Below are 67,218 nucleotides of genomic sequence, written 5' to 3' on the forward strand. Positions count from 1 at the left end.
GTGGGCTCTGCCCCCAGAACAGCTAACTAGTCAGTGAGACCAGCCACGCTGGGCAAGAAACTAAAGGACAAGAGAAGGCTTAGATAACAGCTTGGAATGTTACAAACTGGGTCACAAGGCTGCGTGACGGACTGCGCCAGAGCCACCTCCTCGACGAAGCCTTCCAGACGCTTCTCTGCTCAGTGCTGAGGAGCACCAGAGATTCAGGGCGAGCAAGCGACCTGCCAGGGGCTCTCTGGGCGCCAGCTTTCTGAGAAAGGAGACTCGCTACCTTCTGGGCCTGCTTCAGGGTTCTACGAGCTCAAGTCTGGCGGGACCCTGGAAGGCCGCTGCAGCCACAAACTGTTTCTCCTTGTCATTGTTTCTTCTTTTCTTCTGCTCTCGCTCTCCCTGCCCCGCCAGCCCCGCGACCTCCCACTGCCTTCCCAGGGCCCCTCTCCCTTCCCTCAGTTCCTCCCTGCCCTAGGAGGCGGGCCCGGTCGCACGGTGCACCAATCCAAGCGCCCCGAACCGCCTCTGCCTCCCACGAGTCCCACCCCACGCCGCCGCCCGCCAATCGCGCTGCGCGCCCGCCTCGCCGGGCCGCCCAATCGCGGGCGGACTGAGCCGCCGGCGCCCCGCCCCTGCCGCGCTCGGCGGCGGCTCTGCTGGCGGCCGCGCGGGGCCCAGGCATTCTCCAAGCGGCGCTGCGCAGCGTCGGGCTTTGGCTGCAGCGTCGGGGTCGCAGGGGGCGGCACTGCTGCTCGAGGGGTGCTGGGCGAGGCGGGCGCCACCGGCCGGGCCGAAGGGCGCCTCAGCTCCGCCGGGGCCCGCGGCGCGGGTCCCAGGACCAAGGAGGAGGCTGCGCCCCCGCTGCCCCGGGCCGGCCCGGTGCCTGCCCTGAGGAGGCCCGAGGCCAGACGTTCCCGGCCCGCAGCGACCCCGACGCGCCTCCTGGAGAGGCCCCCGAGCTCCCGCCAGCCCCCTGGGGGTGCCCCACCTTCCTGGGCTTTACCTGCGCTGGCCGCCGGGCACCCAGCTGCGGGGGCGTGAGCGGCAAGGGCGCCTCCCCCGGCCGCCAGCGAGGCGGGGGCGGGGCCGCTCTCCGCCCTTAGCCTTACCGGCCCGCCAGCCTGCCCGCCGCCCTCAGTCTCACCGGTCCGCCCGTCGCGCCCGGCCGCGCGGCGTGAGCTCCCCGGAGATCGCAGCTCGGGATGCTGCCAGCCAGCGCGGCCGCTCGCGCGCAGCCCCGCACCCCCGCCCCTGCTTCTGCCTCCTGGGCCATGCACCACTGTTTACATGCCGGTGAGGTCCCCGGCCGCTCCGAACCCTTCCGAGCCCCGGCTCCCCGAGGGTGAAGCCCGCCGGCGCGCGAACTGGACTGGTCGGTCGCTCAGACCTGGGGCCCCGGACTCCGATCTCCGCCGTCTCCGCCACCATCAGGGCGGGATCCGGCTCTGGTGTTTTGAGGAGGGGGTGTGGTGTAGGGAAAGGAATCCCGTCCCTCCCCACCTTTTTTCGCCTTCACGGCTTCAGACTCAGGGAACTCGCTCATGGCTTTCTTGATGAAGAAGAAGAAATTCAAATTCCAAACCACTTTCACCCTGGAGGAGCTGACTGCGGTTCCCTTCGTGAACGGGGTCCTCTTCTGCAAGGTCCGGCTCCTGGATGGAGGGGATTTTGTCAGCTTGTCGTCAAGGTAGGAGCTGGGGCGGTCGCGCCTGCAGCAGGAGGGGTGATCAGCGAAATCTAGACACTTGGCAAGTGTGGAAGGGCCCCTTGGGGCCGGGGTGGGGAGGATCCGGGGGATTCTATGTGCCTGGGGCAGGTTGCACAAGGCAGGACTGGGCCTGAGGCAGTTGGCAGGGTGCCAGGCAGCCGCCGCCAGCGGAATACCTGAGGGTCTAGTCTTTCAGCCTTTTCTTGGGGCCCTGCGTGCCGCCTGCAGTAGGCCCATTCTGCAGACTTGCATGTAGAGCCTATCAGGGATTTGTAGCCTGAGCGGGTGTGCAGGGAAGGGGTGTTCCAGACCACCTTGCACCAGAACTGGCCACTGGGGCTGTCATATGATTCAGAGTCCAGGCCAGCCACGGGTTCCCCGGCACCCCCAGGCGCCTGGGAAGGCCCGATCGCAGGCACTGCCTAGTCTGGCTGGAGGGAGATGGCTGGGTTTTGGCCTACCCAGCCCCCTCCTAGTGACTGTCCTCCTCTGGCTGGAGCTGGGCTGCTTTGCATTGCAAATGCCCTTATCGAGGAGGCTGCTGCCCTCTCTGAAAGAGGCTCCGTTGAGTTTGGTTTTGTGTTGTTCGCCCCCATCCTGGCAGGTCCAGCTGCCCAGCTTGTTGCTGAGTGCAACTGAGTTCCCAGGCTGTCCCTTGCCGATTGGGCCCACCTGGGGTCACATCGTCCTGGCCTGTCTCAGAAGAGCCTTGGAGTCCTACCGATGGGAGTGTGACTCTTGACTGTTACTTTCTGGGCCTCCTCCTCTGGAAAGTGGGCCTAATACAGGTGGAGAAGCTGCAGCAGCTAGAACTTGGGGCAGGCCGGACGCTGTGGCTTACTCCTGTAATCCCAGCACTTTGGGAGGCCGATGTGGAAGACTTGCTTGAGGCCAGGAGTTCAAGACCAGCCTGGACAACATACAGAGATTCTCATCTCTATTTTATTTTCTTTTTTGGGGGGACACAATTTAACACTGTTGCCCAGGCTGGAGTGCAGTGGCACAATTGTGGCTCACTGCAACCTCCACCTCCCGGGTTCAAGCAATTCTCGTATCTCAGCCTTCTGAGTAGTTGGGATTACAGGTGCCTACCACCACGGCCAGCTAATTTTTTAAAAATTTTATTTATTTTTTAGATGGAGTCTCACTCTGTTGCCCAGGTTGGAATGCAGTGGCGCGATCTTGGCTCACTGCAACCTCCACTTCCTGGGTTCAGGCGATCCTCCTGCCTTAGCCTCCTCAGTAGCACGCCACCACGATAATTTTTTTTGTATTTTTGGTAGAAATGGGGTTTCACCATGTTGGCCAGGCTGGTCTCGAACTCCTGACCTCAAATGATCCACCCCCCACCCCCCCCCGGCCTTCCAGAGTGCTGGAATTACAAGTGTGAGCTACTGCACCCAGCCTCTGTCTCTCTTTTTAAAAAATAAAATAGAATGGAGGCAGGGCCTGGCCGAGTGCCTGGGACAGGCTGCTTCCCTACCTGGTCTGCCCTTTGCTCCCCGGGCCTCCTTGTGGGCCCTGTTAGCCAGGGCTGCCTCCCTGTTCTGAGAGCCCATGTGTGCGTGTTATAGGCAGAGAAACTGAGGCCCAGAAAGAGGAAGTCCGTAGCTTGCCAGGGATCTCGAAGAAGTCTGTTGTTAACTGAACTTCGCAGGTTTGGGGACCTGTTGGATGAATCCAGAGGTCAAACACTCTGCTGGGAGGAGGGGAAGGAAGGGGAACTGCACAGCCTAGCTCAGATTTAGGAATCTCCGGTGTGGACAGGGTGGGGTGCCTTTTCTGAGCATTGGCTCCCTGTTCTGTTGGGAGCTGCTTATCTGAGGAATTTGGACAAGGGCTGCCCTTTGTGGTGGGGGTGGCTGGCCTCCTTGGTTGCCTGGGAAGCCTGTGATCCTGAGGCCACCCACACAGCAGTCTAAGGTTTCAGAGAGAAGGCTGTGCTCACAGCTAGGACCTGGAGTTGACTATTCACTGGCTGAGTGACACTGGGCAAGTTACCTAACCTCTCTGATTGCAAGAACCAGCAACCATTGGTGCTGGGCTCCCTGTTTTACTAGCACCTCTCACTTAAGCCCTGGACTGTGTCATGGAACAGGAGTGGAGGTGGGGGCTGCACAGGATTATTATCGCCATTTTAGAGAGGTGGAAACAGGCTCTGAGAGGAGATGATTTGCCTGAGTTGATTCAGTGAAGCCTGCATTCAACCCTTTTGTGCCTCTGAACTTCAGTTTCCTCTTCGGTAAAATGGGGATGTTATACCCACCTCTAGGGTATAGTTAATCTGTGTGTTATGTCTGGCCCAGGCACACTGCTGCAGCAGTTATGACTTCTGTGGGTAGAGGGGCCCAGGCCTGGGCCCAGACCTTTCCAGGTCTTTGGCTGGGCGGGCGGTTGGGGGGGAAACCAGATCCAGTCAGCAGGGGGCCTGTGTGTGAGCTGGGAGTGGGGACAGGGTCTTGGATCCCATTGAGGAATATAAATTTTGAGCCCCAGGCTGAGGCCTTGCCTAACCTCCAGGCCCTGGAGCCACTGTCCCCCTACCTGTTGGCCTTTCCATTACCCTAAACCTGCTTCCCCATTAGGGAAAGTGTGGGAAGTTCCAGGTCTTAGTCCACAGGGTCTGGATTTCACCTCTGTTTTCCCTTCTTCCCTCCTGGCAAGGGGCCTCGAATTCCCTGAATCCAGCTGAGCCCAAAGCATTTACCAGCCCTGTCCTACATGCAACCTGAATGGGGCTGAGGAGGGAGGAACTGACACTGAGCTCCCGCAAAGCTGGGCAGTTAGTGGCCACCAGGCACCTGTTTGCTGCTGGGCAGGTGTGACTGGAGGCAGCAGACGGTGACATTGGAACCTGAGGCCAGTTTAGAGCTGCTTTGGCTTTTGCTGTGTTTTTGCCCAGTAGGTGGGGGTTCCTGGGTTCCTACCCCACCCACCCTGGTCTGCAGCCTGGGAACCCTGCTTCACAGTCTGCCCCTCTAGCCAGTGAAGGCCCCATTGTTTCCAGGTTGGGGTAGAGTCTGGGGGAACTGGACCTGGTTAGATCCTGAGCCCAGATCAATAGCATATTTCCCCTACCCCTAGGAACCCCTGAGATGGCCCAGAGACCTGGTGGTGGCAGCATGAGTAGTGTCAGTGAAGCAGGCCCAAGGCCCCACTCCTGCAGCACCCGCCCTCCTGGCTGAAGTGTTTCCCTGTGTGCTGGGTGCCTTGGCAACAGCTGGGTACACCGCTCGCCTGACCCAATTTGAGCAGGTAGAGCAGGTGGTGCATCGGGCTGTTGCTCAGCCTCATCTTCCCGAGGCCTCCTTGAGAGCAGCGATCCTCAGGCTGCTGTGCTCTGAGCTCCTGCACTCTGTGCCAGGCAGGGTGCTGAGTGTTTTGCAGATGGTATTTCCATGAATCCTCTCAGCCATCCGGAGAGGCACCAAAGCCAGAGAGATGAAGCCACATGCCAGAGGTCACCCAGGTGGTAAATGGCAGTTCAGAAATTAACACTTCTATCATTCTGTAAACCGCCCTTGATTGTATGCATTCTGTATGCTACGGGCTTGCCTAGCCCCTCAAATAGATGATTATTTGGGTCCCTGCAGTCACCTACCCCATGGACTGATGGCATTATCCCACTTACAGGTGAGGAAGCTGGGGTCAGGAAAATGAAATGACTGGGTCTGTGCTACTCAGCTTGAAATTGCAGAGATGGGGTTTGAATTTGGGCAGGTCCAGCTCTAAGGCCCTGTCTTGCCTTGATGGCAGTGGGCTGGAAGCAGCTGCAGACCCGTGTGACAGTCCCAGACCTTTGAGAAAGGCTCCATTCCATGGATTGGGTAGTTCAGGAAAGTCTAGAGCTGTGTAGTTAGGAGGCACCATGGTAGGTTTGGTGAAGTCCAAGGAAAAGGGTCTCCAGGACTTTTCAGGGGGTGGGGCTGAAGTCACTGCTATGGATTTGGGGCCAGGCCCGGGCTGGCACTGGGGCATGGTGAACATTTGCCAAGGTCCCTGCCTGGAGGCCTCCCAGGCATATGTATCCACATGGCATCTGGGAGGCTTTCCCAGGGGTCCCAGGAGAGAGGCAGAGGTCCTAGCCAAGTCTGGTGAGTCGGGGAGCTGCCAGCCTGTCCAAGGCAGCCCTTGGGTAGGAAGAATCCCAAACACCCAAGAGATCTCTGCTCGCAGCTGGCACCAGTCCTGTAGCCTGCCCCAGGCATGTGGCTGGTGGTGCCAGGGAAGAGGAGTACAAGGGAGGCACTGACTTACCTCATAGCAAGTCTTTTCTGGAGGAGATGGGCAGAGAGCGTTTTCTCAGCCAACAGATGGGGAAACTGAGGCCTGCAGCAGAGAAGTGACTTGCTAGGGCCACTTACAGGAGGAGCTGATGGCGTAGCTGACTTGGGCCTGGCTCTGACCTCTGTCCCCTATGTCTTAGTAACTCTCTGTATGAAGGAGGCAGGCTGGGCCAGAAAGGGGAGGGAGTCCTTCTGGGGTCCCCTTGTACTTTGTACTTGGGTGCCAGACTGTCCAAGAAGCAGACAGCCTGTGACTTAGAGGCCCCTTCTCTGGCCTTTCTTCTTTGGTAGGCTTGAATCCTCAGTGGGCTTTTCATTTGGGCAGTCTTTGGTGGACGCGTGGCTGCCCACCACAAAGATGCTGCCTGCCTTCCATGGCACGGCTGGGATAGTGGCCCCAGAGGCACGGGTGGGGTTCTTTGAGTGTGAAGAAGGCCTTGGCCAGGTCGGTGCTGCAGCTGGGGGCCCCATGCCAGGCCTGGTCCCTGGGGAGGCCAGCCTGGCCGGGTCTTTCCTCACACTCCACACACGTGTGGCCAGAGCCTCCACCCCCCCGTCCCTCGCCCGCCCTTCTGGGAAAAGGCTGTGGAATGCTGCTTGAATCCACCGCCGGGGGAGGCCTGCTCGCAGGCACAGTGCAGAGCTCCAGGAGGGCAGGATGGAGGTGGACACAGAATTCCATCCCTAGGGGCTGAGTGGAGCAGGGGCCGTGGAGGTTCAATGGGATTCTTAGATTGGCAGGGCACCCACTTTCCTTCACAGAGCAGGAGCTCTGGAGGCTGAGCACACTGGGGAGGGAAAGGAGGCTGGTGGGCACGTGTGCCTGTTCCACTTTCCCTGAACACACGCTTTGTCTTGGGCTTTTGGAGGTGATCATGATTAGACAGCCCTGTTTCCATGGAGCTCCCAGCTAGGTGGGGGCAGTGAGCTTAGTGGCCATCGTGAAAGCTTCAGAGCCAGGCAGATCTAGGACATGTCCTTTTGCATCCCACTGGACCCCGGCAGGCCAGCTGGGGGGGGCATTTCTGTCCAGGTATCTGTCCATTTATTTGACAGATGTGGATCGAGCACTTAGCTCAGGCTGGACATGGTCCTTGTCCTCATGTGGCACATCACTGAGATAGGGAGAGCTTCCTGGAAGAAGTGACCATTCCTGGGAGCCTTGAAGGCAGAGGGGAATTGGACAGGAAAGAGATCGGGATAAGCCTTTGGCATAGAGGCCCCTGGCCGACAGGCACTTGTTCCCAGGGTCAGGCGAGGAGCTGGGGTACTGGGAGGGTGGAGGAGGGGATGGAGTACGTTAGGGTAACGGATGGCCAAGCTGGTGTGTTCCTGGCCTCAGGAGTACCTACCCAGGGGCAGTGGAGCCACGTGGCCTGGTTGCCAGGTGGAGAAGGTGCAGAGGCCTGACCTGCACCCAGGGAGGGGCAATGGGAATTGGCTGGCAGGTACTGCTAGCCTGGCGGTAGCAGGCAGAGGAGTAGGCAGATTGGAAAGAGGGCTGGCAGGCAGAGTGGGCAAGTGGGCTTTCTCAACCGCAGGGCTGGCATCATGCCTAGTACTTAGTAAGTGCCGGGAGATGGATAGGGGCACAGTGGCCAAATGTAGCCAGGGTTTGTCAACCCCTGCAGTGCGCCAGTCGTTTGTGATTGCATGAAAATCTAGACTTCCCATTTGTTTTAAGTTGGAAGATCTGGCAACAGTGCTCTGTGGCGGTGTTTGGCTCAAGGGGCTTTCTAGCTGCCTCTTGGCGTGGGCTGCCCGCTCGAGTTCCCCTGACCCCGCAGCATGCCTTGGATCCCTGATGTGTGCTGCCTTAGGCCAGCCTGGTCCCCTGGGTGCCGTAGAAGGCCTTTCAGGTGCAGACTGGGGGCACAAGGAGGCAGAGTGGCCTGTGGAGAGAAGCCCTGCTGGCAGAAGTGGGCATGGCTGGGTGGCCTCAGAGGCCAGCCTGGGCAGCAAAGCTGTGGCACCAGGCCATCTGCTGGTTCCCGCGAGGTCAGACTATACTGCTGGTGGCTGTGGGGAAGCCTGAAGCTGCCCTGACTGTGCCTGGCCTTGGTGTCTGCTCCTTGGACCTAGCCTTTGCTGCCAGCTGGCTACACTGTTGGCAGGTGCCACCCTGGCAGCCCCTGTTGCCTACCTGCCAGCCTGGCAGCAGCCCTGACCCGAGATGATCTGGCTTCGTGGAGCCAGGCTATTTCCTGAGGCCTGTTCCTCGCTTCAAGCTCCATCTTGGGAGCTGCTCTGGCTAGAGGCTCTTAGCAGCAACCACATCATGTGCTTGAGGGCCCTGCATGTCCAGGGGTGGCAGGGGGCCCTGAGTCCCTTTGAACCCTGCTTGTTCAGTACCTGGGAGTCCTGACTTGCATTTGGGAGGCCCTACTTGCACCTTGGGATGGCTGCTGGCCTGTCTGCTAAGGGGTCAGGAGCCGACGGACTCTTTGTGTGGCGTCTGGTGACTGCTATGCGGTGACCCTTCAGTCACTTGCTTGCTGCTGGGGACAGGCAGTAATATCTTCAGCACAACCAGTTTAGATGTATCCTCATCTTACCAGGGAGTCCCAGGAAGGTTTAAGCAGGGGGGAGAGACCAGATTTGCTTAGAAAGGGACCCAGAATTAATGTAGGGTGGGGAGGGTTGTTGCTCTGTATTATCACCTCCCTGGCAAGTGCTTTGGATTGTGGGGACTCCAGATATGCCCTGGGACCGGTCAGCCACCCACTATGAGGTCAGACTGCTGTCCATGGCTCAGTAAGGCCCGAAGCTGCCCAACCTATGGCTGGCTTCTGTGTCTGCATAGGGCTGTGGTGGCAAACCCTGGGTCTCTGCCCTGAGCCTCTTTTGGCACCCCGGGCTTGGAAGCGCTCTCACATGCAGGCCTGAAGCTGTCCGCACCCCCACCCTGCCCAGTCCTCTGTCCCGCCAGCCGGCTGGTTTCGGTGGCTGAGAGGAAGAGCTCTGACAGAGGCCTTTCTGCCTGCTTGTTCTGCCTCCCTGCCTGCGGGCCTGGGGGAGATGTTCCCATCCTGCTTCTGCCACTTGCTGCCTGTGTGACCTTGGGCAAGGGACTTGGCCTCCAAGCCTCGGTGACCGCCCCTGTGAAGCAGGGCTGCCAGTGCCTGCCTCCTAGTGCTCTCGGAGGACACGGTGAGATAATGTCTGTCAGATGCCCAGCGCGGCTCCTGGCATACAGTGCACACGCTGCATGTGCTACAGTCTGTCCTCCTGTCTCCAGGCAGAGTTATGGCAGGGTCAGTGCCCCTGCATGGCCGCTGGCACTCCTGTGTGGGCCAGGACTGATGAGGTGCTGCTGGGAGAGGGCACTTTTCACTCGGGGCAGGGGTGGGGGTGGGTGAGGAGCACACCGGGTGTCTGAGCTCAGGGTCCCCAGTGGGGTCTGCGTGTTTTCTTGTCCCTTTTTTGGCTTGAACTTGCCCCACGGGGGGATGCTTTGCTGTGAGCCAGTGCGAGTTGGAGCGTTCCTGCTGGGCGGGCCCAGGCTGGGCTGAGGGGCTTTAGGTGAGGGAAGAGACCATCTGCACAGCCGGCTCTGGGACCCGCTCTGGCAGGCAGAAGACAGCCTCCATGGAGGCGGAGGGCACTGGCTGTCAGGTTGCTGGTGGGCAGGCGTGTGGGTGAGAGAGACAGCAGCCCCTTGGCACATGGGAGGCCCCGCCACTCCCAGCCTCAGGCTGGCCTTGTTGGCTTCCACTACTCCTCACCCTTCTGGTTTCTGTGCCTTTGTTCCTGCAGTTACTTCTTCCTCAAGTTCCCTTCCCCCACTTCTCTGCTCACTGAATTTCTTCTCAGCCGAAGAGTCACCTCTTCCAGGAAGCCTTCCCTGGCCTCTTTTGGCCTTGTACACTCTCTGTGGGCCCTCATCTCAGAGCACTGCAGTGTCTGTCCACATCTCTAGCTCATTCCCCAGACTGTGGGCCCTTCATGGGCAGGAGTAGTGCTTGCATCATGCTTCTTGGTCTTGGGGCTTCCTGCTGTGGGTTGGCACTGTTCTGGTGCCGGGGCTTTTCTGCCCTGGCTCTGAAACAGTGTGAGTGCTGGTGCAGGACCTCACTGTGGCTGCTACCAGCTGCTGGACCCACCCCCGCACCCCCCCATTCCCTCTTCAGGCCCGAGGTGTCAGTCTGTGTCAGGAACAGCCCTCACTTGCATACCGGACAGCTGGGTGCCTCCATGGGCTCAGAGGCTGCAATTGAGAGGCAACTGGGGGCATCAGTGGTTTGGGTGGGGTGGGCTCCTCTGCGTGGGGTAGGGATGCTCATAGCAAGCAGAATGGGAAGGAGGAGGGGGCTGGGGCCTGACTCCAAGCATGGCAATTGGACCTTGGCAGTTGCTTGATTTCTCTGTGACTGTGACTAAAGGCCTTGTCCTCTCAGCCTCAGCTTCCTCCTCCATCAAACAGGGCTGGTCAGGAGGGCTCCCTACTCAGCACAGGGCCAGGCACCTGGCAGCTAAAAACAGACTAACCCTGCCCAGAGAGGGGGTGGCCGCTTGGTGCTCAGGGAGGGCAGAAGTCTGGGTGCTAAACACTCTTACCTCTTACCACTTCCTCTCTGAGCAGACTCTGCAGGTGTGGGGCAGACCTGTGGCTCCCTGGTCCCCCTAGGCTCCCCCCAGACAATTTTTTGGGCACCTTCTGGGTGCGGGGCTCAGGCTGGGCCCTGGAGATGTGGCCCCCACCCCTGCAGGGCCCTTCAGTGAGGGGAGGTGCACAAATCCAATCAGTGGTATGGCTACGGGCCCTGGGGAGATGATGCTGGGCTTGGTTCTGGGGCATGAGTAGGATTAGCGGGTGGCAGGTAAAAGAGCAGCCTGCGACAGAGGCATGGCAAGGGCGAGCATGCTGAGCGGGAAAGAGGGGTCAGCGGGCCTGGGAGGGAGCTTGAAGTCACGAGGAGTCAAGGGGAGGGGTTTGGACTGTGTCTGGAGGGGTGGGAGCCACAGAAGGGTGTGAATTCGAGTCACATTTGTAGTTTAGAACCACCAAGGGCAGCCATGGGGTTGATTGCTTGGGGCTGCAGGTTGCAGAAGGGCAGGTGACTGTCAGCTGAGAAGGGCGGGTTTCCACCTCTGTCATCATGGAATTACTCAAAACAAAACCTGAGGCATACTGTGCAGTGCTGAGGATGAACAAGCTGCCGCCACTCACAGCAGGAACCAGTCTGACAAACAACGTTGAGCAAAGAAAGCCGGGGACAAAAGAGTGTATGATGCGGCCGGGCGCGGTGGCTCACTCCTGTAATCCCAGCACTTTGGGAGGCCGAGGTGGGAGGATCATTTGAGGTTACGAGTTCAAAACCAGCCTGACCAACATGGTGAAACCCCGTCTCTACTAAAAATACAAAAAAATTAGCCGGGCATGATGGCACATGCCTATAATCCCAGCTACTTAGGAGGCTGAGGAGGCAGGAGAATCACTTGAACTCGGGAGGCAAAGGCTGCAGTGTGCAGAGATCGCGCCACTGCACTCCAGCCTAGGCGACAGAGCGAGACTCTGTCTCAAAAAAAAAAAAAAATGTGTATGATACCATTTATACAGAGTTCAAAAACCTTTCTGATGCAAGTCAGGATGGTGCTGTCTTTGCTGAGGGGAGTCATGTCTGGAAGGACCTTCCGGGGCCTGTAATATTCTGCTGCTTGGGGGTTGGTTTCATGGGTATGTTCTCTCTGAGAATCTGTGAGTTCTGCATGTCTCTGTGCCAAAGACAAGCCTCGAGATGCCCCACACTTTTGGGTGGTGCTGGGTGGATGCATGAGTCCTCTAGACAAAAACGAGGCACCTTTTTGGGTGCCCAGAAGCCTGGAGGAGATCCTCGGGTGTTTTTCTTGGTCTTTCTGGTGAGGCAGCCTGAACCGTTCTGACCTGATAAGCATCACTCTTGTTTATGAGGCAGTAACTCATCCTGGCAGCTGCAAACAGTCTTCTCTGGCTGGAGATTTTCCTTCTGCCTCTTGCAAACTCCAGCAGGGCCTGCTGGGCTATGGGGCTTGGCTATTCTTGGGGAGGACGGGCTCCTGAGGCTGCCAGATAACTAGATCTCTCTGAGCTTTGCTTTCCTCATCTGTGAAATGGGTTAATAAGGTCCTCCTTGATGCTTGGGTGAAATGGGTTAATGCCTGTTATGTGCCCATCATAGCCCCTGGCATGGAGTACGGGCTCAGTAAAGGCTGGCAGCGTTGGTATTCATCCAGAGCAGTTATTATAAGGACCCTAGGGTTGAGAGCAGAAACAAAAGGTCCATATTCCTCCCTCTGTCCCTGTAATTGTTTTTCTTCTCTCTTCCTGTGGTTCACCTATCCGGCAAACATTTGTGATTAGAACCAGGCTATTGCCTTGGCCAAGACAACCGTCCCTGCCTGGGCCCAGAGCCAGGGGAGACTGTTAGGCACATTCACCTCTCAGAGGAGTGCCGAGCACAGTGGGGTGAGGGAGCATTGCCACTCCGCCTGCTCTGCCCTGAACCCTGTCTTTGTGAAGGGGCGTTTGACTGTGCTCTCCCTAAATCCCAGGAGAAGGCCTGACCTTGGGGTGTAGCAGCCCCTAAGGGTTTTTTATGTTGGCCACACCCATCTTGGATACAGGCAAGACCAAGGCCAGGCTCTTGGGATGTGTCCCCAGTGTCTAGCACAGGCCTGACGTGTAGTAAGTCCTCAGTACATGCATGTGGAGTCCGTGAATGAAAGGCAAAGATCGGTCCAGGATTGGTCTGAGTCTTCAGGGAATCAGATGTCCGGGGAGGAGGTGGAGACCAGTGAGTCAGGGCCTCACGCTCCTGCCTGATGCTTAGCCCATGGTGGTTGGAATCTTAGAGAACTGATGAAGACGGCTAGGAACACAGGTCTGAGTCTGTGCAGGGCTGGGAGGAAAAGTGACTTTGGCGGAGTGGTTCATGATTATCTCCTGGTCACCTCAGAAGTCCAGGAAGCCTTAGGGCATATTGTATGGATCACTAGGAACAGCTGGGTGGCAGAGCCAGCAATGGCAGTGACCCCTGGCCCCTTGCACTCTGCAGAGAATATGGTCCTACCCTTCCATGAAGGTGGCATGAGAAGGCTTAGAGGAGCCCTTACAGGAACAGGAGTGTGAAGGGCGCTCATTTAGTCATTACTTACTGACCTACCATGTGCCCGGCGCCATCCTTGGGACAGGGAAAGCAGCAGTGAGCAAAACAGAGGCCCTTCCTCCAGGACCTCCACACTCTAGGAGACAAGAACCTAAGACCCAAGCCTAGAAGAGGAAACCTGCAATATGTAGGGGGTGCCCTTGGGATGGGCTGGGAGGGAGGGTAAGGGTAGAGAGGACAGAGGCAGCCCCATGACTTGAGTCTAGTCATTCGAGGAGCCAGGCCCTGGGGATGGGAATCTGTTCCTCCTCTCTCTCCCCTTCCTCCTTGGGTGAATCAACCACCACCCAGGCATGAGTCAGCCAGGAGTGGCTCAGGCATGCCTAGGCCACCTGCTGGTCCCCCTCCCTGGATGTCCCAACCAGGGTGTCCCAGCCAGGTTTAAGATCTAAGGAAGCCAGGCTTGGTGGCTCACGCCTGTAATCCCAGGTACTCAGGAGGCTGAGGCAGGAGGATCATTTGAGCCCAGGAAACATAGTGAGATCCCTTACCTCAAAAAAAAAAAAAAAGACCTGGGGAAATATCCTGATCCATGGTCCTGGGGTGGAGAACAGGGTGGGGGACTGGGTCAGGGCTTTTGCGTGCCCAGCTTCCTGCTGGACCGTCTGCCTCAGAGGGGAACTCAAGGTGCCTCTCAGTAGTTACTTCTGGGGGTCTAGTCCCTGCCCCCATTCAGCATGGGTGTCCACTGTGCCAGGTCCTATAGCAACTCCATGAGGCAGGGACAGAACCGCGACTGAGGCCTAGAAAGATCAAGTGTCCAGTGGGTGCCAGAGCCTGGCCTTGAGCCCCAGTCTCTGCTTCCCGATGCCTTGTGGGCAAGCCTGCTGGGAGACTGGTGGGTGCAGGAAGCGAAGTCCCCTGAGCAGAGCCAGTCCCGAAGCTCTGTGTTTGCTGTGGGCATGGATCCTGGGGGAAGCTGCTACCACAGCCCAGCCTGACACCCGCTGTGTCTTCTTGCTTTGAACTGCTGGAGTCTTGGGCCCAACCCTGGCACGGGAGCGCAGCTTGCAGCTCTGGGGTCAGACAGCCGTGGCTTTAGGTCACAGCCCTCTCCCGGCCAGTAGACCTTGGGCAGATGACTTCCCTGTTCTGGGCCTCAATTTCCTTGGCTGCGATGGGATAATGGGCTGACAGCACCCATCTCCTAGGGCTGGGTGTGGATTCTTGAGGTCGGGGAGAGTGCTTGGCTCGGTGCCTGACATGCAGCAAGTGTTCAGGAGATGGAGGGCTCATCTTTGGAACTTCTGCAAGGCCTGCCTGCTGCAGGACGTTTTCCCACTTCTCCCTCCTAACTTGGGACCTCCTAACTTGGTCCCCAACACCAGCAGGTCTTGATGGATTTGGCTCAGAGCCACACCCCACTGGCCCCACACTTTGACCCAGTGACCATCCCTCCCTTGGCATAAACCTGGTCTCAAAGCCTCTTCCTTGGGATTGAGACTCGAGGTGAAGGGTCAGCCCACACAGCACAGGGTCCACAGTTGCTAGCGTGACAGATGCCCATGCCACAATCTCTGGAGAATGGCTGCACTGCCTTGGCAGATTTCCCAGGGATTCTGCAAGATCAGGAAGTGGGGGTGGGTTCCTGAAGGGGGGCCTGGGAGTACAGACCACCCCTCACCTCCCATGTGACCTGCAGCGAGTGCCTGGACTCCCCGAGTGTCTGTTTCCTGGTCTGTGAAGTAGAAGCAGGAAGATGATGCTTGAGAATCACTCGGCACGCAGGAGGGTGCCTGGGAAACAGGAGCCAGGCTGAGCCATACTGGGTGCCGGGGCATCTTTGCCCAGTTGCGTGGGATTCTTGGTTAAAGCCAGTAGTTTACTTTGGGTCCCTTCAGTGGCCTGCTCGCCTCTTGGGCTGTGAGAGCAAGAGGGTGATCATTGGTATCACTGGAGAGTGGCATCCACAGGACGTTTGCCTGGGCAGTAGCTCAGGCCATCCGCACAACCTGACTCTGGGTACAGAGGACAGAGTAGGGCAGCCACTTGCCTGTGCTTGTAAAATAGGGATGCCCACACCTGCCTGCATGGGTTTTTTTTTTTTTTTTTTTTTTGAGATGGGGTTTGCTATGTTGCCCAGGCTGGTCTTGAACTCCCGGGCTCAAGCAGTCCTCCAGTCCCAGCCTCTTTAGTAGCTGAGATTACAGGTACACACCACCATGCCCAACTTGTGTGGGGTTTTTTGAAGATCAGTCTCAAGGTTGCTGCTTGACTGGTAAGCAGTAGGATTCAGACCTAGATGTGTCTGACTCTAGAATCCTTTCACCTAACCTTGACGCTTTCCCAGCAAGCCTGAATGACCTGGCTTCCCTCCACTCTGCACCCATGCCCTGCCCTTTTTCCGTCTTGGAGTTTCTGAAGCCCCAGTGGGCTGTCCACTCTGTGCTTCTTTGGGTCACTTGTGATGCCAGCTTCCCTCCTGGCCCACCTGCCAATCCCAGGCCACCACTAATAGGGGTGTCTTTGGCAGTGGAACAAAGAGTGTTTTGGGGCTGCCGAGTGGCTGCTCTGAGTGTTCCAGTGTCGGCCAGAGTGGCTTGGCTTCCAGAAACTTCTTGCTGCCTCCTTGCAGGAGGAGGTGCTGGCCATGCTAGGACTGTGAGCTGCTCCCCCTGAACCCCTGGCAGGAGCCAGACGCTGCTGTGCTGCCACGCTGGCTCTTCAACCCCTGGACAGATGCCTTGGCTGGTCCCCGGGGCAGGCTCCTCCCAGGCGGCTGTATTCTCTTCTCTTCGGGGAAGCACAAGGCAGATGTTGTCGATTTAAATTGTTTCCTTATTAGACTCTCTCTCTCCCCGGCCTGGGCTTGGTTTCATCAGCCGGGAACTCTGATTGCATCACTTTGCCGCTCACTTCTCTAGGAACCAGGCCAAGGCCTGGGAGAGCAGGCAGGGTGGGAGTGAGCGTGGCTGAGGGAGGGGCAGGCGAGGGACTTAAGTGATGGACTTAAGTGATGGGGCCCTGCTCTGGGGGACCAGCACTGTCAGGAACCCAGGAGCACAGCTGGAACCTGGAGTTCCACATGGCTGTCACAGCGGTACTGTCTCTTAGCTGGGTGCCCAGCTCCCTGCATCAGAATCACCTGGGAGCTTGTTTAAAATGCCCTTTTAAGGCCTGCAGCAGTAGCATTCAACCAGGGTTGATTTGGTGATCCCTGGAGACATTTCTGGTTGTCACACCTGGGGCTGTGCTACTGGCAGGGTGCTGCTAAACGTCCCACAGTACACAGGATAGCCCCTCACAAAGAGAAACCCTGTCCTGCAGAGTCCATGGTTCTGACAGGGCTCACTGGGAATCTTCATTTGTCATGAGCCGGTGGAATGTTTTTTGGTTTTTGTTTTTTTTTGTTTTTTTTTTTGAGACGGAGTCTTGCTCTGTTACCCAGGCTGGAGGGGGATGGCGCGATCTCGGCTCACTGCAACCTCCGCCTCCCGGGTTCAAGCGATTCTCCTGCCTCAGCCTCACGAGTAGCTGGGATTACAGGCACGTGCCACCATGCCCAGCTAATTTTCATATTTTTAGTGGAGACGGGGTTTCATCGTGTTGTCCAGGCTGGTCCCGAACTCCTGACCTCAGGTGATCAACCCGCCTCGGCCTCCCAAAGTGCTGGGATTACAGGTATGAGCCACCACGCCTGGCTGCCAGTGGGTATTTTTATGTGAGAACCCCTGTCCTGCTGGACCTCACCCCTCTCTCTTTGCTTGTGAGTTTGAGCACCTGCCCCCCGAGGGCTTCGTGCTGGGCATGCAGTGGAGGTGAGGTGTGTGTCTCTGAGTACTGGAACTGGTAAGACGAAGTGTTGAGAGTGGGCATGGGGTCAGGCTGGAGCCCTGTCACAGAGACTGGACTGCCCCACTGATACCTGGATTCCCTTTTCCTGACTTTCTGCTCCTGTGAGGGTTGCCAGCCCGGCATGTACTTTTGCTCCAACTCTGAGGAGAGCCCCTGATGGACCCATTTGACCCCTGCCTGTAGGGATCCTGTGAGCCTGGGAGCCTGAGGCCAGGAGGTGACTCCCACAGCCCTACGGCACCTGGTCCCGCATCACCCTGGTGATGGAGACCTGGGGTTGTCAAGGCTCTGGGATCTTGTTGCACCTATTGGGCAGTAATGCTGGATCAGGCTGGGGCCAGGTGCTGGGGATGTGGCAGCGAAATGACCTCGGGACCACAGAGGCAGAATTCTCTGCATTCTCCCTCTGTTGAGCAGTGGAGAGAGGTGCTGTGGGACTACAGAGTCACCCCAACAGCCTTGTGTGATGGGCAGGTTGTCCTTTTACAGATGAGGAAGTTGAGGCTCACTGAGATGGGGTTCCCCAAGTCACTTGGTGGCCTCTTCTCCTCACCAGCCTCATCTACCCCCTGACTTTCCAGGGAGGCTCTTCCTGGGAGCCACCTCCCTCCTTCTGGGTCTTCCCTGTGCTGTTCCCACTGCCTGGGACCTCCTTCCCCCGAGGTCTTCACTCAGCTGACCTCTGCCTGAGGTCCCGATTCTGATGTCACTGTCCAGGGAGGCTTCTCGGCCTCCTGCCCCCAGCCTGCTGTGTTCACAGCCATCGTAGCTCCTTCTCCTTCCTGGGAGACTGGCGGTGACTGCAGTCATTCCTGTGTAATGACTGTGTCCCCCCTCAACCAGGGGCTCCTGCAGGAGGTTGCTCGCATTGTGTCCCGCACCCCAAGCCGGCACCATAGTCAGTCCTCGTGGATGCATTGTAGAGGTCCCAGTCCAATTTGGGATACGGGTCCCTGTGTCTCCGCACACCACCCGGCGTGCTTCCTGGGATGGATCAAAGGATGGTCAACTCACTGGGCTGCCTTCCCAGGGCCGGGAGAGCTCCTGGAGAGTTCTGCCGGGCCAAGGACACCAGCCTGGTGGGGTGTTCTACTGTTTCCAGACAGCCCAGAAATAGCCAAATTCCGCTGCTGGGATGGCCACAGTGGCTGTGGTGGGTGCAGGGCTTGTCCCGCCTTGCTGAGATTTACATGTCTAATTGTATATCTTAAAGCTAAAAATGAAACCCAGTCTCTGTAATTACCTGTTCCTGGCAGTGGGTAGCTGGGGAAGCACGCCCTGCAACCCTAGGCCCAGGAGGGCCGTTCATCTCTGTCTCTTCCCAGGCAGGCAGCCAGCCCTGCCAGCAGGTCCCATGTACTGCTTGGGGTGACTCCACTTGGTACCTTGGGAGGACCCAGGCCTTGAACCAGGTAGCTGAGGTTTCAGATCCCTTTTGTTTCTAAGCAGCCTTCCTAACCCATACCCGTTTCTCATTTTCAATTTAAATTTAAATTATGGAAACAACTCTTGGACAGAAACGAAGAAAGTGTCTCTGGTAACCCTTCCAGCGCACCTTTGGTCAGACCTGCTCTGAGCTCCCCGCCTGCCTTCTGGCCATTACCCCTCACACCTGTGTGAATAAGCCTCTTGGCCAGGGAGCCTGAAGTCCAGGATTCTGGGTTAAAACAATCTCCTTCTCTGGACCTTGGTTCTATCATTTTAAAACTTCAGTTCTCCAGCCCAGATCCGGGCCACATTAGGGTAAGTGGGTGGTGGTGGGCAGTAAGGAGGGTCCGTGGTCCTATGATTTCGTTTTTCTTTTTTAATCGAGGTGGGATCTTGTTATGTTGCCCAGGCTGGTCTCCAACCCCCGTCCTCAAGTGAGTCTCCTGTCTTAGCCTCCCAGAGTGCTGGGATTACAGGCATGAGTCACCATGCCTGGCCTGTTTTCTTAATAAACATCTTATTTATAATTTTTCTTCATAGCTGCTCTTTTAGTTTTTTTACACTTTCCGCTTTCTGAGACAGGCAGCTGTTGTGCCTCTAGTCACTGCAGATGTGTGTTGGGTACTGGCGTGCACAGCACCCAGCAGCCCAGGCCTGCCCTCTTAGCACTCGCAGACCATGGAGGTCACAGCCAGCTCTGGTGGCATTCAGCTCTCAGGACCCTGGGCCTTCCCCCAAGGGTCTCATAGTGCTGGGGTGGGTCGTTCTGCAGAGTGGCATTTCCACCCCGGGCCACAGTGCAGTCCCCAGGACTGCCAGGGAGTGGGTTCCCTTCAGTCAGGTGTGCTTTAAGAAACGCTCACAACGGATACTTCCCGTTCAAAACAAAGAAAAAAGGGACACCCATGCCCCCCATCCTCATCCTTTCTGTTCTTCGTTACTCACCTGAATCTCCAGACCCTCCAGTGGCCAGAGGTGGCCTTCATTTGCAATTTGATGTGGGCACCTCCTGTTTTCTGTGTGCTTGTGGGCATTTACATATGTCACTTTAAAAAATTAAATAAAAATGGGGTCCTGTAGATCCCCTTCTGCATGTTCCCTTCCTGCAGGTCTGATGGGGCCATCCCTCTCTGCTGGGGAGCACAGCTCGCCCTCCATCCCCTCCTTCCCTTCTGGCATTGCCTGCTGGGTACCATCGAAGCAGTCCTCATTACTTCCCAACTTCTGCTGCCGTGACCAGTTGCATACACGTGGACACCGCGGGGACTGCCCCTCCATACAGCCCCTCTGTAAGCTTGGGACCAAGGCTGCCTCTCCAGTCTCCCTGGCCCACACCCACCCCGGCACCCTCCACCCCAGCCACACTGGCCCCCAGCTCCTCCTTAAATGCGACAGATACATTCCTACCCCAGGGTCTTTGCACTTGCTGTTTCTTGTGCCCGGATTGCTCTTCCCCCAGGTATCTGTGGTATCTGTGGCCACTCGCTTCAGTCTTTGCTTAGATGTCACCTTCCTATGAAGACCTCCTCTGGCCCTCATTCCCTGGTGCCCCCATTGCCAGGGATACTGTCTGTCTCCCTGGTTGGTTCCTTTTTCTCTGTTGCACCACAGGCTAGCTGGCACGCATTTGCCTGGGTTTGTCTGTCTGCCACCCACTGCCAGAGTATAAGCCCCTTGAAGGCAGGGATTTCTGTCTTCTCTGTTTATTGTTTGTGTTCCTAGAGCCTTCAGCAGTGCCTGGCACCTGGTGGGGACTTAATAAAAGGTTTCTGAATGGATCAAGGCTCTGAGATGTCCTCAATCCTGACCTGGCCAGCTCCCAACCTGGGGCTCATGGCTGCCTGCCTGGCATCCTCATTCCTGCCTCTCATCACGAGCATCCTTCACCCCACCCTGACCTGATCCTGCATTCATCTCCCCCCATAATCCCTGCCCCATGCATGGGACTTCATGCCACCTGCCTGGGGGTGCCCAGCTGCTTCCCACCAGAGGGGCCCCGGGGCTGAGGGGGAGGCAGTGTGGGCTCTGAGTCAACTGCACTGCTGTGTCCCAGCTGTGACACAGAGTCTGGACACAGATGGGGCTGGGGTCGAGACTAGCTCTGCTGTGACTTCGAGTGAGTTACGCTGCATTTCTGAGCCTCACTGTCCTCATCTGTAAAGTGGGCTGTGGTAGCAGTCACCTCTCAGTGTTGAAGAGTTCTTGGCCGCACACAGTAGGCCCTCAGGAGGTGGCCGCAGCTGCTGTGTTTTTTTTTACCCTTGCTGTGACCTCTGGCCATGGGCCAGGGTGAGGCTGCTTGCCTCTTCCTGTGGGAGTGGTGACTTCTAATAGGTGATTGTTCAGAGCCCTGTAGAAACAGGAGGGAGGCCCAGTTCGAACCCTGGGAGCTCTTCCTGTGGAGGTGGGGAATGTGCCTGTTACCTGAGCCAGGAGGGCTCCACGTGGCTTTCTCTGGCTTGGCCCTGGAACTGCAAATGGGCCTTAGGCTTCCTGGCTGGCGTTCCCACAGCAAACTCTCAAAAGGAAAGGGAGAAAGCCCACAATTCACTGTGAGCTTTTGTTCCCAGACACTAATCCCAATTCCACTGGGTGTTTCAACATGCCCAGAGCACTGAGCTGCCTCCCCAGGCCTCCAGCAGCTGCTTCCAACCCCAGGTGAAGTGCGGGGACCCATGGCCACTCCCTGCCTTCCCCCTTTCAAGCTTGGGCCTCTTCTGGCTGCCTGGGAAGAGTCTCTGCTCTCTTTGCCCTTCCACTCCCCTCCTCTGTGGCTGCCTAAGCCACAGTCCACGGGGGCAAGACAGAGCCACTGTCAGAATCAGATGCAGTCTTCTCACACCCTTGAGGTCTGGCAGGACCTGCCCCTGCTCCTTCACCCATCTCATCCCCTCTGATCTCCTCCCAGCTCCTCTTCAGCCACCGTCCTCTACAGTAGTTTTCCACCTGCCAAGTGTGTTTCCACGTCAGGGCCTCTGCACTTGCTGCTGCCTCACCTGAAGGACTCTTCCCCCATCTTTGCTCAGTCCCCACTTCAGTCCAAGCCTTGCTCAGATGTCACTGCCCTAAGGGCCATCCCTAACCCCCCACCTGACGTAGCCACCTCATCTCTACCTGAACTCCCCACTCGCCTTCCCTGTGGTGGTCTCCATTTTTATATTTATCTGATCTACCACTTATTTAACAGCTTTATTGAGATTTAATTCACATACCACATAATACACCTATTTAAAGTGTATGGTTCAGTGGTTTTTAGTATATTCACAGTTGCACAACCATCATCACAACCAATTTTACAACATTTTCATCACCGCAGAAAGAAATCCCATACCCATTAGCAGTTACTCCTTTTACCCTCAAGTCCCCTGTGTTAGTCTGTTCTCACACTGCTATAAAGAAATACCCAAGACTGGGTAGTTTACGAAGGAAAGAAGTTTAGTTGACTCACAGTTCCACATGGGTGCCGAAACTTACAATCATGGCGGAAGGTCAAGGGGAAGCAGGGGCCTTCTTCACATGGCGGCAGGAGACAGAAGCAGCAGCAAAGGGGAAAGAGCCCCTTATAAAACCATCAGATCTCATGAGAACTCACTCACTATCATGATAACAGCATGGGGGAAACCACCCCCATGATCCAATCACCTCCCACCAGGTCCTTCCCTTGACACGTGGGGATTACAATTTGAGATGAGATATGGGTAAGGACACAGAGCCAGACTATGTCATCCCCCATCCCCTGGCGGCCACCAATCTAGTTCCTGTCACTATGGATTTGCCTTTTCTGGACATTTCATATAAATGAAATCATAAACTCTATAGTTCTTTCAGGCTGGCTGCTTTGATTTAGCTTCATGTTTTCAAGGTTAATCCCCAGTTAGCATGTATAAGTGTATCGTTTCTCTTTATTGCTGAATGATACACCATTGTATGCATAGAACACATTTTATTTGTCCATTTACCAGTTGATGGACATTTGGGTTGCTTTCACTTTTTGGTTATGAATAATTCTGTGATGTACATTTGTGTACAAGTTTTTGTGTGGACACATTTCATTTCTCTGGGATATATACCTAGGGGTGGAATTGCTGGGTCGTATCATAACTCTATGGTTCACCTTTGGAGGAACTGCCATACTGTTTTCCAAAGGGGCTGCACCATTTTACATTCCTACCAGCAGTATATGAGGGTTACAGTTTCTCCACGTCTTCCCCTTTGATTCTAGCCATCCTAATGGGTGTGAAGTAGTATCTCATTTTAGTTTTGATTTTCATTTCCCTGATAGCTAATGATGTTAAGCATCTTCCTGTGTGCTTGTTGACCACTTGTATATGTTCTTTGGAGAAACGTCTGTTTGGATCCTTTCCCCATTTTTAGTTGGATTATTTGTCTTTTTATTGAGTTGTGGGTGCTCTTTATATATTCTGGATACAAGTCCCTCAAATATCTGATTTGCAAGTATTTTTTCTTATTTTGTGGTTTTTCTTTTTTTTTTTTTTTTGATGGAGTTTCGCTCTTTTTGCCCAGGCTGGAGTACAATGGCACGATCTCGGCTCACCGCAACTTCCGCCTCCTGGATTCAAGTGATTCTCCTGCCTCAGCCTCCCGAGTAGCTGGGATTACAGGCATGCGCCACCATGCCTGGCTAATTTTGTATTTTTAGTGGAGACGGGGTTTCTCCATGTTGGTCAGGCTGGTCTTGAACTCCCAACCTCAAGTGATCCACCCGCCTCGGCCTCCCAAAGTGCTGGGATTACAGGCGTGAGCCACCGCGCCTGGCCATCTTTTTTTTTTAAGATAGGGTTTCACTGTTTCACCCAGGCTGGGGTGCAGTTGTGCAATCACAGCTCACTGTAACCTCAAACTCCTAGGCTCAGGCCATCCTCTTGCTTCAACCTCCCAAGTAGCTGGGACTACAGGCATGCACCACCACTCGTGGCTAATTTTAAAATTTTCTGTAGAGGTGGGGTCTTGTTGTGTTGCCCAGGCTGGTCTCAAACTCCTGGCCTCAAGTGATCCTCCAAAAGTGCTGGGATTACAGGTGTTAACCACTGTGCCTAACTAAAAGTTTTTAATTTTGATGACATTCAATATATCTGTGTTTTTCTTTAATCACGTGTACTTTTGGTATTATATCCAGGAAATAGTTGCCTAATCCAAGGTCATGAAGATTTTACCCATATGCTTTTTTTTCAATATTTTATAGTTTAGCTCTTACACTTAGATCTTTGATCCATTTTCAGTTAATTTTTGTATATAGCATGAGATAGCCCCCCGCACCACCTCCCTCACACACACACTTCATTCTCTTGCATGTTGATATCCAGTGTCCCAGTAATATTCATTGAGAAGACTATTCTTTTTCCCACTGAATTATTTTGTCACTGTTGTCAAAAATCAATTGACCATAAAAGTGAAGGTTTCTTTCTTTTTTCTGAGACAGAGTCTCCCTCTATCGCCCAGGCTGGAGTGCAGTAGCGCTGTCTTGGCTCACTGCAACCTCCGCCTCCTGGGTTCCAGTGAGTCTTGTGCCTCAGCCTCCCAAGTAGCCGGGATTACAGGCACATGCCATCATGCCTAGCTAATTTTTGTATTTTTCGTAGAGATGGGGTTTTGCCGTGTTGGCCAGGCTGGTCTCTAAGGTTTATTTCTAAACTTTTGTAAACTGAATAATCTCAGTTGTATTCCATTTGTCTGTCCTCATGCTAGGACCACCTGTTCTTGGTTATTGTAACTTTGTAGATAATTTGAAATCAAAAGTGTGAATTTTAAAATTATGTTTTACTTTTTAAAGACTGTATTGACTATTCTGGTCCCTTAGATTTCCATGTAAAGTTTAGGATCAGCTTGTCAAAGTTCTGCCAAGAAGCCAGTGTGGGGCTTTGATAGGGATTGTGATGAATTTTAGAACTATTTGGGAGTATCATCTTGACAACATGTCTTCCAATCCATGAACATGGGATGTCTTTCCATTTATTTAGATCTTTAATTTCTTTCAGCAATGTTTTATAGTTTTCCAGAGTATGTATTTTGTACTTTATTAAATTTATTCCTATGTATTTTTTTCTTTTTCATGCTCTTGTACATAGAATTGCTTTCTTTGTTTCATTGTGTTTGCCAATATATAGAAATAATTGATTTTTGTATATTGATCTTGTATCCTGCAACTTTTCTGAACTCATGCATTTTTTATTTATTTATTTAATTGTTGTTTGTTTGTTTGTTTGTTTTGAGACAGGGTCTCACTCTGTTGCCCAGGCTGGAGTACAGTGGTTTGATCTCGGCTAACTGCAACTTCTGCCTCCTGGGTTGAAGAGATTCTCCCATCTCAGCCTCCCGAGTAGCTGGAACTATAGCTACCTGACCTCAAGTGATCCGTGCCCACCTCTGCCTCCCAAAGTGCTAGGATTACAGGCATAAGCCACCACACCTGTAATCACGTATTAGGCCAGGCATCATGGCCCATGCCTGTAATCCAGCACTTTGGGACGTGATGGCAGGCAGATCACTTGAGGCCAGGAGTTCAAGACCAGCCTGGCCAACATGGCAGAACCTCATCTTTACTAAAAACAAAAAATTGGCCAGGTGTTGTGGTACATGCCTATAATCCCAGCTACTCAGGAGGCTGAGGCACGAGAATCACTTGAACCCAGCAGGTGGGGGTTTCAGTGAGCCAAGATCACACCACTGTACTCCAGCCTGGGCGACAGAGTGAGACTCTGTCTCAAAAAGTAATAATAATAATAATAATGGCCGGGTGTGGTGGCTTCCAGCACTTTGGGAGGCCAAGGTGGGCAGATCACCTGAGGTCAGGAGTTCAAGACCAGCCCAGCCAACACAGTAAAACCCCCTCTACCAAAAATAGAAAAGTTAGTCAAGCATGGTAGCATGCACCTGTAATCCCAGCTACTTGGGAGGCTGAGGCAGGAGAATTGCTTGAACCCGGGAGGCAGAAGTTGCAGTGAGCTGAGATTAGGCCCTTGCGCTCCAGCCTGGGCAACGAAAGCGAAACTACATCTCAAAAAAATAAATAAGTTTTTTAGTGGATTCCTTAAGGGTTTTCTGTATAAAAGATCAAGTCATCTGTTAATGTAGTTTAGTTCTTCCTTTCCACTACTAGGTATTTTTCATGTTTATTTGTTATTCTTCTTTCTCCTCCCACTAGAATGTAAGCTGGTTACTGCTGTGTTCCCAGTGCCTAGAACACGGCCTGGCACACACTGGTGCTCAGTTGTTTGATGATGAATGAATCATCATCATGAATGAATGAATAAGTGGAGCCAGCATGACTAGGCTCAGGTGATGCCCCCAGCCCAGGGCCCCCACTCCTGTGGCACCTACCTATAGGGCTTAGATCTGTCCCTTCCTCCCCTGTCTTCAGCCCTGACCTTTTCTGCTTGTCCCCAGTCTTGGTTGCAGAGGGTTGTTGGAGCTCACCCTCCTAACAGGCTAGGTGCATTCTGGTTCTCTTGGTCCCTGGTGTCCTCACAGAGCCTTCACCAGGCCAGGCACTTTGCAGGATTCATTTCACTCAGTGCTCCCACAACAGTGGCCATGACAGGGGCGGTGTGCCCCAGTGAGTGTGCAGGTGTAGCCCCGGTCTGCCTGCCCTGTTGGCCCTTGTCACAGCCTTGGCAGGAGCACAGGGTAAGCCTTGGTCACATCCTCAAAGCCTTGTGGAGCCAAGAAGGGGTTGCCTGGAGGGGGCTCCTCATAGAAGGTGAGGCTTAGGGGCTTTCATTGGCTAGGAAAACGGGGCTCCCTCATTCATGCTGTGCCCTCTCTCTGGAACTGTCTCCTCCACCTGGCTACTTCCCAGGCTCATTCTATCCTGAGCTTAAATGTCACCTTCCCTGACTCACCCCTTCCCCCGCCCTCTCCTGGTGACACTGAGTCATCACTGGGTAAATACTGTCTGCAGTGGCTCATCCCAGCACCTGCTTGGCACTCAGAGACCTGGGTGGTTCCTCAGGGGCACAGCAGGGTACTGCAGGCCCCACAACGCCATGGGTTCTCCTTGCCAGGCTTTCCCGGGCTCCTGAGCCGAAGTGGCGACTGAGAGCCCTGACTCTGAAGTCAGACAGTCCTGGGTTTAAATCCTGCTTTGCCAGTCACTGGGGATGTGAGCTCGAGTGGCAGGTAGGGTGGCCTTCTCTTGAAGCTTCAGTGCCCTCAGCAGTAGAAGGGGTGGCATAGAGCCCACCTTGCAAGACTGCCATGCAAAGCAAACCTGGTGATGCTCAGGGGAGGGTTGACTGTGGCCCTCTCCGACCCTCCCTGAGGCCTCGATCTGGCAGTTAACCCACTCTCCTCGGGTCACTTCCTTAGCTGTCCCCTTGGCAGTTCTGGTTAGGAGGATGAGCTGGAGATAACGTCTCTAACACTGTCCCCTCCCTTCCCTGGCCACCCCTTCCTGAGCACAGGCTCTGCCAGGCAGGCTGTGTGGAGATGCGGAGCTGCTCGGGGATGCAGAGCTCAGTTCCGCCACGTGCCACTGCCACCCCCAGATCCTGCCGAGGCCCCCGCAGCAGTTGGGAGGGGCTTGGATGAGCTGCTGCCACTGGCTCCCACTCACTCCCAGAGCACAAAGCATCTCTCCAGTAAAGGGGTGCTGAATTTTTCAGCGTGGTCATGCTCTCCAACTCAGGAGGAACGGGGGGCAGGGGCTAGAAGACCAGATCCCTCTGCTTAGTGTTGGTGAAGCTGAAGCCCCCAAGTCGCTTTCTCCACACCGAGTCCAACTGCTTGGGTTAATCCCTGTTCTGCTCTTCCCTGTGGTGGCCTCAGGCAAGGGTCTTAGCCTCCAGGCCCCCGGTTTCTTTGGGGATTAGGCTAATGGTGTGGCTGTTCCAGGCAGAGGTTGGAAAGGTTTGGCATGACCACCTTTCTCTGGCACTTGGAGCAGGCTCCAGGGTCTGCTGGCTCTTGTGAAGTTCTTTGAACGGTGCTGGGCACATGGGAAGCGCTGTGTGGGTATCGGCTGTTGTTACTATTGCTGCTGTTGTTATTAGTGGTAAAGAATTGGGCTCTGGAGTCAGGAGGAACCACGCTTCAGGCCCAGCTCAGCTATCTACTGGCTGGGAGGTGTGGGGCAGCTTGCCTAGCCTTGGTCTCTTCATCTGTGAAATAGGCTGAGTAGTCCAGCCTAAGACTGTTGTGAGGGTCACGAGGCAATTGGCAGATCCTGGCTCTGGAGGAGGTAATGGCAGTGCAGTTAACTGCCCAAGGTCTCAGAGCAAGGTGGCGGGAGCAGCGCTGGGTGCAGAGGGAGGCTGCAGGTTGCCAGGCTTCCCGGGGAGGGACAGCTGCCCTAGCTCACCTCACCCCTGCCTTGTGTTTGTCTCATTTTTATTACCTTTTTGCTGTTGTTTTTACAACTACACGAGTACATTCTTGTGAAAACACAGCTACTTTGTGACACAGGGTGAAAGTGAAGCTTCCCACTGCCTCACTCCCAATGGGCAGGGCTCTTGCTGTGTCTCTGGTACCACATGGGGTCCCCTGGCGCGGATGCGCATGCCTGTGCTCACCTGTCATCTCTGGCCTGCAGGGAGGAGGTACAGGAGAACTGCGTGCGGTGGCGAAAGAGGTTCACCTTCGTGTGTAAGATGAGTGCTAACCCGGCCACCGGCCTGCTGGACCCCTGTGTCTTCCGTGTGTCTGTGCGCAAGGTGAGGCCAAGGGTGCATGTGGGGCTGCTGGGCTGGGCTGTAGGCCCCTCCCCTCATGAGTCCGCACCCCCAGCTGAAAATGGGGAGGGTTGCTCTGCCCCTTGTCCTCCTCCCCTCAAATCTGGGGGGACTGGGGGGAGATGCATGAGGTTCCTGGGATTTCCCAGTCAACTTGCTGCTCGTGTCTCCCTCCTTGTGCAGGAGCTGAAAGGCGGGAAGGCTTATTCCAAGGTAAGAGGGGCTGTGCGAAGGGGGGTGGGATGGAATGCGGGGTGGCACGGGACAGGCACAAGGGAAACCTCCAGCCCCTTCTCTGCCACAAGCAAGAGACACTCAGCCCTACCTGAGATGTGTTATTTTTTAGAAATATCTTTATTGATGGCCTTTGTACTCAATATAAAGGCAGCATACGGTTGTTGGAATATAAATGGTACAGAAGTTCACTGAGCAAAAGGGCCAGTTTCTGTCCCCTTTCCTCTCTCCAGGCCTCTTTCTGGGACCCCATTATTGGGATTGATTAAGACCTTTGCAGAACTTGTAAGAAGGAAAAAAGGAAATATGCTATACAAAGAGAGCAGCAAATAAAATCTATGCATGTGGTTGAGAGAAATGCAAAATGAGCACCCTCTATGTGTACTTAAGTGCATGCAAACAATATGATATATTTTTTTTTTTTTTCTGGAGACAGAGTCATGCTCTGTTGCTGAGGCTGGAGTGCAATGGCACAATCTTGGCTCACTGCAACCTCCACCTCCCGGGTTCAAGCAGTTCTCCTCCCTCAGCCTCCTGAGTACGGCTGGGCATGGTGGCTCATGCCTATAATCCTGGCACTTTGGGAGACGGAGGCAAGCGAATTGCCTGAGCTCAGGAGTTCAAGACCAGCCTCAGCAATATGACAAATCCCCATCTCTACTACAGTTGCAAAAAAAATTAACCAGGTGTGGTGGTGCACGCCTGTAATCCCAGCTACTCGGGAGGCTGGAGCACAAGAATCGCTTGCACCAGGAGGGTGGAGGTTACAGTGAGCCGAGATCGCGCCACTGCACTCCAGCCTGGGTGACAGAGCGAGACTCTGCCTCCAGATAAATAAATAAATACATACACAGATTTGCATCTTGGTTTTTTACTTAATCCATCCTGGGCATCTTTTTGTGTTATCACAAATTTCTATGTGCTTTCTAAGGGCAGCAGTGTCCCGTGGCATGGCTGGAGATGGTTGACTCAGCCAGCCCTGCTGCTGGACATGTGCATTGTTACCAGGGTTTCACTGCACCCACAGACAGTTCACCCCTACATAGTATTAAGAAGAGCTTTTCTACTGAGTAAAGAGGGAGAAGACAGCTCTGGCTTTGAATAAGCCTGCTCTGCCTTCCATCCCTCTTCTCCGTGGTATACTCTTGGCTTCCTCTTCTCATGTCCTGGGAGGCTTAGCCCAGTGGCAGGAAGGTGGGCTCCATCAGCTGGGAGGGGAAATGCCTTTGCCTCACCTCTCACCCGAGGGAGGTGCTATACAGGGCGCGGCCCTTCCCACTGACCGGAGCTCAGGAACTCAGCCAGCTGGGCCGTGCACTCTGCCCTGGCCCGGGGCGCTGACATCCCTCTCCAGAAGCAGAGAGCAGTATGGCTAGAGCCAGGCTGTGGAGGGTGCCGTCAGAGTGGAAATTTCTCTGATTCACACGGTGAGGACTGCTGCCCAGCCAGGAAAGGAATTACCAGCAAACACCTGGAAGCATCTCGCCTCCACTGGCAAACATTTACCAGGCACCCAGCACATATCAGGCACTGCCAGGCCCCTTCCCTTCTGTTCTGTAATTGAACTCCCACTGCAGGCTTTACTCCCATTATACAGAGGAGGAAACTGAGGCCCTGAGAAGCGGCTGGACGCGGTGCTGATCAGGCCTAGCTTCAGTCTAGTCTCTATTGGGTTAGCTGTTTGGCCCTGGGCAAGCTTCTTCCCCTCCCTGAACTTAGTTTTCTTATCTGTAAAATGGGGATTAGTCTGAGTCCATGGCGGGGCTAGGATCTGAATCCACTTCCCTGATTCTGGAGTGTGTGCCCTGAACACTGCAGTAGAGACTTGCAGGCAGCAGGTACTTGACACCCATCCCTCATTGGTTCGGTTGGGTTCAAACATTGGTTCAAACATTTCGTTCTCTCTCTCTTCCGAGCCTGTTGTATCTGGAGCAGAGCTGGGCAGGAGGTGGAAAGCAGAGGCTCTGGGGCCTCCTAGACCCTTTGCAGAGGGAACCAGAGATGTCCTCCAAGTCCCCAAGCCTGGCACCACCTTGTCTCAACCTCAGTTTACCCTCCAGGTCTAGCAGACTTGGCCTCCATCCACAGAGCTTTCTTAGCACATGCCCTCTTTGCCCTTACTCCCACTTCCCTCCCCATCCCTCGATCCTCTGCCCAGAGTTCCTGAGGGCCTGTTCAGACCCTGAACTCTGCCCAGCAGCCCCTCACTCTGGCCTCTACCAGGTTGCCTTCCCTGGGGCTCCTGCTCATCCTGCAGGGCCTGTGGGGGTGTCCCATCACTTCCCACAGGCCTTCCCTCCTCCCCTGCCTGCTGACCCGGCAGCTCCCTACAGCACGGCCTTGTTTCCCAGGGAACAATGCATCTGTGTCACGGACAACAATGTCCTTTCATGTCAGGCGCACTGGCCCCGGTGCACGCTGGGACGTGGCACAAAGGGTGCTTTGTCCAGCTCAGGGATGTGAGCTCCTGGCTTTGCCATGTTGGTGCTGCCGACCCAGGGCCTCTGTCCTTGGGTCCAGTTATGCAACAGTCAGTCGGGGCTGTGGGGTGGGCCCAGGGGCTTTGTCTGTCTCCCTCCCCAACTTTTGCCAAGTTACCCCTTCTGGGCTTCCGCCAGTCAGGAGTCCACATTCTCTCAGCCTCCCACACGCTCCTCTCACCTCCTAGCTGGGCTTTGCTGACTTGAACCTGGCTGAATTTGCGGGCTCGGGCTCCACGGTACGCTGCTGCCTGCTCGAGGGATATGACACGAAGAACACTCGCCAGGACAACTCTATCCTTAAGGTACCAGGGATCCTGCCGCCTCTGCCACCCTGACCATGGGGTGGGGACAAACCGGGCTGCTCATCAGAACCCCCTGGAGAAGGGTTGTTAAAAATACAGGCCTTACCTGAATAGGTAGACATCGGGAAGGTGCAAGTCCAGGAATCAGAAAACCACTATCAGAGGGAGGCCTGGCTTAGCTGCTGGCCTCAGTTTCCCCATCAAGATCAGGGCGGGGCCCTGATTGTCTCCAAGGTTTGGCAAGCGCTTGCAGTGGGTCCACATCATACTGACTGCATGCCCTCTCTTCTCTCGTGGTCCCCTGACAGCAGCCCCACGAGCTGTGGTGTCTTTGATTAGTCCCAGCTTCAAATGGGAGGAAGTTGAGGCACAGACATTAAGTCATTTACCTGGAGTCACAGACAGAGCTGGCATCTGACCCCCAGCCAGTTGACTTCTTGGCCCAGCTCCTAATCCTGCCCCAAGTGACAGGCGGTAGGTAGCCTGGCCCCTAGTGGATTATCAGCGAAAACGATGGCTGCTGAGGGCTCTGGGGCAGGCATGGGCAGGTTTCCAATAGCCAGGGCATCCCCACCCCCAGGCAGCTGCCTTGTTGGCCTTTTGGGAACAGAAATGTCTGGGTGTCCATCATCAGCACACCTCTCTTCCTCTGTTTCCACACCTTCCACCTGGCCAGGAAAACAGGCTGTCCAAACAGCACCTCTGCAAGGGGACCCAGGGAGAGCCTATTGTATCTGGAGCAGAGCTGGGCAGGAGGTGGTGAGCAGGGACTCTGGGGCCTCCTAGACCCTTCGCAGAGGGAACCGGAGATGCCAGAAAGGGTCCAGACTGTCTTGGGAGCCGGAGCCTTTCAGCCTCAGTCAGGCTGAAAAGCACAGCCACAGTAGCCCTGTGCACCTCAGGCCAGATCAAGGGAGCCTGGGGGCCAGGTAGCCTTGGGTTCAAGGGCAACTCCCCCACGTCCTGTCTGCAGGGTCTTGGGAGTCACTTCCCCTCTCTGAGTCTTGGTTCCCTCATCAACAGCCTGGGGCTAGGCTGCTTTCATGGCCGAGTGAATAAGCCATAGAAAGCATCAACCTAGTGGTCACCCTTTCATAAGTGGTGGCCCCAGCATCTGTGCCCCTCTTTCCCACCTGCTCATCCTTTGCCTGTCACTCCATCTCAGCCTAGATTTTAGGATCCAAATGTTGCCACATTTGGGCTCTTAAGTTTGCAATGACTTCATGCTTTATTCATCAGACTTTCACCAAACCCTGCCCGCCACCTGCTGTGCCAGGCCCCATGAGCCCTCTTCCCTCTCCTGCCTGCTGGGTTAAGCTCTGTACTCCTTACACAGGGCCGGGGGTGAGTGTGTGACTCCACCCTGGAGAAGCTCACTGTCTAGGCCTGTAGCTGACTGCAGTCCGCTCACTCTGCCAGGCGCAGGGCTAAGCCCAGGCCTCACCTTGCTATGCCCTCCCCTCTGGTCTGCCAGGCAGGCCTTGGTACCATCTCTGTCCTCCACACAGGGAAACTGGGCTCAAAGAGGTTAGGTGGCTTTGCCAGAGCCCCCAAGCCAGAAGGGGACAGAGAGACAGGACTGGAGTCCAAGCCCTTCTGAGGCCAGAGCCGAAAGGCTGCAGGGGGCCTTGCTCCTGGGCGGGCTGTGGGTGGCCAGGGCATGGCTGATTGCTCCCCTTGCCACAGGTCACCATTGGTATGTTCCTGCTCTCTGGAGACCCCTGCTTCAAGACGTGAGTGCTGGCACAGGCCTAGGGGGCGGATGGGAGCCCAGTCCTGGGCACTGGGGGTGGAGGAACAGGGACTCTTGGTGTCCTCCGTTTTCGTCTGGTCCTGAAGCGGGGCACCCTAGTCACACCTGTCTGTCTTCCCAAGGCCACCATCTACTGCCAAGTCCATCTCCATCCCAGGCCAGGATTCCTCCCTGCAGCTGACATGTAAGGGTGGCGGGACCAGCAGTGGTGGCAGCAGCACCAACTCCTTGACTGGGTCCCGGGCCCCCAAGGCCCGGCCCACCATTCTCAGCTCAGGTACAGTTCCTCATCTGCCCGCGCCTCCCCTGCTAGTGGCCCAAGGGCTTTACCTCCATGTCATGCCCAGGTCCCCAGGGAGATGCTGACTGAGGGGAAGGTGATGGTGGGAGGGTGTTTGCATGCTCCTGCTGGGCTGATGACATCTGAGTACCTTGTGTGTGCTGGCTATGCTGCTGGGCCCTGAGATCACAGCAGTGCCCTGGACTGAGACTGATGTGGCCTCCCCATCCTCATGGCCCTGCAGTCTAGCAGGAGAAACAGGCCTCAGCCAAGTCATAGGTAAATGACATGCATGTCTACCTGCAAACAGGGTAAGAGCTGGGGAAGACAGGCCCAGAAGGTGGGATCCATCCGGGGCCAGGGAAGGCTTCCCTGAGGATGTGGTGTCTGAGCTGCATTCGGAGGGTGAGGCACAGTATACCTGGCAGAGGGACGTGCTGGGACCTCTTGCTCTCCCACGTGCTCTATGACCTTGACTGGCCAGTTTGCCTCTCCCTGTCTCGGTGTTCTCTGGAAAATGGGATTGGTAATAGCAGTTACATCCCAGGTCACTTTGGGGATTAACTGTCCACATGTGGGCACCTGCCCCGCACATGGTAAGCACTCAGTGGGCACTCTGGTTTTTGTTTTTGTTTTTTTAGACAGAGTCTCACTCTGTCACTAGGCTGGAGTGCAGTGGTGCAATCTCGGCTCACTGCAACCTCCGCCTCCCGGGTTCAAGCATTTCTCCTGCCTCAGCCTCCGGAGTAGCTGGGACTACAGGCGAGCACCACCATGCCCAGCTAATTTTTTTTTTTTTTTTTTGTATTTTTAGTAGAGACAGGATTTCACCGTATTAGCCAGGATGGTAGCCAGGATGGTCTTGCTCTCCTGGTCTCGTGATCTGTCTGCCTCGGCCTCCCAAAATGCTGGGATTACAGGCATGAGCCACCACGCCTGGCCGGGCACTCTGTTTTTATTAAATTATCACTGGTAATAATGTTATGAAAAATGTGAAAGAGCCCCAACCCCCAGAGGAGATGGCGTGGCAATTAGGAGGAGGGGGTGCTGCCCGGACAGGAGGCTCTGGCCTGCCCCCAGGTGTTTGCTGGGCCCCCTCAACCCTAAGCAGGGCCCCCAGAGGTATGAGCCTTGGACCACCCCCAGGTGATTAGTGAACAAGGCATCAGGTGGCAACCCTGATTGTCCCACAGAATCAGTTAGAGCACAGGCCTCGTGTGGCCCAGCAGATGCTTGCCAAGTGATTCTGCCTCTGTGAACTGGGAGCGGTGAGGGACCCTCTGACCTCAAGGGTCTGGCCTTCCTTCACTCCCTCTTCCCCTGCAGACCCAGCCAGCTGAGGCCCGGAACAGAAAGCTGGGGGCTTCCCAGCACAATTACTCTCTCCAGCCCCTGGATGGGAGTCCCCAGAAGAGACATGTATCTGGGGATCAGACCACCCCAGCGCAGGTGGTACCTTCGTGTGAAGTAGAAGAGGCCCCTCCCCCAGGCAGGGTGGGACTTGAGTGCCCACTTGCCTCTGGAGCTGGGCTCACCCCATATGCAGAGAACCTGTTGGGGACTTGAAAAGCCACATAGTTATGGATGGGCACACAGGCCAGCCTGGGGTATCACAGGCCAGCCTGGGGTGTGTTGGGCAGGAGGGCGGGTGGGTACTCAGAGCCCTGGGTAGGTCCCACCTGGTCCCTTATGCCTCCTGTTGGGGAGTGCCAGGAAAATCTGTTTTGAAGTTGGACTTATGGGTAACTTGGGACAGGACTGTGGGCCTGTCCCTTTGGGCCAGCCTGCTCCCCTTCACCCTGTCCCTTCCACTCCAACTCTGCTGACCCAGGCCCCTTCCAGCCTCGGGGCCTCTGCCAATGCTGTTCTCTGTGCCTGGAAGGCCCTTGCCCTCCTGAGGCCTTAGCTGGCTCCCTCCAGCGATATGTCCTGGAGGTCTGCCATTAAGGCCATCTCCTTGGAGAAGCCTTCCCTGTCCTCAGACTGGGCCAGACCCCCAGTAAGCATTGTTCCCTGCTCTGCACCTCTCACTGCACTTGTGGGTAATGGAGGCAGTTTTTGTTCAGCATTCCTCCTCGCTGGTCTGTGGTGGGCACCCCACACAAGGATGCCCTCTGTGGAATCAACGGACCTGGGTCCAGAAGGTGACCTGTGGCTCAGGCTGGTTGCTGCTCCTCTGAACCTGTTTTTCAGTCTGTTAAATGGCTCCCCGCCATGGGAGGCTCTGTGAGGGCACGCTGTGAAGGGCAATGGTGAGCAGCACTGGGTGACCCCTGTCACCTCACCCCTTGCTGCTTTCTGCCTTCCAGGGCTGCCAGAGGAACCCGACCAGAACCTGTCCAGCCCTGAGGAGGTGTTCCACTCTGGCCACTCCCGCAACTCCAGCTATGCCAGCCAGCAGTCCAAGATCTCTGGTGAGTGGCTGCCTGGCCCTGCCCCTGCGGCCTCCTCCTTCCTCGGAATCCCCCATTATGACGCTCCCCTGCGGCGCCCCCAACAGGCTACAGCACAGAGCACTCACGCTCCTCCAGCCTCTCAGACCTGACGCACCGCCGCAACACGTCCACCAGCAGCAGCGCCTCTGGGGGCCTTGGCATGACTGTGGAGAGCCCTGAGGGCAGTGAGCGGGAGCACCGGGCCCCAGAGAAGCCACCACGGCCACCCCGGCCCCTGCATCTGTCCGACCGCTCGTTCAGGTGAGGCCTACTGCTTGGTGCCCCCTGGAGAACAGACCCCTCCCAGTGGTGCCTTGAACCTCCGCTTGAACCTCTGTGTTACCTGCCTGTAACACAGGGACCGTAGGGTCCCCAACTCAGTGGATTGGGTGGTGATGATTCCACCAACTCATGGCCCTGAAGGGTGCAGCCATGCCCGGCATGCAGCAGGTTCTGTTCATGGCTGCTGTTGTGGTTTTGCGGATCGGACAAGAGCACAGTCTGTGGGCCTGACAACTGGGCTAAGCCTTAGAGCCACTCCTTATGCGCTGGATGGCCTTGGAAAGCTGACTTACCTGCTCGTTGCCTGGCATCCTCGTCTATAAAACCGGCTCATGATGGCAGCTGCACCCTATTGTGCACTCAGGGGTTCAGTGGAGCACAGCACGGAGCACACAGGGGCATTCTGAGCACTGCTGCAGCTGGCCGGCATTATTGCCGTGGTTTTGTGCTTGCGCCTGTTACTGCCCTGACCATTGTGACTTGCCCCCCAAAATCCGACCCAGGCGGAAGAAGGACTCGGTGGAGAGCCACCCGACCTGGGTGGATGACACGAGGATCGATGCGGATGCCATCGTGGAGAAGATTGTGCAGAGCCAGGACTTCACGGATGGCAGCAACACCGAGGGTGAGCCGTGCCGGGCTGGTGGGGGCGAGGCCACCTGCTCCAAGGGCTAGCCCTGCCCCGCTTAGCCTCCATCCTCCCCTGTGTTCCCACAGACAGCAACCTCCGGCTGTTCGTGAGCCGTGATGGCTCCGCCACGCTGAGCGGCATCCAGCTTGCCACCAGGTAGGGCAGGCTCAGGGAGGGGTCGTCGGGGTGGCTGGGGCTTGGGGGTGAGAGCAGAGTCCCCACAGTCCACTCACCTGGCCTTGAATGCCAAGTCTTGTCGCCACAGTGTGACCCTGGGCCTGTCATGTCTGAAGCTCCCTTTCCCCATCCGTCAGGCAGTGTGGACACCACCACCTCACCTGGGAGCCTGGGGCAGTGAGGGCACGGACGGGTTCGGTCAGTTCCCATGGTTCACAGGGTCGCCTCAGGCGGTGCCTGGCACAGGGCTCGGCACATGGCAGGGGCCTCACAGGTTTATTTAGAATCCTCCCTTCCCCTTCCTCCCAGCTCCAGGGACTGGGAACAATGGTGGTGGTGATGCCTCATGGGTTTACTGAACAAATCTTTCCCTAGCACCATCTAGGCACCAGGCCCTGAGCGAAGGCCTGGTTTAACGCAGGCTGCTGCCTACACGGCATCCACAGATGGCGGGGATAGATGAGACCAAACTTGCAGGAACTACATATAGAGTCTATGCCGCGTCACAGGCATTCATTCGGAGCATGTTGACTGTGTGCCTGGCTCTCCATGTGCTTTTGGCTCACCGAATGAACGAGCGAGTGAGCAAATGAGCTTCCCACCGGCAGGCTGCTGAGGGCAGGTGGGGAGCCTGCCTAACATCCACATCCCCAGGGAAGAGACATGGCCAGGCTGCTGCGCGGAGGCTGCCCTTTCACGCTGCTCTGCTGACTCCTGCTGGCCACAGCCTGGAATGGCAGCCGTCACCTTGCAGTAGTCTTCCTGGGCTGCTCTGGGGTGGGGGTGGGGGAGCGGTGAGCAAGAAGGAAACTGAGGGGCTGGCTTCCTTAGGGGTTTGTAAACACACCCCTCCCTGGCCCCCTCTGAAAATGAGGAAGCATCTCCGGGAAAGAAACCAATCTGGTTGGGAGTGAGATCACAGCAGAGCTACATGCTGAGCCCCAAGAGTCCCCGACTCCAGGACTCTGCCTGGGCTCAGCAGGGAAAGGAGCTGACCAGGTTTCCTGACTTCCCACTGCCCTCTTGGCCACCCTCACATCCCTCTGAGCCTCAGTTTCTTCACCTGTCAAGTGGGGCAGGGTGCAGTCACTCCCTGCCAAGGTGACTATGAGGATGGCGTGGCACAGCCAGACGTGCCTGGAAGCGCTCTGCAGGCCCCACAGACTGATGTTTACTATCTGTGTCACTGTGGGCAAGGGACTTACCATCGCTGGGCCTTGGTTTTGGCCCCTTTGCAACACAGGGCTGGTTAACAGCACCTGCTTGTGAAACACCTCCAAAGGCCTGGTCCAGTGGAGCGCTCAGGACATGGGACATTGAGGGGGACATGCTGACCTGTGTCTCACCTGCAGGGTCTCTTCTGGGGTCTACGAGCCAGTTGTGATTGAAAGCCATTGAGGAGCAGGTGTCCGGGCTGGAGAAGAGTACTGCTTTCTCTGGAGTCCAGACCCGCATCATTCCATGAGGAACGTTCCCCTTCAGATCACCTCTGCGCCACATCTCCTCCATGCCTCCTCCATGCACTCCAGTCCACACTGTCCCCCTAGCATCATTCCATTGCCCTCCCCTCCATGCTGGGACCCTCCTGGCCCACCAAGGCCCAGGCACCACTGTGAATATTCTCCTCTGAACCACTAGAGGGCAGGCCAGGCGGGCCAGGCGGGCCCATACAGCTCGTGGACAAGAAGGAGCTGGCCAGGACTGTTGCTGCCAGAGACTGACCCGGCCCTCTGGCTGAGGACATGCAGCAGCTCCTAAATGTAGAGATGCCTGTGACTGAGGGGCTTCTCTACCTGTGTCCCCACTCACTCCAGGAGCATTGGCTTTGGTCACGTCTTAGCAGCAGGGCCTTGCTCCATTGTTCCCTTGCCCTGGTGGTGGGGGGCCAGACCGCCTCCAGAATCCTGCACCTGTGAGTGTCTGACTGCTTAGTGCTTCAGCTGTCCCTTCCTGTGTCCTGGGGGACCTGCTGGCGGCCTCTTCCTGGGAGCCATGACCTCACACCCCACCCACACTCCAGATCGAGACCCCTGCCTCCCCTGGCGAAAGTCCTCCCGCTGCCTTGCAGCCTGCACTTTGCACATGCTCACCCCCAGCACAGTCCCGCTGGCCCCTCACCTCCCCTTCCTTGGGCCCCTTCCCAAAGACTCCTGGTCACTGCCTGCTGTGCAGTCAGAGGCCCAGGGTCCAGCAGCCCGGCGGGAACGGGTGCTGCCTCTCCTCCCTCCAGTTAGCTCCAGCTCAGGTCTGAGACCTGTGCTGAGAAAGGTCTGAGCACTGACGGTGCCCTCTGCCCAGGGCTGGGTCCTGAGCAGCTGGTTTTCCTGCAGGAAGGTTGGAGCAAGCAAAGTCCTTCTCTGCCCTCAGGGTCAGCTGCCCAGACTGGGGTGGATGCCAGAGAGGCAGGTGGGCTGTGGCTAGACTGGTCCGGAGCTGGCTTCATTGCCAGAAAAGCCTCAGCCTTCCTCTGTAAGCATCCCCCGTTCTGGGCAAGGGGGAAGGGCTCCTTTAAGGGGTGTGCTTTCCCAGCGGGGAGCAGTCTGGCCCTGCCCCCTACTAAAGCCTCTGCTCTCAGCACTTTCCCCCAAGTCCTTGTAACTTGCTTGAAGGTGGGTTCTGGCTGCCAGCCAGTCCCTGGACAAACTCTCCTGCCCCTTTAAAATTTCACTCGTTTTGTATAAACCCAGCAGGCTGGTGTTTACTTAGCCCTGTAGCTTTTTTCATTTTTTCTTTCCTTCTTTCTTCTTGAGTTCACGGTTCAATATTGTCTCCTCCCCCAGGTGAGGGGAGGTGCTGCTTTTCTGCCCCACTTGCCGGCTGGTTCCAGCAGCGCTGGGGCCCAGCTGGGGGGCCGGGATGGGGGCTTCTCTCTCTGGGAGGGGTGCAGGTGCCCTCCCCAGACGGGGAGGGTTCCTTCCCTAGTTCCCCATCTTCCCTTGCTGGTGAGAGTTGGGCTGCTTGGTCTTGGAACTCCCTGGCATTGGGACCAGAGCATTTCTAGCATTTGTTGTTGTTTTACTCACCTAACCCTTAGAAAATGAATGTTAGAAGGTGCCTGCCGAGGTGGGACAGAGTGTTTGCTCGGGCTAGAGAAGGCTCTGCTCAGCCCTGAGAGTCCCTTCCTGCCCCACAGATACTGGCACTTTAAAAAGGAAGCTGACCGCACTGTGTCCAGATGAATTCGCCCCCAGAAGATGGGGGGAGTTCTGTCCTGCCCTTCTGTGTCTGTGTGACCTCACCCAGCCTAGGAGGGAGGTGCATTCAGGGTAGATTTGCCTCTCATTCAAAGTTCTGGGGCTTTGGGCAGAAAATAGCTGGCTTTGGTGCTGTTGGGGAGACTCCTCCAGACCAGGAACACCGGAAGGAGACAGAGCCTGCCACATCCTCCCACGCCAGGCCCTGGGCCAGGGTGATGGGACTGAGAATTCGGCCACAACCAAATTGATGCTGGCTGGAGCCAGAGGCCAGAAAGCCTGGCTTTGTTGTTCCCATGTGGGAGCCCTGTCCTCAGCCCTCCTGTCCCCTTGAGCTCAGTGAATTCCCACCAGGCGCCCACAGCTCCTGGACTTCAAATTCTATATATTGAGAGAGATGGAGAGTATATCGGAGATATTTTTGGAAAGGAATTGGTCTATGCAATGTCAGATTGGAATCTTCTTGAAAGTTTAACGTTTTTATTAGGAGATTTAAAAAATAAAGGTCTACAATATGTTTAGGGTTTTTTTTTTTCTTTTTTTTTCTTTCCTGTTTACTGCACAAACTGACCACATGGCATGTCTGCCAGGATGGAGGGTGTCCATGTTCTCTGTCTTTAGGGAGGTGATCAAGGAGGTGGGGGGAGGTGTCTTTTTTTTCTTTGAGTCCCCTCCTTTCTAACAGAATGTTGCCACCACTACTTGACTGGGCTGTGTTTGTTCCTCTGTCCCAGCTTCTGTTGTAGAAAATAACATTGTTAGGGGAAATCAGCCTAGTGTCAGTGTCTTGGTTTGAGGGGAAAAAATTAAATGTTTCGGTTTTTGTTTCTTTTGCTGTTTTGTTTTTACCTTGTTACTTTATCATATTGACTTTAGGGTCAAAGGCAACATCAGAAGGAAGTCAGATATGTATAGTGACATTCCAGGGGTGGGGAAGATGTAGGGGTCCAGGGTTCTCCCGGTCCTGGCTACAGGCACAATCATCACCACCTTCATCATTCCAGATTCCTGAGGAGGAAACAGAAGGCCGTTACCTGCCAGCCTCATACTGAGCGAAAGCTCTGTCCTCAGGGCCAAGTTCTAACCACTGCCCTGTAGACCTTCTCTGCAATCAAGTGGCCTCTAAGGAGCATGCCTGAGGACAAATAACTGTGCCTGTTTCCTCACCTGCAGATGGGGTTATCAACGGGAGTGTGCAGCCTGACCTATAGGAGGTGTGAATGTGTTCCCAAACTAAAGCCCCAGGCTGCCATCGTTTACAGGCCCAGGCTTGCCCTGGGCCCCTCACCCCTGTTTCTGACCCTCCCAAGTCGCTCTGGGACAGGCAAGTCACTCTGGGTCTTTAATGAGCTTGGAGGTGGCAGGAAGCTACAATGGTACTGGCCAGGCCAGGAGGAATCAGGCCACCAGGGCTCCATCTCTATCCCAGGATAGCATTCACCCCACTCCTCAGGGCTGACCCCCACTTACGGCCTCTTTAAACCCTGAAGGCGGATTCTGCCCCTTCCTCTGTTATATGCACAACCGGGGAGGGAGGTAAAAGTGGGCTCCTAGCTGAGCCCAAAGTCTCCTGAGAGAGAAGGGAAAAGAATCGGATTGTAGGTTTAAAAATGTTGCTCTTGGCCAGGCGCAGTGGCTCACGCCTATAATCCCAGCACTTTGGGAGGCTGAGGCTCTAGGAGGCAGATCACCTGAGGTCAGGAGTTTGAGACCAGCCTGACCAACATGGAGAAACCCCATCTCTACTAAAAATAGAAAAATTAGCTGGGCATGGTGGTGACTGCCTGTAATCCCAGCTACTCAGGAGGCTGAGGCAGGAGAATCACTTGAACCCAGGAGGCAGAGGTTGCAATGAGCCAAGATTGTGCCATTGCACTCCAGCCTGAGTGACAGGATGGGCTTCCAACAAACCAACGAGATAAATGCCAGAGGGAGTGAACCATGCCAGGCTCAGAGTACATCTCTCCCCAAACCCCCCAGGTGGGGACAGCAGGCCAAAGGCCTCCACATAACCCCTCAGGGAGGCCTGGAGTCCAGATGCTATACTCCAGGATCTAAACAATCACTGAATTTTAAAGCTGGCTGGTTCAAAACTCTTACTTTGGGCCGAGCGCGATGCTCACACCTGTAACCCAAGCACTTTTGGAGGCTGAGGTGGGCGGATCACCTGAGGTCAGGAGTTTGATACCAACCTAGCCAACACGGTGAAAACCCATCTCTACTAAAAACACAAAAATTAGCTGGACGTGTTGGCACGCGCCTATAGTCCCAGCTACTCGGGAGGCTGAGGCAAGAGAATCACTTGAACCCAGGAGGCGGAGGTTGCAGTGAGCTGAGAACACGCCACTGCACTCCAGCCTGGCCGACAGTGAGACTCCCATCTCTGGGGGAAAAACAAAAAAACAAAAAAAACCTCTTACTTTGGGCCAAGCCTCCACGGGGTGCCAGGGATACAGCAGCAATCTCAGATCCTACCCTCAGGGAGCTGACAGGGCCGGATGAACAAGTGTGTCAGTGAATTAAAAGGCACAGGAGGCTGGGCACGGTGGCTCACGCCTGTAAACTTTTGGAGGCCGAGTTGGGAGGATCGCTTGAGCCCAGGAGTTCGACACCAGCCTGGGTAACATAGAACTCCGTTTCTAAGAAAGAAAAAAAACCCTTCCCAGCTGGCTTCCCTGGGGAACGTGGCGTCCCAGTGAGGCTGGATGGATGGGGAGCAGCCGGCCGGTGAGTGGTGGGGGCCCGCGTTCCTATCTCGGAGCTGAAGAAGCGTGGAAGATGATCTGGCCCAACATCCCTTTGTTCTCAGAGGAAGGATCCTCCAAGATCGGGGAGGGGCCTGTGCGTGGGTTCTGGTCCGAAACATGTCTGGGCTGCTGCGAGAGGCAGCCGGTGAAGGAAAGGAGGGGACATCCAGAGGGTGGCCCAGGAGGCCAGGCGATGGTGAGGAGGGCGCCCCCTCTCCACCAATCCAAATCCTCCCCATTCATGCGGGCTGGGGACAGACCCTCCCCCGCCCATCCTAGGCTGAAAAGTGAACATTCTCTGCGCCTCTCCCACCTACAGACTAGTTACGGCCCCCCAGTTCCCGTGTCGGCTTCACCACTGACTCGGATTGGGATCTACCTTTCTCTGAGCCTCGCTTTTCCCATCTGAAAAATGGAACTTCCGATCCCGCACTCCCATCTCACTCTGACCCCAGGACTTTGGGATACTTAGAGATTGGCTTTTGGTGGGGCGGCGACAGGACTGTGGCCATGAAGGCCAGGGAGTCTGGGTCCCCAACTCGGTCCCATTCCCTAGGGAGATTCGGGCAGCAACCGGCCCCACAATGCTCTTGAGAACTACACTTCCTCGATATGCAAAGGGGAGGAGGCGGTTCCTGCTAGTCTCCGACGACGTGGGCCTGAGCCGGCCTGGGGACTACGACTCCCGGCGCGCTCCGCAGCCCAAAGCCGGAAAAGCGTGAATCCGGAACCGGATGTGGCTTGCGGCTCCGGTGACTGAACGCGCGGGGAAATGGTGAGATTGGGACAGAGTGCCGGAGATAGGGGCGTCTGGGGGTGGGGTCTCGGGTACTCAGAAGCTGGGGCATGGGCACTGGAACGGGGATTGCTCTCCCGCCCCCCCTATTGTACGGACGATAACGCGGAGGCCTGGCATTCTCTCCCAGCCTAGAAACTGATCCCTAGTCAGCCCTCTAGCATCTTTTTTTTTTTTTTTTTTTTTTTTTTTTTGAGACGGAGTCTCGCTCTGTCGCCCAGGCTGGAGTGCAGTGGCGGGATCTCAGCTCACTGCAAGCTCCGCCTCCCGGGTTCCCGCCATTCTCCTGCCTCAGCCTCCCGAGTAGCTGGGACTACAGGCGCCCGCCACCTCGCCCGGCTAGCTTTTTGTATTTTTTAGTAGAGACGGGGTTTCACCCTGTTAGCCGGGATGGTCTCGATCTCCTGACGTCGTGATCCGCCCGTCTCGGCCTCCCAAAGTGCTGGGATTACAGGCTTGAGCCACCGCGCCCGGCCTCCTCTAGCATCTGTTGAATGGGAAGCTTAGACCGTGATTGGGCCGCGACGCCCCGCCTCCATTAGTACGCCAAAATAGAGAGTCACTTCGTCAGCTGAGACCTCCCTTTTCTCCAGGCCACGGGGACAGACCAGGTGGTGGGACTCGGCCTCGTCGCCGTTAGCCTGATCATCTTCACCTACTACACCGCCTGGGTGATTCTCTTGGTATGTCATTCTCCCCGTCCGCTGCTCACCTTCCCGTAGCCCTGGCACCGCCAAAGCAACTTCTATGTAGGTTCTAGGCACGGCGCTGGCTTCATTGCCTGCCTTATCTCTTGAAATCTTCAAAACAACGCTATGAGGAAGATGCCAGTGGTGCCGCATTTTTTAGATGAGATAGCTGAGGCTCGGGGAGAAGGATCTGGCCCAAGATTGCATCCTTAGCCGCTACACTTAAAACTCTGTTTCCAGCTTGCTTTGACTTTTGGGGGAGTTATGTTCCTTCTGGGTTAGCCTGCTGACTCAGGCATGGCGAGCGCCAGTGATATCTGTGAAGGCCTTTAGGATATTTTTTTCTTGTGGGAAAACGTGTTGGTCATTGCTTAAGAAGTGCAGTGTGTTTGGAAGTGCAGAACTTGCTATCCTTTAGGGAAAAAATATTAGTGAAGAATCCCTGGAGGCCCAGGTTGGGAGTCAGTCGAGGATTCCTCATGTACTATTTGCTAGCCTGTGAGTGCCTTAGGGCTGGTCTCTTGTCCCCTGTTCTCTTGTCCCCACCACCAACCTATGGCAGGCACCAAAGCAAGTGCCCGGTAAATACCAATAAGAAATTAAGGAAGGAAACAAACCATGACACCCAAATGCCATAATCTTAAAGAAAAGCAAATGCAGGCCCAGTGCTCTGAATGGGCCAGCCCCTTAGATGCTAGAGGTGGTGTGTTTGGGCTTGGGGGCTGGGCAAGGCGAGCAAGGCTCACCAGAGCTCTGCCCTCGATGCCAGCCATTCATCGACAGTGAGCATGTCATCCACAAGTATTTCCTGCCCCGAGCCTATGCTGTCGCCATCCCACTGGCTGCAGGCCTCCTACTGCTCCTGTTTGTGGGTAAGTCATCACTTCCTCCCCTTGACCCCGGGCAGGGTTTCGGGGGGACCCCACCTCTGAACATGCTTCCACACTTTGGCACTGCTGGAAGCTCCTTGCCCCGAACTCACCCCTGGGGTTTTCCTGTTCATCCTTCGAGGTTGCCAGTCAGTAACCTCTGGGTTTCCTGGTGCCCCAGGCTTTTTGGACTCCAATGACCTGTCCCCCTCTTTCCTGCCCCCAACCCCATCATTGCTCTGCTCACACCTCAGTCACCCTCTTGTCACCCTGGCTTCTAATTCCTGCACCTCTCTCTCTCATGGCTTCCTAGGGGCGGGGACTGTGTCTCCATCATTACTGTGCATCTAGAATGGGCTGTGGCACTGAGGTTGTGCTCAGAAAGTCATTTGGATGAGTCAGTCAATAGCCGGGTGCCTGGATGATGGGTGGATGGATGGGTGGGTGGGTGAGGTATAGGAGGTGGGTAGGTATATAGGTGGACAAGTGGTTGACTGGGTGATCTATAGATGGGTGGATCTTGTTCCCCTTGGAATCTGAAACACTAAATGCAGCATCTTTGCCTGAGGCAGGCACTCAGCTGGTGTTTGTTGAATGAATGTGAGTGGACCTATGGCTTGACGAATGACTAGGGAGATAAGCAGGTTCCCTGGAGAGTGGTTGGGTAGGTTCACAGCCCTGCGTGTGGGTGGCTCTGCTGTGTCGTGCCCTGGCCTCCCAGCAGCCCTGAGCTTAGATCTTATGTGGCCTTTCTGGTCTATGTATTCCAGGACTGTTCATCACCTACGTGATGCTGAAGAGCGAGAGGGTGACCAAGAAGGCTCAGTGAAGGTCCCGCGGGGATGAGGCTGCCAGCCCCTTCTCTGCTTCCCCTCCAGCACAGGGACCAAGTAGGGGAGCCTGCAGAACCTGTCCAGGCACAGTGGCGCCTCCAGCCTGCCTGTCCTGCAGAGTCCCCATGACATGGAGCTTACCCCTGCCTGACCGGAGCCCCCTCCCTGACTCTCACTTCCAGAAGCTAGGAGGGAGGAATACCTGGAAGACTCCAGTCACCCCCTTCTTGCTCAGGGCCTAAAAGATGCTGGTCTCCCAACCTCACTCTCAGACTCCCTGCCACCTTTTCCCCCGGGTTTTGCCATGTTGCCTCACTTCCCCTCCTGTCACATGCTGACATTGGACTTAGCGGGTTCTAGGGCCGCATGTGTGACCTCTCTGACCTCCCTCCACAAGTCCTGCTCCTCCAGCAAGGCAGCTTTCCTTAGCCTGACACAGCCCAAGACCCCGCAAAGCCTTCTGGACCTGGAACGCCCGGGGAAGGACTGACAGACCCCAGGACCAGCCCTGGGCCTCAAGGCATATTAGCTGCTGACCGATCGCTCCTCATGGAGGTCCCCAGGGCTGGCCTGTTTGGGAGAGCTGACCAATAAACACTGATCATGTGTTTGTCTCTGTGCTGTGTTTACCCAGGGTCGGGGCTGGAGCGGGCTGGGAGTGGTCTTGGGTCAGGAGATCCTGTACAGTGGGGTTGACTCAGGGGCCTTCTGCCCTGACCCCGTGCGCTGGGGATAAAGCAGGGACTGGGAGAGATGTGCTTCCTACCCAATGGAGCTCACAGCTGGGAGTCATTGAAGGCCCTGGCACCCCTGTGCCATGCCTCCTCTGTGCCAGCTTGGGCAGGTTGGATTTATTACTTTAGGGACCCTTGTGCCACTCCCCTAAAAGCCCCACAGCCCAACTTAACGTGGCCCTGAGCAGCGAAGGCTGCTGTGTGTTCAGGTTGGCTGGACTGGCCCAGCCCCCAGCCCTCCAGCAGTCCCACCGCACCTGGGCAGCTGGCTCTCCCATTTGCCACCGCACCTGGTATAAACCCCCATTCCTCAAACCCGGGACCCTCACTCTTCTTCCAGTTGGCAGAGGTATCTTCCTCATCACAGAGAAAAAAGAGGCCAACTGCAGACACCCGCCCTGTCCCTACCTGCTCCATACTCTGTCCTCCAGTCCAGGCAGAGCAGCCTCCTTGGGCTCTGGATCCTAATCCACCAACCTCCAACTACTATAGTGGGAGCCTGAGGTCACAGATGGCCCCACCCTGTTGTGAGAAAAATCTCCACAGGATTCTCCCACTGTTTCCTAAGTGTGCTCGGGGATCCCACTTACAGGCCCTCTGTCAACCCAGTAGTTCCCACTAAGTGTCTCCCTCTGTCCATTTCACCACCAAGCTTCCCCAAAGGGGGTCCACATCTGCCTCCTGCATTTCCTCACCTCCTGCCACACTCAGCATCTGTCCCCATCTCCAGGCAGGCTCCAGCCACTGAGGCCACCAGCAGTGTCCACTCTATTTTTTTTTTTTTGTAATTTTTTTTTGTGACGAAGTTTCGCTCTTGTTGCCCAGGCTGGAGTGCAATGGCATGATCTCAGCTCACTGCAACCTCTACCTCCCGAGTTCAAGTGATTATCCTGTCTCAGCTTCCCAAGTAGCTGGGATTACAGGCATGCGCCACCACACCGGCTAATTTTGTATTTTTTGTACAGACTGGGTTTCTCCATGTTGGTCAGGCTGGTCTTGAACTCTTGACCTCAGGCTATCCGCCTGCCTTGGCCCCCCAAAGTGCTGGGATTACAGGCATAAGCCACCATGCCCAGTTGATGTCCACTCTTTAAATCCAAAGGATGTCTGCTTGACTCTCAGCTGCATTTGGCCTGTGACATCCCCTGATCCGCTGTCAGCCATTTTCTTGATGTCTGTGATGACCATTCTTTTTGTTTGTTTGTTTGTTTGTTTGAGACAGAGTCTGTCTCTGCTGCCGGGGCTGGAGTGCAGTGGTACGATCTTGGCTCACTGCAACCTCTGCCTCCTGGGTTCAAGTGATCCTCCTGCCTCAGTCTCCCTAGTAGCTGGGATTACAGGCGCCCGCCACCACGCCCAGCAAATTTTTTTGTATTTTTAGTAGAGATGGAGTTTTGCCTTATTGACTAGGCTGGTTTCAAACTCCTGACCTCAGGTGATCCGCCTGCCTCAGCCTCCCAAAGTGCTGGGGTTACAGGCATGAGCCACCATGCCGGACTGTGATGACCATTCTGCTATTTGATGTCTCACTCATGCTGTCTTCTGCCACGTGATGCTGGGCTCCTCAGGGATGTGTCACAAGCCTTCTCACTCTTGCCAGGCTCACCTCTGGCCCGATGCGTTGCACATGGCCCAGCTGCCCACCTGACATCCTCATCGGATGCCATGGTGGGAACCTCAAATGCATTCTCTCATGAGCTGAATTCTCATACTTCTCCCAGATCTGGCTCTCCTCCTCATGCCTTGCCCCTTCTAGTGACTGGTGTCCCATGTCCTTAACCTGGCTTTCTTCCTCATCCCCCCATCCACAGGACCCCAAGCTTTATCAATCCTCCCCTTTTCTCCCGGCCTCCAGCCACCTTCCTGATGCAAAGCCACCATCCTCTGCCCTAAGTCACAGATGGCTTCCTCACCACTTCTGCCCACTGTGGCCCCACCAGTCCAACTATGCATAACAACCAGTGCCCTTCAAAAATGTGCACCTTGACCAGGCACCGTGGCTCATGCCTGTAATCCCAGCACTTTGGGAGGCCAAGGTGGGTGGATCACTTGAGGTCAGGAGTTCGAGACCAGCCTGGCCAACATGATGAAACCCCGTTTCTACTAAAAATACAAAAATGGCTGGGTGTGGTGTCTCACGCCTGTAATCCCAGCACTTTGGGAGGCTGAGGCGGGTGGATCACAAGGTCAGGAGATCAATACCATCCTGGCCAACATGGTGAAACCCCGGTTCTACTAAAAATACAAAAATTAGCTGGACGTGGTGGCGCATGCCTGTAATCCTAGCTACTCGGGAGGCTGAGGCAGGAGAATTACTTGAACCAGGAAGTCGGAGGTTGAAGTGAGCCGGGATCGCACCACTGCACTCCAGCCTGGCAACAGAGAGAGACTCCGTCTAAAAAAAAAAAAATTAGCCCAGCATGGTAGCACATGGCTGTAGTCCCAGCTCCTTGGGAGGCTGAGGCAGAAGAATCGCTTGAACCTGGGAGGCAGAGGTTGCAGTTAGCCAAGACCGCACCACTGCATTCCAGCCTGGGTGACAGAGCAAGACTGTCTCAGAAAAAAAGAAAAAAAAAATTAGCTGGGCATGGTGACGCATGCCTGTAATCCCAGCTACTTGGGAGGCTGAGGCATGAGAATCGCTTGAACCCGGAGGCAGAGGTTGCAGTAAGCCAAGATCGCGCCATTGCACTCCAGCGTGGGCAACAGAGCGAGATTCTGTCTCAAAACAAACAAAACCCGGCCGGGCGTGGTGGCTCAAGCCTGTAATCCCAGCACTTTGGGAGGCTGAGACGGGTGGATCACAAGATCAGGAGATTGAGACCATCCTGGCTAACACGGTGAAATCCCGTCTCTACTAAAAAATACAAAAAACTAGCCAGGCGAGGTGGCAGGCGCCTGTAGTCCCAGCTACTCGGGAGGCTGAGGCAGGAGAATGGCGTGAACCCGGGAGGCGGAGCTTGCAGTGAGCTGAGATCTGGCCACTGCACTCCAGCCTGGGCAACAGAGCGAGACTCCGTCTCAAAAAAAAAACAAAACTCTCGCACTTTGGCGCCTCACACTCATGCCCATACCCACAGTACCTCTCTGGGTCCCCACAAGGCGCTGCCTCCCAGCCTGCTCTCCCTTCTTCACTCCAGCCACTCTAGCCTTTCACTTCCTGGACTCGCCAAGGCTCTTTGCACACCTTACTAACCTTGGTCCCATAGACACTCATCCAGCACAGGCTTGTGCCAGGCACTCAGCCAGGAAGCAGGAGTGACATGGCCCCGCTTTCATGGCATTCCCACTCCAGGGGGAGACGTGATAAACAATAAACAAGTCAGTCTCTGACAGTGTTAGGGTGGTGAAGAAAATAGAGGTGATGTGATCAGGAGTGGGGAGTCTCCTGCTGGAGTCTGCTGGAGTCTGGCAAAGCGAGTGGCAGTCTGGGGTCAAGAGTTTCAAGTAGAGGGAATAGCAAATGCAGAGGCCTCAATGGGAGAGTTTGGCGGGTAAGGAACAGGAAGGTCTGGGCGGCTGGGTGGTAAGTGTAGGGTGAGTGGTTTGAGATGGGCCTGGGGTCAGGGTGAGGGGTTTGGGTTTTGTTCCATTGCCATGGGAGCCACTGGAGGCTTTAATCACCAGAGTGACATCATCTGAATTATGCTTTTAAAGATCACGCAGGCAGCTGAGCCCCTCCCTCTCGCTCACCACTAAATCCCCAGGGCCTAGCACTGCTGGCCCACAGTGGGTGTTCAATATCTATGTGTTCAGTGAATGGATGTCCCGACTTTCCTGTGTGACCTAGAGGTAGTGACTTCTTTCTCTAGATCACTCAGTGTTTTCACCCAAAAGACAGGCAAAGGGAATTTCACGCCAGAATGGGTGGGTGGCACAGGATTTAGGTTACTCGTCTACCCAGGCGGCCCTAGCGACCCGAGTCCCCCAGCCCAGGGCGGAAAATGGGGGTGCTCCCTTCGCGGGACCCCAGCCAACGTCCGGCGGCCCCGCCCCAGCCGGACCGAGGTCTGAAGGATGCTGCAGCCGCGGGGGCGGGACCCGCAGGCCATCGCCAGCGCCTCCCGAGCAGATTGGATGCAGCCGTGGTCGGCGCCACCCGATTGGTCGGCCGCAAGGCAGGGGCGGGGCCTGACTCCTGCAGCTGGGAGGCGGGGAACGCGGCCAAAGCCCGGGAAGCTGCTGCGGGGGCGATGGCTGCGCCGAGCCCCGGGCCCCGCGAGGTAGGTGCGGACCCGAGAGAGGACAGGAGAGGGAATGGTTGGTGGGCAGGGGTCGGGCCTCCCCTCGGCGAGCGGCGCGGACACGCCCCCATCCAAGCCAGGGAGGGGCCCTGCAGCCGGCGAAGAGCAGGACACGCCCCACACGGGGCACCAGGTATGCCGAGGGGCGGCCTGGCGGAGATCTCTCAGCACTTCCTCAGTTTCCTCATCGGGAAAATGGAGAGGATGCTAAAGCTCCTCCTTCAGGAGGCTGTTAGGAGGTCAAGCTCTCATCCAGTGCGGGGCACACAGTGGATGCCCACTACTGGTGGGCCAGCGGCTATGACCAGCATCGCGCTGGCCCCTCCGTGCTGGCCTGGAGGCGCTCAGCATAGGCGAATGGAATAGTTGTGACTGAATCACCGGCATCACAGCTCCTGTTATCAAGGGCTCCCGTGCAAGGAGCTCAAACTCAACAGTAACAAGCGTTCATACCTGCCACGAACAAGCTGTTCGAGTTTTCACGTTGCAGATGAAAAAATGAGGCACAGAAAGGTTAGGCGACTTACCTAAGGTCACAAGGTTGGTGAGAGACGGTCCGTCTCAGGCCAGGTTTGACTGCAGAGCTTACACCCTATCTACTGATAATCATAACCATTGCTCTACTCAGGTGCTGACTGCGTGCCAGGCACTGTGTGGCCCCTCTTGGGTACCAGCATCATCTATTTTACAGCTGAAGAAACTGAGGCAGAGAGAGATGAGGGGAAGTCTCACAAGTAGTGGAAGTGGGATTTGAATCCTGATCTTTTTCCTCTGTGACGCTGCCACAGGCTGTTTGTGTCCTCCCACCAGGTCCTGGCCCCCTCCCCTGAGGCTGGATGCAGAGCAGTCACCTCCAGCCGCCGGGGGCTTCTCTGGCGCCTCCGAGATAAGCAGTCTCGCCTGGGCCTGTTTGAGATCAGCCCGGGGCATGAACTGCATGGGATGACGTGCATGATGCAGGCAGGGCTGTGGGCTGCCACCCAGGTCTCCATGGACCACCCACCCACGGTGAGTGGCCCATCTGTCCCACAAATGTCCACACCAGCAATAGCAAGACGTGGCTGTTGCCCTGTCTGGCTAAAACTGCAGGTGTGGGGATCAGAGAGGGACATCAAGGGGAGGAAGGCAGAGAGGAAGGAACATTGTGATGTGGGAGCTGGAACGTCTGGGGTGTGTTGGGCGTGTGAGGAACCCCCTGACTCAGGTCGTTGCTGTGTGACTCTGGGTGGGTCTCTGCCTCTCTCTGGGCCTCAGTGTCCCCATCTGTATAATAGGGGGAGATTATACTCCTTGGTTTCTGAGGCCCTCCCAGCCCTGCCAGGGTGTATGGTTGAAAAGGGACCCACCCCCACCCTACTGGCCTGGCCCGTCCTCTCTGGAGCTCAGGCTGAGGCAGGGCTGGCTCAGCAGAAAGGTGGCCCAACTGCAAGCTCAGCAGCTGGGCGGGCCTGGGTGAGCATGTGTGTGGCGTTCGTGTGTATGCATGTGTGCGCAGTGGGACCACATTCCATAGGCCACATCCGGGCACAGGGACCTGGAGATCCAGGGAGAGTGCAGAGACACGAAGGAGTTCTCTAACTCGAAAACTGACCTCATCACCTGCTGAAAAGCTTCCAAGGCTCCCCAGTACTCAGCATGACCTCCGGATCCAGCTGCATCCAGCCTTGTTCACACTCCATCCCTCCCTGACTAGCTTCAGCCACTTGGGCCCTCCTTCCCTTGCTGGCAGCCACCAGTGCTCCTTCTACTGCTGCGAGCACCCTGCTCCTTCTCTCCACGACCCTTTAGATTTCAGCTTAGAAGTCCCCACCCCCAGGAAGCCTTCTCTGATTTTTCCCCTCCCAGGTTGCATCAGGCAGGTCCCTTGGCTTCAGAGCCATCCCCTTGTACTGGACGGAATCTGGCTTCACTTGGCCAGCCTGTGAGTCTGGGAACGTGCCTGGCTTAAACTCATGGCCTGGTGCTGGGGACCCAGAATGGATGAAATACACTCAGGCCTTGCCGTGGGTCACTCTTGTCCCCCTGGCAGCCCTGGGAGGGTGAGCAATGCATCTGCCCAACTCAGGCACTCCTAGAAACAACTCCAGTCCCAGTTTGCTGAAGGAATCAAATTGGAGGAGATGGGGGGCGGGCCAGGTGCAGGACATCTGGAGATCCTGGGGCAGGCAGCAGGGGACTGAGGGGTTGCCCTGAGCTCCTCTACCTCTCCCTGCAGGGGCCACCCTCCCAGGACGATTTCTCGGAGGTCCTAACCCAGGTTCATGAGGTAGGAGGCCCCAGACTCCCATCTGGGGAGGGATGTGTGCTGGTCTTGCTCTCTCCTCTGCAGTTTTCCCATCTGTGCAGTGGGACTGAAGGCTTGTCCCTGAGCCTTGGGCCTTGCAGAAAGGGTGTAGTCACCCTGACCCTCCTGTCCCAGGACCAACTGCACACACCCGGGCCCACGCAGACACTCCAGAGGAGGCTCTTCCTCCCCTGCAGGGCTTCGAGCTGGGCACGCTGGCCGGCCCCGCCTTTGCCTGGCTGCGCCGCTCCCTGGGCCTGGCGGAGGACGACTATCAGGCTGCCCTGGGCCCCGGCGGCCCCTACCTGCAGTTCCTCAGCACCTCCAAGAGCAAGGCCAGCTTCTTCCTGTCGTGAGCTTGCGGCAGGGGTGGGGCAGGGGTGGGAGTGGTACCCCTGGCTGGGAGGGCAGAATTCCCAGTGGCGGGGAAGGCCCCCTGAAGAGAGAAACAGAGCGGCCCTGATCTGGGAGGGTCAGCGCCGGACGGTGGACAGATGGGAGAGGAGAAGAGTGCGAGGGCCGAAGGCTAGAGGGGCGGTGCCGAGACCTGGTAGCGAGATCCACATGCACAGGTCGGGGAAGGGGGCCGGGTGAGAGCCGCTGCAGTCAGGCCTGGGCAGTGACCTCTTTCTCTTGCCCCCCAGCCACGACCAGCGCTTCTTCCTGAAGACCCAGGGGCGCCGAGAGGTGCAGGCTCTGCTCGCCCACCTGCCCCGCTACGTGCAGCACCTGCAGCGGCACCCGCACTCGCTGCTGGCGCGGTTGCTGGGTACGCGGCTGCGGGCGGGGCTCGGTGGGGGCCGGTCCTAGGTGGCAATATACCTGGGGAGGGCGGGGTATGTGGGCGGGGCCCAAATGGGCGGATTTGGGGTTGTAGGGCATGGGGTTGGGGACATGCATGGGGGCGGGGCACCACTGGAGTTGGGTTTAGGGGTGGGATCGGGTCGAGATCCGGACCCCAGACAAGGAAGGGTCCGGGTGCCGCGGATCTTGAGAAGGAGGCGTGGCCTGGCCCTGGGACTGGTGCCGGTGCCGGATGCACCCCGGGTCGTGGAGTTTGGGGATCCTCATTCGGCGCCCTCTCCCCTTCCAGGAGTGCACAGTCTGCGGGTGGACCGGGGAAAGAAGGTGGGTGAAGCCAAGGAGAGGTGGCTGGGTGGAGCGGGCGGCTGGAGGGCGACAGCCGGCCTCCCTCACTCCTTGTCCCGGCCCCCAGACGTACTTCATCGTCATGCAGAGCGTCTTCTACCCCGCCGGCCGCATCTCCGAGAGGTGAGTGGCCCAAGCAGGTTTGGTGCCCCACCCCAGCCGAAACTCACCACCTGAAGCACCCACACTCACTAGCCAGAAGGTGAAACTGAGGCCCAGGAAGGAGAAGGGGCGTTCCCAAGATCTGGTGGGTCAGAGACAGTAACGCTCACGCCCAGCATATCTGGAGCACTCAGTGTGCGTTAGGCGCCGTGTTGGGCCCTTCTCATGCTTTTTAATTCCCAGAAGGAGTCTGAGGGGCAGCTCTTATCCTCCTTCCTAGATGAGAAACCGAGGAAGGAGAAGGCCACACAGCTAACATGTGGGGAGCAGCGACTCAGACCCAGCCTCTGACTGCACCGTAGCCCCCTGTGCCCTCCAGTGCTGGCTCTGCCCACAGGTTCCCTGCCCCCCCCCATTGGCTGCCCCCAGGCCCTCCTGGTGCCTCCGCCTGGGGTTGGATCCCTGTGTCTGGGACACCTTCAGGGGTAACAAGGTGTCCAGAGGCAGGCACAGGCAGGGCTCAAGCCTAGGCTGGGCCTCCAGTGGCCTGAGTGTGAATGCCTGCTCTGCTCTTATCTTTAACTCAGAAACAATAATAGACCAGGGTTCAGCTATAGGGCCCGGCATGGTGGGTCTCGCTTGTAATCACAGCACTTTGGGAGGTCAAGGCAGGAGGATTACTTGAACCCAGGAGTTGGAGACCACCCTGGGCAATACAGTGAGACCCTGCCTCTACAAAAAATAAAAAATTAGCTGGGTGTGGTGGCATGTGCCTGTAGTCCCAGACACTTGGGAGGTTAAGGTGGGAGGATTGCTTGAGCCCAGGTGGTCGAGGCTTTAGTGAGCCGTGTTTGTTTCACTGCACTCCAGCCTGAGTGACAGAGTAAGACCTTCTCTAAAAAAAGAAAGAAGCAAGTGAGATTCCATCTCAAGGAAAAAAAAGGAAGGAAGGAAGGGAAAGAAGGGAAAAAAAGAAAGAGAGAGAAAGAAAGAAAGAGAGAGAGAAAGAAAGAGAAAGAGAGAGAAAGAGAAAGAGAAAGAAAGAAGAAAGAAAGAGGAAGGAAGAGAAAGAGAGAGAGAAAGAGAAAGAGAGAAAGAGAAAAAGAAAGAAAGAAAAAGAAAGAGGAAGGAAGGAAGAGAAAGAGAGAGAGAGAAAGAGAAAGAGAGAGAGAGAAAAGAAAGAAGAAGGAAGGAAGATAAAGAGAAAGAAAGAGAGAAAGAAAGAGAAAGAGAGAGAAAGAAAGAAAGAGAAAGAAAGAAAAAGGAAAGAGGAAGGAAGGAAGAGAAAGAAAGAGAGAAAGAAGAAAGAGAGGAAGGAAGGAAGAGAAAGAAAGAGAGAGAGAAAGAGAAAGAAAAAAGAAATAAAGGAAGGAATATAGAAAGAGAGAAAGAGAAAGAAAAAAGAAAGAAAAAGAAAGAGAGGAAGGAAGAGAAAGAAAAAGAAAGAGGAAGGAAGAAAGAAACAAAAGAAAGAGAAAGAAAGAAAGAGAGAGAGAAAGAAAGAAAGAAAAAGAAAGAAAGAGGCAGGCAGGCCAGGGTTGTGCTGAGGATTGGGGATGATCTATGTAATAGTTCAGTGCACACAAGTAGTCACTGGAAGCTCTTGTGAGATTCTCTGTGTGTCTCAAATCTATGTAAAGCTGAATTCTGTCGCCTCACTCAGGTATGACATCAAAGGCTGCGAGGTGAGCCGCTGGGTGGATCCTGCCCCTGAGGGCAGCCCCATTGTTCTGGTGCTGAAGGACCTCAACTTTCAGGGCAAGACCATCAAGCTGGGTGAGTCACGGGGGTGGTCACTGCCTGCCCCTCCTTCATTCAGGGTGAAGTTTAGAAGGGTGTCCCTGCTGCCCTCTGCCTGAGTCATTAAGATCCCAGTTTCTGCTGGGCATGGTGGCTCATGCCTGTAATCCCAGCACTTTGGGAGGCCAAGATAGGTGGATCACGAGGTCAGTAGTTCAAGACCAGCCTGGCTAAGATGCTGAAACCCCGTCTCTACTAAAAACACAAAAATTAGCGGGGCGTGGTGGCACATGCCTGTAATCCCAGCTATTCAGGAGGCTGAGGCAGGAGAATCGCTTGAATCCAGGAGGCAGAGGTTGCAGTGAGCCGAGATGGCGCCACTGCACTCCAGCCTGTGCAACAGAGCAAGACTCCGTCTCAAAAAATAAAAATAAAAGAGCCCAGATTCTGGAATCAGGCAGAGCAGAGTTCCAATTCAGGCTCCATGACTTCCTAGCTAGGTGACCAAGGCAAATTACAGATGAGTTTCTTTATTTGTGAGATGGGGACAGTAATGCCACGTGCTGTCACGGGGCAGAGTGTGTGGAGCACCGTGGCTGGCACATGATGAGCGCTCAGGTTGGGGCACTGATGCTCCGGCAGGGCCCCAGCGGAACTGGTTCCTCCGCCAGATGGAACTGGACACCACCTTCCTCCGGGAGCTCAACGTGCTGGATTACAGCCTCCTGATGGCCTTCCAATGTCTCCACGAGGATGAGAGGGGCCTGGGCAGCAGCCTCATCTTCCGTACAGCCAGGTGAGCCCCCCACAGGGGCAACAGCGAGATTGAGGTGGTGAGAGTAAAGGAAAGACAGACATGGGGGCGTGGGGGTGCCTTCCCTCTGCCGGGAGCAATGCAGCCAAAGACACGAAGGCTGGAAAGTGCAGAGTTTGTGTGTGTGTGTATGTGCATGTGTGTGTGTGCGTGCGTGTGTGCATATGTATGTGTGCGTGCATGCATGGGTGTGTGTGCGTGTGTGCGCATGCGTGCATGTGTGCGTGCGTGCGAGTGTGTGTAGAGGGGAGGGCTGGAGAAGCCTAGCTGGTAGGGCAGGAGGGGCACAGGTGGACTGCAGCAGGGGACAGAACAGATGAAGTCCACTTGGAGAAGAGCTTTGGTGATTATTTGAAGAATCTGCCCATTTTCCAATGGGGCTGTGGAACCCTCGAAGGTTTCAGAGCAGAGAAAAAGACCTATTTTTAAATTTAAAAAAAAATTTTTTTAAAAGACCTATTTTTAATTTTTTAAATTTTTGCTTTTTTTTTTTTGAGACGGAGTTTTGATCTGTCACCCAGGCTGGAGTGCAGTGGTGCCCTCTTGGCTCACTGTACAACCTCTGCCTCCTGGATTCAAGTGATTCTCCTGCCTCAGCCTCCTGAGTCTGGGATTACAGACACCCACCACCATGCCTGGCTAATTTTTTTTTTTTTTTTGAGATGGAGTCTTACTCTGTTGTCCAGGCTGGAGTGCAGTGGCGTGATCTTGACTCACTGCAACCTCTGCCTCCCGGGTTCAAGCAGTTCTCCCTCCCTCAGCCTCCTGAGTAGCTGGGATTACAGGCACACATCAGCATGCCTGGCTAATTTTTGTATTTTTATTAGAGATGGAGTTTCACCAAGTTGTCCATGCTGGTCTTGAACTCCTGACCTCAGGTGATCCACCTGCCTCTGCCTCCCAGAGTGCCGGGATTACAGGTGTGAACCACAGCACCCGGCCAATTTTTGTATTTTTAGTGGAGAAGGGGTTTTGCCATGTTGACCAGGCTGGTCTTGAACTCCTGAACTCAAGAGATGCATCTGTCTCAGCCTCCCAAAGTGTTGGGATTACAGGTATGAGCCACCGCGCCCAGCCTAATTTTTGCTTTAAAGGGTCCTTGCCCTTTAAGCTGGTCATTCTACTTCCAGGACCCTGAGGTCATCATCGTTGGCACCGTCTTCCCATCCTCATCTCAGTAGTGGTAACTGTCACTCCTTCACGCTGACTGGGAGCCTCACTGGGAGGGTAGACTCATCCCCATTTGAGAAATGTGAGAACTGAGGCTCGGGAAGGGGACATGAGGTTGCAGAATGACTTCTGGGGACTCATGTTAGTACTTGACCAGCTACTTCCATTTCTGTTCCCTCAGACCCACTCCTGAGGTCGAACAGAATTACGTAGGGGCTAAGACAGGCACTCCACTGATCCAGTGGGTGGACAAGGGGAGTGAAGGAGGAGGTCCGCTCATCCAGCCGCCACCCGTCTCATCCCGTGCCTTGTTCCTTCCCCTCGGAGGAAGAACTTGGGATGGGTGAGGCTTGGGTAGAATTTGGAGTCATGGCTCCTCAAGCAGTCTGTGGCTAGGCTGGACATGTCCTGACCGGATGGTGGCAAGCCTGCCACGGGGCACAGAGCCTCCCACATCTGCGCATCCAAGCGAGGTCAGCTTCTCCCTTGCCTTCTCCCCCTAGCTGGTGCTTAGGCCACCGCTGTCATTCAGTCAGTGATTCCTGGTTTGCATGGAACTGTTGTGACATTGAAATACTTTTATGTTGGCTGTCCCAGCCCCACCCCCACCCAGTTCCCAGCCCCTACTCAGAACTTCCCCATCGCGCATCTCCCCGTCATCCAGGTAGCCCACAGGGTACCAGCATTCTGCTCAGACGCCCAGACCACTGAGTTCTGATTGGCTAGCGCGGGCAGGGCTTTTTTCTCATTGGTGTATTTACCCCCAGACCCAGACAGGACAGGATTAAAGCCCCTCAGCGATGCCTGAGGACAAAGTTAGGGAATTGAACCTGCTTCTGCTGGGACTGGGCGCCCCGCCAAAGGTACCTTCTGGTATGGAATACATTTTGAGGCAAAATCATACATACGCCTTCTGCAAACTGGGGTCGCTGGATTTTATTCACAAAACTTCTGCTCCGCGACCCTGAGACTTCTAGGGTTGGATGACTCCAAACAGAAATTTAGGAAATAGACTTACTTGAAGTCATGTGGCACCACATTTCAAGGCTCAGTGGCCACCTGTGGCCAATTTCTAAGTACTGAACAGTGCAGCTCTAGCCCAACACTTTGACTTTTCTCATCTACCTGACTTCACAAACCTAGGCACACAGGGGGTGTGAGAATGAGCTGGTAGAGGGGTGGGCAGCCTGGCCAGGCTTGCAGAGCCGACTGGCTGGGGCTTCCTGGAGGAGGTGGCAGCTTCATCCTCCTGTCGGCCCCCAGGTCTGTGCAAGGGGCACAGAGCCCGGAAGAGTCGGGAGTCCAAAACCGCCGGCTGCTGCCCGACGCCCCCAACGCCCTACACATCCTGGACGGGCCTGAGCAGCGCTATTTCCTGGGCGTCGTGGATCTCGCCACGGTCTACGGGCTCCGCAAGCGGCTGGAGCACCTGTGGAAGACACTGCGCTACCCGGGCCGGACCTTCTCCACTGTCAGCCCGGCTCGCTACGCCCGTCGCCTCTGCCAGTGGGTGGAGGAGCACACAGAGTGACGGGCGCCCGGCCCCACTTTCCGGATCTGGATGGTGGGCTCACGCCAGGAACACCGGTTCCCTTGGGCCCGAGCATCTCGCCTGCGCTTCCTCCTGATGGTCGCCAGAGGGCAGCATCCCCTAACTAATACCGTAACCGCGCAGCCCGGTTTGACGGTGGTGCCGTGCCCAGCATCATGCCAAGGATTCCCCTACTTTAGCTCATTTAGTCCTTAAAAAAATGCTATTATTCTCTTTTTACAGACCATGAAATGGAGGCTCAGGGGGTGAAGGGACCGATCAAGATCATTCAGCAATAAATGCTGGAACCAGGACTCAACCATGACTTTTGGATTCCGGAGCCTGTATTCTTAACCACCAGCTCCTGCAGCTTGGTCCTCATGATCTGGGCAAGGGGGGAGGCTGAAGGCTGCAGCCCTCTTGTCGTCCAGATGGGGAAACTGAGGCCCAGAGACTTTAAGGGGCTTATGCACCGGTAAGTGGCAAGGTCGGCCCCGAGTACCCAGGCCTCCCGACCCCCTGCTCCTGGCCCGATACTCTAGGGATGCAGGTGGGGGAAGGTGGGGTCCTGGGGGGCTGCCTGGAGCTCTGGGAGGCATTCTGAACGGTGTCTACTATTGATCTGAAGTGAGCTCTGCCCTTCTTTGAAAGTCACTTTTCTCATCAGTGAAATGGGGGCAAGGGTCCATGGTCAGACCAAGGTCTTGGCTGCACAGACATCACCGGGAGCCTGCATGGCCCCTGATCACTCCTTCTCCTTCCTCCAGCAAACTCCAGCCTGGCCTCTGACCCCAGTTCAATCTGACCATGCCCAAGCCCAAGCGGGCCTTCCCTTCAGAGCTGCTCCAGGGCCTGGCTGTGTGACTGGGGCAAGGTGCTAAACCTCTCTGTGCCTCGCTGGTCTAATCTGTAAAATGAAAGAATGGAAACAGACCTCATTAACTCATTAAATATTTGCTGAGCACCTGCCATGTGACAGGCCCTCTGCTGGGTAATGGGGACCTGGGGAGGAAGCAAGTGGCACAGATTCTGCCTCCATGGAACTCGCGGAACTCACAGTCTGGGGGAAGGGACCGCTACCTGATCATTTAATGGATAGTATTGGGGGAAAGGCTTTAACTTCTCCACTGAGACCAGAGAAGAGTCTGACATGTCCCTAGGAGGGTCCCAAGTTAAGAGCACAGCAAGGGCCTGGAGTGAGAGAAGGAAAACATTTCCGAGTGGGAGGGGGCCACGTGGGCCAAGAGTGGACCCCCAGGATTGGACGGTGCAGGACCTCGGGGAAGTCATTCAGCTGCAATGCACACTGCTACTCCACTGACCCATCAGATCCCACCAAAGAAAGATGGCTGAGGGGCGAGGCGTGGTGGCTCATGCCTGTAATCCAAGCACTTTGGGAGGCCAAGGTGGGTGGGTCACTTGAGGTCAGGAGTTTGAAACCAGCCTGGCCAACATGGTGAAACCTCGTCTCTACTAAAAATACAAACATTAGCCAGGTGTGGTGGCGGGCGCCTGTAGTCCCAGCTTCTTCGGAGGCTGAGGCAGGTGAATGCCTTGAACCCAGGAGGCAGAGGTTGCCGTGAGCCGAGATGGCACCACTGCACTCCAGCCTGGGCAACACAGCAAGACTGTGTCTCAAACAAAACAACAACAAAAAAAGAAAGATGGCTGAGGGGGAAGCGGGAGGAAAGAGAGAGCTCTGGCTGCAGGGTTCCTGGAATATTTGGTTTTTGGGTTTTTTGGAGACAGGGTCTCCCTCTGTCACCTATGCTTGAGTGCAGTGGCATGGATTACAGCTCACTGCAGCCTCAACCTCTTGGGCTCAAGTGATCCTCCCACCTCAGCCTCCCAAGTAGCTGGGACTACAGGCATGTGCCATTACACCTGGCTACTTTTATTTTATTCTGCAGAGACAGGGTCTCGCCATATTGCCCAGGCTGATCTTGAACTCCTGGGCTCCAGCAATTCGCCCAATTTGATCCTCCCAAAGTGTTGGGCCCACAGGCATGAACCGCTGCACTTCACCAGAATATATGTACTTTAAATATTGATATCACTCCTAGTTGGCTGGGTGACCTTGCCTGATTTCTCAACCTCTCTGTGCTGGCATGAGCTGAGTGGAAATTTCTTGTTCTTGCTTTAGCAGGAAGTTGTGACATAGAGTGTGTCATGCCCATCACTCAGGAGGTGATGGGCCAGGGAAACTCAGAGGTGGCAGGGAATTGCAAGAGGAACTAGAGTCTGACTCCACATTTCTACCCGTCTGGATCCCACAGGGCTGAGTCAGTGCCACAGAGTCCTGCTGTCACACATAAGGATGACTCAGCCCCTCTCCACCTTTGGGTCTCTGGCCATGAGCCTAGCCGGGACCTCAGGCTGGAGAGGAAAGTGATTTGTTCAAGAACTCATGGGACCCAGGCTCTCCTAACTCATGCATTGATAGACGTGACCTAGCACCTAGTTTGTGCTGGGCTCTGTGCAGGTGTGGAGGTGCCCTGGCCCACATGGAGCTTAGAGTCTGTGGGGCAGGTGGACCATAAACGAGGCAACCGGTTAATACACAGGGCAATTTCAGAGTGTGACAACCACTATGAAATACTGAGTTGGGGTGAGGCAAGAGGGATGGGGGTGCAGTGTCAGCTGGGTGGTTGGCAAGGGCTTTTCAGAGGAGGTGATGCTTCAGCTGAATGACAAGAGGAGCCACTCTATGACTAGTGCCGTCCAGCAGAGGACACAGTGAGTGCAAAGGTCCTGCAGTAGGAACGGCTTCAGTATGATTGGCGGCCGGAGGGTGGCCAGGGTCGGTAAAGGCTGACTGAAGGAGTTCACCCCATGTAGGATCATGTAGGTTGTGGTAAGCAGAGTAGGTTTTTGCCAAAAGCAAAGTGAAGAAGTTTCTCTGGGGCTGTAGGACTTCCCGGTCACAGTTCCACTGTAGTCTTATGATCCTCAGCTCCCCTGGGAGCCCGGACCATTTGGGCATGCTGCTGTCTCCATGTGGTCCTAGCAAGGGTGGAGTTGCCTCTCTGGGGAAGGAATCATCATCTCACCAGCCATTGTGGGCAGTGCGTGAATCCATAGGGAACTTCTCACCATTGTGCCCTCAGGGTTGGGCCTATGAGCAAAGAAACTTGAAGAATGAGGACTGAGAAGGAAGGGCCCTGGCTTTGGGGACACACTGCCTTGTGTGGGTGAGGAGCCATGGTGACTGAGGGTGAACCACTACTCCCCACATGTGTCCAGGCTGGAGTGGCAGAGACAGGAGAGTTTGTGCTCAAAGGAGGCCCCTGGGGGGCAGGGCCACTACAGCAGCCCTCCTCCCAGCCCCTGGACAGGCACTGAGTCCTACAGCACCAGGCCCAGGGGTGATATGGCTTTGAACCTAGAGCAGGGTAGACTGGGAAGGTTGCTGAGCTGGGGACAGATACCCTGGCATCTAGCCCAGGCCTGAGCCTCTGAGAAAAAGGAAAAAGGAGTTTGAAATGGAGACCAGGGAAGGAGCCCAAGCTGGTTCCCAGGCCAGCGGAGGTGGGTGTGGCGGGGATGGGGAGAAGATCTTTCTGGCCAATGCAACATTTTGCAAAAAAAAAAAAAAAAAATCATAAACAAGGGCCGGGCGTGGTGGCTTACACCTGTAATCCTAGCACTTTGGGAGGCTGAGGCAGGCAGGTCACTTGAGGTCAGGAGTTCGATACCAGCCTGGCCAACATGGTGAAACCCTGTCTCTACTAAAAATACAAAAGTTAGCTGGAAATTGCTTGAACCCGGGAGGCGGAGGTTGCAATGAGCCAAGACGGTGCCACTGTACTCCAGCCTGGGCAACAGAGATTCTGTCTCAAAAAAAAAAAAAAAAAAAAAACTTAGACGGGAAGTGTGCCCTCTCACTTCCCCATAGGCCCACCCCTGCTACCGTCCCAGTGCTTTCTGCCACCAGCCTGGCGCCTGAAGGCAGTTGCCTCTGAGATCCCAAGGGACCCCAATAGGACACACTGCGGCATCTGCCCAGGGCCTGGGCTAACTTGACTTGGATTTGGAGGACATTCCAGCGAGGGAGCCTTTGAGAGGTAAGAGTAGGTGGTCACAGCCCCGGGTCTGGAGTGAAACTGCCTGGGTTCGAATCTTGGCTGTGACAGGAGCCGCTTCTGCACGTGGGTCTCAGAGGAGAAAAACAGGCTCAGGTGAATGTCACACTGACATAATCATAATAAAATAATCATATTGAAAATAACTTATGTATTCGTTGTTTATCTGAATTTCCAGTGTCACTAGGCATTCTCTATCTTACTTGATAAATCCAGCAACCCTACCAGTTGAAACGTGGACTGCCTGACCGGAAGCCCCGCTTAATTTCCCTGCCCAACCACCATTTCAGAAATGGAGACACTCAAGTCCGGACAGCCAGGCCGCCACTGCCCGGTGGCCCCCGACACATTCTAGGTCTCTTTCCCCTGCGGCCCGACAGCCTCGCCCAGGCAGGAGCCTGCTGGAAATGCGGAGGACAGAAAAGGGAGATGCTGGTACTCACACTCGGCCCCGGCTCTGAAGCCCCGCCCCCGGCCCTGAGGCCCCGCCCCTAGCTGGAGGCCTCGCCGCCAGCCATTCACGTCCCGCCCCGTCCCGGCCGCGCAGAGCCCTCCCCAGGTCGCGCAGGCTGCGCTCGTAGGATCCGCCTGCGGCGCGCAGGCCCCGCCCCAGGCGCGCGAGTCTCCGCCCGTCCTTGCCGGCCCCGGCCCCGCCCCCTGCCTCTGGCCGCTCGGATCAGCTTCCAGTCCGGTCGGCCCGGCCCGGGGGCCATGGAGCTCCGAGCAGCGGATCGCGAGCCTCCTGCGAACCCCAGCCTCCACGCCCGGTTAGCACCCGGCCGGGAGATGAGGCAGTGGAATCTGGAAGGGCGGTGAAAATCCCACGTCCTGCCCTTCCCCGGCCTCTCCATTCGTCCCCCGGGTAGAGAGGTAGGATGGATGGGGTGGAATTCCGGGCTTCTGGTTGTCTCTGCCCCAGACCCGATTGGTGACCTTGAGCTGGGGGTGCCCCCTGGATGCCTCTTGGGTTGGCAGGAGGTCTCGCAAAAGTCGCTGAGTCCTGCTCTTTTAGGATGGGGACATTGCCTTCCGGTGTTTGGAGACGTCAAGGGGTTGGATTCCCGGGCGCCATGTGCTTTCACCCCGGCCTGTACCCTCCCCTGCCTCAGTTTTCCCGATAGCCTAGAACCTCATGTGCCTTACCCCTCCTAGCTCTGAGTTTCTGGGTCTTGGCAGGTGCCCGGCTCCCACCCCTTCCCAGCCCCAGCCCTGGAGACAGCAGCCCCTAGACTACCGAGGGACAGTGACAGCATGAAGGCTCCGGTAAGTGGTGGAAGAAGGAGGACTTCCAGGGAACGCAGAGACCCTGACCAGCGGAGCAGCTCAGCAGCCTCTCCACCCCAGGAGCCACTGCCACTTCTGACCTCCCTGCTGCCGAGCAGAGAAAGGCAGAATGGCCTCAAAGTCCAGCTCTCTGTGTGACCCCAGGCGGGTGGCATCCCCTCTGCGGTGTCCGTACCTTGCTATCCCTGTAAAATGGAGGTAACACTACGAGCTAACCAGGCAAGGCCTACCTGGGACTGGGGGTGTGAAAGTTCAGTTCAGCCGCTCTTGTCTTTACCGCAGAAGCCCCGGGTTGTGAGAGAGAGACAGCTGGCTGTGGGGGGCAGTTCATCTCAACTGCCTGAGTCAAGGTCTCTGGTTCCTCATGGGCAGGGGAGCAGGTGCCAGGCAGAACTACCTCCCCTGCATAGCTGGCCACACAGGAAAGACTTATTTTTAGAAGCTGACGTAGCTTGCGGGCAGAAAATGGTGGGCCTTGGGCAGGATGCGCTGGGGTGGGTGGGGGTGATGGGGTGGGGGGTGGGGGCGACTTGCCCACTTCTGATTTTCAGAGAGCACCAGCCAAGGGCTCGGTGGCTTCTGAACGGTGGCCTAGGGACTTGTGCCTCGAGTCTAGAAAACTGGAGCCCAGAGAGACACAGGTGGTGACCAGGGTGGACCACTACCCAGTGACTAGCCCGCAGTTCTGCTGCCACCAAGCCCCTCCCCTCCTGGGAGGCTTGGTGGTGGTGGAGGCATTCACTAAGTCTGCCAGGAGGGCAGCCCCAGGCTGGGCCTAGCCCGGATGGCTAGAAGAGCTTCCTGGTTCCAACGGCCTTTGGAACATGGTTTCTGGAGGCAGGAGCCTCCAGGCACCAGCTTTTCAATTATTAAAGCCATTTCTTGAATGACATTTGCTCCAATCTCCTTGTGCCACCTGGCCTGCTGATCATCAGACGGCCACTGAGTCAGCTGGGGGTGGGGCGGAGGCAGGGCCACACTAGGCAGCCCTGGTCCTAGGCTGAAGAGGCTGGTGGCCCTTCTGAGGCACCACTTTCCCGTTGTCATGTGCACAGCACTTTACAGTATACAGAACGCTTTCACTGCCCCTCCTGTAAGTTCACACGGTAGGCGTTATCAGTCCCCAGTTTGCAGAGGAGGAAACAGGCCCAGAGGGATGGAGAGCCACAGGTCACGGTAGGCGTTATCAGTCCCCAGTTTGTAGAGGAGGAAACAGGCCCAGAGGGATGGAGAGCCACAGCTCACATGGTACACCCCAGCCTCCAGTTAGAAATATGGGCTTTCCAGCCTGTATTTAAGGCCCCACTGTGGTGCTTCTTTGCTGTATGGCCTTGTACTACTCACTTCACCCCGAACTGCTTTCCTTATCTAGAAGGTGGGGATAATGACAGTGGTATCTCCAGGGCCTTATGTGCCCAGAGCTTGGCATCCCCATGTAAGGCCCAATGGGTGGAGACTGGATTCTGCTGCTGTTCTAGGAGCTGCTCTAGACCCAGGAGGCCAGGTGCAGCGCTGAAGGGGCTTCTGGGAGCCCCTCCCCACATACACCCGCCCATGGCCACTGTCTCCCTCAGGGTCGGCTCGTGCTCATCATCCTGTGCTCTGTGGTCTTCTCTGCCGTCTACTTCCTCCTGTGCTGCTGGGCCGGCCTGCCTCTCTGCCTGGCCACCTGCCTGGACCACCACTTCTCCACAGACTCCAGGCCCACTGTGCCGGGCCCCTTGCACTTCAGTGGATATAGCAGTGTGCCAGATGGGAAGGTAAGTGGGCCAGGCAATGCATCTGGGGTGGGTAGTGACAGCTGGGCTTGTCCCAAACTGGACCTTGAACTTGGCCCCTCTGCTCACCAGCCATGTGATCCTGGCCAATCATGTCATCTCTCTGAGCCCTAGGTTCTTTTTTTTTTTCTTTTCTTTTTTTTTTTTTTTTTGAGACAGAGTCTTGTTCTGTTGCCCAGGCTGGAGTGCAGTGGTGCGATCTCGGCTCTGAGCCTTAGGTTCTAAGAAGAATTTTTTTTTTTTTGAGATGGAGTTCTGCTCTTGTTGCCCAGGCTGGAGTGCAATGGCACGATCTCGGCTCACTGCAACCTCTGCCTCCCGGGTTCAAGTGATTTTCCTGCCTTAACCTCCCGAGTAGCTGGGATTACAGGCATGCGCCTCCACACCTGGCTAATTTTGTATTTTTAGTAGAGATGGGGTTTCTCCATGTTGGTCAGGCTGGTCTCGAACTCCCAACCTCAGGTGATCTGCCTGCTTTGGCCTTTCAAAGTGCTGGGATTACAGGCGTGAGCCACCGTGCCCGGCCAAGAAATTATTTTTTGTTTGTTTGTTTGTTTGTTTG

General features: G+C 55.8%; 4 protein-coding genes and 1 long non-coding RNA gene across 18 annotated transcripts in view; 4 read left to right on the forward strand and 1 right to left on the reverse strand.

Moving 5' to 3' along the window:
- The first annotated feature begins 671 nt into the window (after positions 1-671).
- EEIG1 (estrogen-induced osteoclastogenesis regulator 1) lies at positions 672-40,639 on the forward strand. Its single transcript, XM_005582141.5, has 11 exons — positions 672-1,678; positions 27,901-28,021; positions 28,223-28,252; positions 30,942-31,058; positions 32,745-32,791; positions 32,934-33,088; positions 35,401-35,505; positions 35,592-35,787; positions 36,312-36,433; positions 36,526-36,595; positions 37,969-40,639. Exons 1-11 carry the CDS (start codon positions 1,533-1,535, stop codon positions 38,012-38,014), a joined length of 1,155 nt encoding a protein of 384 aa, XP_005582198.1. The 5' UTR covers positions 672-1,532; the 3' UTR covers positions 38,015-40,639.
- LOC135967516 (uncharacterized) lies at positions 40,274-40,818 on the reverse strand. The gene is made up of 2 exons (XR_010581692.2): positions 40,660-40,818; positions 40,274-40,547 (listed from the first exon to the last, which is right to left on the reverse strand). It is a non-coding gene; the product is annotated as an uncharacterized lncRNA (long non-coding RNA).
- Positions 40,819-43,289: 2,471 nt separating this feature from the next.
- DPM2 (dolichyl-phosphate mannosyltransferase subunit 2, regulatory) lies at positions 43,290-46,354 on the forward strand. Of its 2 annotated transcripts, XM_005582140.5 has the most exons (4): positions 43,290-43,332; positions 43,947-44,036; positions 44,812-44,914; positions 45,682-46,354. In XM_005582140.5, the coding sequence occupies exons 1-4, from the start codon at positions 43,330-43,332 to the stop codon at positions 45,738-45,740; spliced, it is 255 nt and encodes an 84-aa protein (XP_005582197.1). In that variant the 5' UTR covers positions 43,290-43,329; the 3' UTR covers positions 45,741-46,354. The 2 variants fall into 2 exon arrangements, with proteins under 2 accessions (XP_005582197.1, XP_045228640.1); XM_045372705.3 differs by lacking the exon at positions 43,947-44,036.
- Positions 46,355-50,611: 4,257 nt separating this feature from the next.
- Positions 50,612-60,483, forward strand: PIP5KL1 (phosphatidylinositol-4-phosphate 5-kinase like 1). Of its 10 annotated transcripts, none has more exons than XR_012424337.1 (11): positions 50,612-50,701; positions 51,533-51,730; positions 52,938-52,988; positions 53,204-53,358; positions 53,651-53,775; positions 54,100-54,134; positions 54,223-54,278; positions 55,921-56,033; positions 56,640-56,793; positions 59,245-59,987; positions 60,280-60,483. XR_012424337.1 is itself a non-coding variant. In XM_005582136.5 (10 exons), exons 1-10 carry the CDS (start codon positions 50,672-50,674, stop codon positions 59,510-59,512), a joined length of 1,185 nt encoding a protein of 394 aa, XP_005582193.2. In that variant the 5' UTR covers positions 50,612-50,671; the 3' UTR covers positions 59,513-60,483. The 10 variants fall into 10 exon arrangements, 7 of the variants coding, with proteins under 7 accessions (XP_005582193.2, XP_073872540.1, XP_073872539.1 ...); XR_012424339.1 differs by having other exon boundaries at positions 56,669-56,793; XR_012424338.1 differs by lacking the exon at positions 56,640-56,793.
- Positions 60,484-64,255: 3,772 nt separating this feature from the next.
- The window catches only part of ST6GALNAC4 (ST6 N-acetylgalactosaminide alpha-2,6-sialyltransferase 4), a 9,532-nt gene continuing 6,569 nt past the window's right edge, over positions 64,256-67,218 (forward strand). For all 4 annotated transcript variants that reach the window (XR_012424347.1, XR_012424348.1, XM_045372701.2 and 1 more), the window contains exons 1-3: positions 64,256-64,464; positions 64,771-64,857; positions 66,453-66,638. Coding sequence is in view for 2 of the 4 variants with exons in the window: in XM_045372701.2 (XP_045228636.1) it covers positions 64,846-64,857; positions 66,453-66,638 (198 nt within the window). In the remaining 2 variants the exon portion in view is untranslated. The remainder of the gene's footprint in view (positions 64,465-64,770; positions 64,858-66,452; positions 66,639-67,218) is intronic.

This window comes from Macaca fascicularis, chromosome 15 (assembly GCF_037993035.2).
Source record: "Macaca fascicularis isolate 582-1 chromosome 15, T2T-MFA8v1.1".
NCBI classification, from domain to species: Eukaryota; Metazoa; Chordata; class Mammalia; order Primates; family Cercopithecidae; genus Macaca; species Macaca fascicularis.

What these genes read in the sequence shown, in the direction of transcription:
- PIP5KL1 (XM_005582136.5), top strand. Translation starts at nt 50,672, where the DNA reads ATGGCTGCGCCGAGCCCCGGGCCCCGCGAG. An exon ending in CGAGCCCCGGGCCCCGCGAG is followed by an intron (nt 50,702 to 51,532) that starts GTAGGTGCGGAC and finishes TCCTCCCACCAG; the next exon opens with GTCCTGGCCCCCTCCCCTGA. An exon ending in GCTGCTGGCGCGGTTGCTGG is followed by an intron (nt 53,776 to 54,099) that starts GTACGCGGCTGC and finishes CTCCCCTTCCAG; the next exon opens with GAGTGCACAGTCTGCGGGTG.
- DPM2 (XM_005582140.5), top strand. An exon ending in CCGCCTGGGTGATTCTCTTG is followed by an intron (nt 44,037 to 44,811) that starts GTATGTCATTCT and finishes CCTCGATGCCAG; the next exon opens with CCATTCATCGACAGTGAGCA. An exon ending in CCTACTGCTCCTGTTTGTGG is followed by an intron (nt 44,915 to 45,681) that starts GTAAGTCATCAC and finishes TATGTATTCCAG; the next exon opens with GACTGTTCATCACCTACGTG.
- EEIG1 (XM_005582141.5), top strand. Translation starts at nt 1,533, where the DNA reads ATGGCTTTCTTGATGAAGAAGAAGAAATTCAAATTCCAAACCACTTTC. An exon ending in CTGTCCGACCGCTCGTTCAG is followed by an intron (nt 35,788 to 36,311) that starts GTGAGGCCTACT and finishes AATCCGACCCAG; the next exon opens with GCGGAAGAAGGACTCGGTGG. An exon ending in GGATGGCAGCAACACCGAGG is followed by an intron (nt 36,434 to 36,525) that starts GTGAGCCGTGCC and finishes GTGTTCCCACAG; the next exon opens with ACAGCAACCTCCGGCTGTTC.